Below are 72,089 nucleotides of genomic sequence, written 5' to 3'. Positions count from 1 at the left end.
TATAAAACAAAAACTATAGCATAAACTAAATTCTCTAATATGGATAGATGTAGTACTTCCTTTAACTCTTTTGCTATGACTTACTCGTATGTCAGCTCAAAAATATCAAGAGCTGACTAACGCTCGGTAGAACGTTCATGTCAATCAAACAAGGTTAGATCGCCGAAATTGCCAGTTAAAATCTGGATCAATTCCGGTAATTTAGAACCGGCAGTTGTAGAAATTATGTCAAGCGGTTCTCTTGTCGTTCGTTTTAACGAATATATTAGCTTTTATAGTGTTTATAGGTTTTTATGCTAATTTTATCGCAATACTTCAATTTATAGTTTATTATGCCAGTTATTTGTTCGATTTGTCACTTTCCACCACTTGACGAATCGAACGCATCTAATATGTACCTATATAAATAAGATTATTTCAAATAATTGTCACTTTCAGACGCTCTTTTATAGTTATATTAGTTTATGAAAGCGCTCTTCACCTCCTTCGCTTCTAAGTGTCTGTTATCACAGAGAAACCAAGATTTCTAATTGAACTTAATGAGAAAATCCACTTAAATGTAATTTCGCCTTTTGTGGGACCTCCAGGCGCTACTCCAGCAAATTTACTCCTTTACTGCTTCGTCACACACACACACACACACTCATATAGGTATGTATGTTGTATGCACACAAGCAGCGGCGCGTTGAAGATGAATTGGATAAGATGAAACACTGAAGAAGTTTACACCAAGCTTTACCTATAAATTTATGTGCATATGTATATGTGAATAGAAGTCAAGATGGCGCGCGTTGCCTTATTTAGTGGTTAAAGTGGTTTGTCTATATATGTATATCGATATATATGTACAAGTATGTACGTAAATTTGCTTGTGTATTCTGTACCGGCAACTCATATGGTAAATTGAGGAAAATTACATTTAAACGTTGCCATTGTATTTGCGCAGCTTCCTCTTTATGCACATACATAAATACGTGTATACAACTCATGCGGCACGCATACCTACAACTATGTACATATGTATGCATTTAGAATTTGATTACTTAAGCCGGTGGTGATGTAGAAATTCTATGTTTAATTGAGAATATAAGCGAATGATGGAATTAGTGCAACTTCATGCCGCGTCTTCTGTAGTCTTTTTGGCTTTCCTCTGTACTTTCGCCAACATCTTAAATGCAAACTCGAGCGTCTTTTCAGCTAACCACTTGGGGAAGTCAAAAACTCTGACGAAATATTTCAATAATAAAGGTATTTACATCCGTGTTTTTCATCGCTGTTTTCATTCTGTCAGAGTTCGCTGCAGGAGGCGAGCTTAGTCAATTTTCGGTTTTAAATTGTCTTTTATACCGATTGAGCTAACTCGTATTATTTGAAGTATTCCCATCAGTTTGTCGAAAAATGTAGTGAAAGCTTCCAATATGATTTTCGAACACCTGAACTTCTGAACTATTAAATCACAGAAAATTTTTTCAAACCTTGACCAATATTACTTTTAACCACATTAACTACATTTTCCAATGATTTTATAACCCGCGATTCCATACTTCTAAAGACAGTTGATATTTTCGCACAAACAATCTCAATATCCACTCTCCTTTCGACCTTTCGAAATTTTTGAACTCCCCCTGGTGTAGCCACATGTACAACGAAATCTGTAGCTAGATAGACGCCGAGTAACTAGCAGTATTTTTATTTTCTTTTTGCCGTTTTAGCTCTCACGGTGTGTGTCGAACGAACTGAGAAGCTGCGGCAAGTCAAGAAAGTTTATTTGTGCTGGAAATTTGTGGGTAATAGAATTAAATTGTATTCATTAAAAAGATGTTTGCTTTGCATTGTCGCTGTTGCTGTTATTTTATTGTTTGAAATTGTCTTGATTGTATGCGAGTATATGTATATAATGCTTTTGTTGCAAGTTTAGTTAATTAATCAAAACTATTAGACGTGAATAAATGGCATGAAGATGGTTTGCATATAAGCTTACATATATGTAAATAAGTTTGTGCAAATTATGCTATTATCTATGTTATAAAGATTTTTAGACCCAAAACTTGGCATTATGGTTTATGTATTATATTAATGGTTTATGTATTAAGCTCCAGTGGGAAATACAGAAAGTAATGATAATGATTAAGACATAATTCACATGTAAGGAAAAAGCTAGATAATTTGGCTATTGGAGACAACATTTGTTACAACCTTTCAGATATCATTCGAACTGGAATTAATTGGAGAGAAGGCACAACACTTCGAAGCCAAACTTAGCCTTAAAAAATTATCGACACAGCCGTAATATGACTCGTTACCCAGAACTAATATTTAGCTCTCGGAATTAAAAGGAAGTAACAGAAACCCAATTGCTCCGTTTAAGGTCGTGGAGCTGTTTTTTTTTTTTTTTAAGATTTTTTGACAAGTACATTTTTGGCGACCTCCACATTTAATCGTTGTTCTTTCTGCAATATCTCAAGGCTTTTGAAAACAAGATAACGCTGTTCTATCCAAACCATCAACCAAGATTTATTCAGTCAATCCATTAGAAATGTTGAAAACCTCTGCAATCACTCTAATGGCAAGCCGATGACCTCGCGCACAATTTCCCTTACTTTTTCGTTATTTTTTATCAAGTATTTTCAGTGCCCGTTTCTGTACTTCTGGCAATTGTTGCTTATCGAAAATCTTTCATTAATCTATCCGGATTATTGGTCACAGCTGGACTTGGTTTGGTCATATGTTTAAGCTTGGTATTTGATCAATGATAACTTTTTGGGAGTTAGGTTTTGTTAAAAGACATTCAATTATATTTTAAAGACGTAAAGCTCAATTAATCATAATCAATTATTATAAAGAAAAGAAAATCTAACTGATAAGTATAACGAAGCTCTCTTAAAGTCGAAAGTCTTCTAATATTTATATGCAAAATTATATATTTCGACATTTGACATATCAGAGAATATTATTTATACCGCTTAGATAACAGCAACAACTATAAGTCCATGGCTCTGACTAACTCATCTTCTTTTGCATGCTACAGCATTAAACGGCGACACCACAACGGCAATGAAGTGTAATCAGCCACGGCTACTGTTTAATTAAAAATATTTCAATTTTAATTGAATTTTAATTAAATCAACTTAATAAACTTAGCATGGCTGGAAGCTTTTTTTATTGCTTATGCGTCTCATCTCTTAATTGTTTACGTTTAAATTCTGGTATAATTATGCAATTATGCGAACAAAAAAATTCACAATTTAATTGAAAAATAATTAAATACACGCCAAACCACACAATCAAGTCAAAACACACACTGCCATAGAAATTGCAGCGACTTGCCTCTCAGTAATACACATCCATACATACATACAAGCAGTTATTATGCTCAAATAAGCAAGTGTACATATGTATAAGCATCGCCGTGCGCAAAGAAGCTCACATAAATTGTCCTGACAAAAATTCATTAGTTCCTGAACAGTGAAGAGGATGCGCTGCAGCAAAGAGTTGGGCGTTAGTGCGTTTTTAAACGAGTTTCTCGTATGTGTGTTAGCGTGTATGTGTGTCTGTGCCCGGCAGTCAAATCAACTAGTTATAACCCACTTTAAAATTAGTGCGGACTGCTAGCTCAAGCAGTCAGTTGACTTTATATGAGTTGTCAACTGTCAGATTTCAGTCAGAAATATTTTAGTCTTATAAAAGTTCAACGCAGTTACAATCTAGTTCCATTTATATAAGTAATTTGAAATAGTTCCAGACTCCTGCGTTTTCATAGACAAAGCACTGATTTGCTAACATAACTATACAATCTTTTTGAACCATTTTCCATAAAATTGGCATAAAATTGATGCTTTCCTAACTAGTTAGTTTATGGTCTGGAAATTCTGTTTATAAAATAATAGTAATATATGTATATAGGTATTGTTTTATAATTATTTATGCTTCTCTGCAGGGTATCTACTTCGAAATATAAATATTGTAAGAGAGTGTGTGTGAATTTGTGCTTGTTTTGTTGACACTGCTATGCAGCAAGAGTTTATAGCATATATCATTAAATTAATTAACTCATTAACAAAAATTAAAAATTAAATTGTTTGCAATTCTTGCTTTAGTTGGCCAGAGCACAAATTTGTTCACACACATATATAAATATGAAAGTAAATACTCGTACAATGATGAGCGCTGAGAAAATTACTCGCAAATGTAGAATAAGTTACAAATATTGTTGGTTTTTCGTAATTTACATAACTATTCGTAATATTGAGTATTATTTAATTCGTTTCCTCGAAAGTTCGTTGTCGACGTTTTCGGAATGGACCCGCATTTATGGTAAATCCACCAAACATCTGTTTTTTTGCCCCTTCAACAACAATAATAACTATATATAATATAACAAATAAAATATTATTTTAAAAATTTAAATAATTTTGCAATATATACAAATTTTCGAAGACTCTAATTACTATTGACTTGAATTTAAATCTCCGTACCGAAATTATATATCGAAAGCCGTAATTCAGGCTACAGAGTTTGCCATATGTTATAGGCCGTCTCAGCGATGTTACTTAGAGTTGCAATTTGAGGCAGTGGAACATGTTTTTGAAGTACTGTAAATGGTAGGTGTTTGGAAACTCATCCGCTAATAAGCATGGCATTCATGAATCTTGCTGTTCGTAAAATAGAAGGGAAAATGGTAGAAAAATTAGAAGAACTATTGAGCTATGAAGCCAACGAGGAAGTCTTTCAAGCAAATTATATTAACAAAGTGAATGTTGTTCCTGTAAAATAATCCACTAAAATCTCGAAAAGTTTAAATACTGTTTTTTGATGTATTTAGGATCATATGGACTTATTTATACTTTCGTGTACATATTTTGTCGTAAAAAAATAGATGCAAATTTTATTTTTCCTTTAAATTTATTTTATTGGGCTGAAGAAAATGAAAAGTGACTTATATAAATTTTTTATTTGGAAGTAATTCCTGTATGTAAATTTTTAAGCTGTATGCTTTGCATGGACCTTCATGATAATATAATTTCTTTACTAACTACAAAAGCTCTGCTAGATCAGGCGAGCTAAGTTAGTAGCTCATATTGTTGCATTCAGTTCTCAACTTCATTACGCTTTTCTGAACTACTAATATTCCAACTTATTAATGCAAATATTGCAAGTCTACTCAGTGATAACACAGTGATACAGTTTTCTTGTGACAACTCTTATTTCGAACAACTAACCAATTAACTGTAAAACCCCATGCACAAAGACGCAACTATTCTTCGCCCTAAACGACTTCTAAGCAAGTTAAAATTAATGCTCACAAATAGAGATATATACACAGATATTTACATGTATATATACATATATATGCAATTCACTTACTTATAACAACCCAACACTGAACATCAAAAACCAATTAAAATCAATTTGGTAACCAACAACCGCACACCGAATTTTCAACTCATAAACTCGAACACCTTGCATCGTTTCCTTTTCCAATTAAACACCACCATTTTCCATTAATAAATTTACATAGAGACAAACTCACCAAGGCGCACATACCAATGTGTGGCGCTGACTTTGTACACTCACACTCACACACAAACACAGGTATAGACATAAATATGTTTTGTTGATATGAAGTTTCGCCACACAGCATTTATTATTGTCGTTTCTTCCGAATGCTCACCATCCACGAATCCCCCAACGCCGCGCTGCCTGTCGCCATGCTTCTTCTTTGCCTTTCGCTCCGGCGCTAACTGCCCCGTCACCACGTATTTCTATAATAAAATTAAATTAGAAGACCAGAAAATTAAATCATCAAAGCACGACAACCCGAGCAACTGGCTTAAAAAACATGCATCAGCTGGGTGCATGTGTGTGTATATGTGAATAAACACGGGTAGGAGTGAGTATGCGCGACCAAACACATTAAAAATGGCAACCTTTTTCATTTTGCTCTCGTGGATGTTTGGTTTTTACGCCGCGCGCACAGCGAATATGTGGAAAATTTCGTTCGATGGCAACGTCACTTTATTTAATTTCCAGTACCCATTTCACACACATGCACTCACACACACACCGACACATATATAGCCCAGCTGCCCATCTCCACCTACCAACAAAACACTTTTGTGGCACTCGCCACTTCGATTTCCCTTACTGGCCGCCATATACTACATACATATGTGTATATAAGTATAAGTATGTATGTGTAGCACTGTCGCACATACACACAGGTTCACCACTTCATCATCAGCGCTCCTTTGACTTGTGTGAACGTTTTTCATTAAACTTGAATGATGACCAAAGCATCCTCGTGTGTCCATTTAGCGGCAGCAACATCATCAGCGGCGCTGGTTGGATGGTGGGTGGTTGGGTGACCAGATGACCGCTTGGCCAGTTGGTGGTGCAGGCTTGGTAGTGTGGCGTAACTGCCTTCTCGGGATTGGTTTGACATTGGGTAGTCACCTAAATTAAATTTCTTCATCAACTCAAACTCATTAAAAAACAATAAAGCAGCGCAAAGTTCGTGTTGTCTCTGCAGTGCTCTTGCCAGTTTTGTTGTTGTGCGCTGGACTGCAACAGCTGCTGTTGTTGGTGTTGTGCGCAAGCGCGCTCATTGGACGCGAGCAGAAACGCTCATGGCGTACGCATAAAGGTAGTTGCGAGCAGCGGAGACTGGTTTAGGCCACTCCTCCTGCCATACAAGCACACTCACATATGAGTAAGGTCGACTGACAGGGTATTTTTGGTAGTTCTGTGAAATATTGGGATATTTCATGTAAAGCGGTTAGCAAGAAATTGGGGTAATTTTTGAGTTACCTGAAGCAAAATCTAAATTTAGTATTAGGCAAGTATGCAATAACCAATAAATACTTTATTCTTTAAGTTTGATTAAAAATTATGTTGAATTTTCGTTATTGCCATATTTGTTATGAATAAATATATTGAATGGTATGTCAAATATAGAAATAAAATATTGATATTGGTTTTTGAGTGTTTTTGAGTGTATAGATCTGATGTACTTTTAAGTTAACAGCAGTTTTCTCATATGCTCGTACTCAAAACAGTTAACTGAAGTACCGTTTTAAACGGAAGTATATTTGTGATAACGTTTCTGTGGCAAACATTGATGTTGAACTAGATGTATTGCTTCACTATTGACTTTGTCACTTAAATTACTTGCCTGCTTGAGGGTACCACAGTGCCTTCAAAACAACTAATTATAGTCTACTTTGTCGAAACTTACTAGATAAGAATGAAGGTGAAGCTGTTAATTGGGGCAGAAGATCGCAGTGGTGTGGGGCACTTGTGGGCTTGAAATTTTTTTAAAGTGTGCGTGGCTCCGTCCTCTAAATGGCTTAATGTACATATTTGCCAAACCACTGAAACTATCTCAACCAAACTTGATGAGAAGAAGTCTGTTTAGCATTTCTTTCTACGCTGTGAAAACAGTAAAATCAGATAATAACCACGCCCACTCCCCAAATAACGATTATGTTGAAAATTACTATAATTGGGATAACTCACTGAATCCCACTAACAGAGCCACAATCATTAAATTTCACTGACAAAATTTCACATTAACTTTCATCAATTTTCACAATGGACGTGGCACCGCCAACTTATTGGGGAAAGCCTATATCTCAGCAACTACGTAACCAATTTCAACCAAATTCGGTGTGTGATGTTATCCTATCATTACTATTACACACTATGAAAATGTGCAGAATCGGTTGACAAGCACGCCTACTTTTCATATAACAAATTTTTAAATTTCATCTTACTTCTTTCATTTTACAGTATACAAATCAAATATCAATGAAGTTATTAGAGTAAAACTTTGCACAAATAGTGTTCTTAGGGTATTTAATATTACTCCTAAAACTAAACGAAATCTGACTTCAATTTTTCAAGGATCCAGATACCAAGTTTGTGGATACCACTGCATTTGACAGCTTTTTTACATATATCGTTCAGTCTATGAGTTCTAGTATTAAAATACGGGGAGAATATATTTGTGATAACGGCATGTCCTTGTGCCAAAAATGCGTATAATCGGGGCAATACTTCCCTTAGCCCAAATATCTAATATAAATATTTTCGAATTTATCGGGCAATATGTTAAAAGTCTTAGTGAAATTCTGAAAGAATCTCTTCTGATAATAGTGTATCTACTTGCCTTTGATTGTAAATAATAGATGCAATACTTCGTACTTTTAATTAAAATATATACGAAACGAACTTAGAATTTCTTTACATGTTTAAATACTACTTAGCTTTAAATAAAAAGTTTGCTTTATCGATATATGTACATATGTATAATATATAAGAAAAAAGTAAAAGTAAAAATGTGTTATGACTTATCCGTTGCTATAAAAAATACTAATTTTACTAATTATTTTAAAAACACATAAATTAATATTGAATTAGTTGCTGAGACATTATTTTTCAGCTATAGATTTCGACTTCAAGCCAAACAGTTTTTATTTAATTCTCAATAACTTCGAATAAAAGTGTTGCTCTTTTTGAATTTAGCAAATGGCATTTACTTTTCTTAAACAGTTTTCTTTTTTGTTTTTAAATATTCTTTAATAGAGTGTCTCAATGATAATGCATTTATTTTTTTATATTTATACATACATATATACATAAATATGTACATAAGTATATCAATATCAAATAATACAGCAAATTGCAAATAATATTGTTTGTTGTTCCTTTCGTATATGTTTACGTCGCATAATCAAGAAATACAGTAAGGATAAACATTTGATGAAATTAACCAATATCCTGACATGCAGCTCCTGCACAGCAAACGATATTTCCTTTAAATTTTCGTTGCTGTAGATGCACGATGCAGCAACTTTGTTTTTGTGTTGCGTTGCTTTTCTGCTTTTCTGCTTTCCAATTTGTCGATTTGTTTTGTATTTTTTTCCGTTTTACTTTTTGCTGGCAATGGGCAGCACAAAATTGAATTCAATTGAATTGTATTGAAGTGTAGCGGCGAAGTGTGCACAAAGGATAAGCGTATAAAGCGAAAATATTTACCGCAACTGCAATGCACACACACACAGCAAAAACTATATATTTATGCATGTATGTGTGTATATATATATGTATGGGTGTATGTATATATGTAGAGAGTAGTGAGTGTAAGCATAACATTTACAGTTACAAATACAGAAGCATTCAGCCAGCCATCATGCAATGTTTTTGTTTCCGTTTTCTTCATTCATTTGCTGTCATCTTTTCAGTTATTTTGTTGTTTTAGTTGCTTTTTTGTGTTTTCATCTTCCCAATCAAGCAATAAAAACAACAGCGGCTGCCCACAAACATCCCCTTTCGGTAATTGCACGAAAACCAGGCATTCAATTCAATTCAAACCGACCACACACATGCACATACAAATACATTCGCATTTCGCTTTACTCTGCTTCCCTACTCAGCACCTAGACTCGATTGCTCTGCTGCCTGTCTGTTGTGTGACTGTTTCTATATCCAGTCCCGCAGACCAAAAACACTTGGACAACTCCTCAATCCCCACATACCTCAAAGCCCACACTGTGCCCGCCCTACGCCCTCCGCCGCCCACGCCATCGCTTCCATCTAAACGGTGTGCAAATATCTCAATTATCTTGTCTCGGCTCTTGGCCAACTTGCTGCTCGTTTATCGTTTATTGCACAATAACAAAATTAAGTGCCTTTTAAGCCACACACAAACACATACACACACACGGTTGCCCGCACGCGCCCGTGTTTGTTGAATTGTTCGCACTTTGGGAGATAAGCGTAGTGAGTAGCGTTGAACTGTTATGAACTTGTGCAAATGCTCCGCTACGAGTGTACACACACACACACACGACGTTTGTCCTGTTGTAGTTATTGCCACCGCTTTTGTTGTTGTTGCTTTGATGGCGCTTCATCAAAATCACAGTTCATTTGCGCAAGCGGGAGCGGGATGCACAATCGCTCTGCGCTACCACTTATCAGCCCGAAGCACACACTTAGCTGTATGAGTGTGTGTATGTGTGTATATGTTTGATGCCTTCTACCTTCCGCATCCTTTTCATTCAATTGCTCACTCTCCATCGCTTACTTTGCTGATTTATGTGATTAAGTGTTTTTGTATCCTCATAAAATTTACTCTCTTCCATTACAGCAGCTGCAGCAATAGAACGCACACACACTCACACTCACACACGAATACACATGCAGTCATAGAAGGAATTATGCGACGCAGCGCCATTGCCTCATCAAGCATTTTTAAATGAAGGTTTCCCATATTATCCCCGCAAGTACTCATTGTTGTCCGTCCTGCACTAATGAGTAGAGGATTATGTTCGAGAGAGCAAATGTGACTCTCAGCTGATTGATGTTCAAAGGGTGTGAAAATAGAAAGGAATGCAAATTTCCCCTTATTCTCATTACCTTCTATCACGGACGCTTGAATGAAATTCGATCGTGGTCACGTGCTTAGACATTTCAAATTTGTTCACCAATTAGCCTAGAGATTTACTTCAAGAGCCAAACGGAAATAAATAGTTTTTAATAGATAACATAATGGTGAATGCCGGAAAACTTCTCTATCTAGGATCGGCACTATTTAGTATTTTTGCTAGATGTTTTAACATATTAAGAATGTTGCCATTTTTATACCCCAAACAGTGGACATTAAGTTTGCCATGAAGTTTGCAACACACAGAAAAAACGTTGGAAATCCTATAAAGTATTTATCATTTATACCGATCAGTCATCTTCACGTCTCTTCATGAAGTTAACGTTTTCTTCTTATTTTTGGATTGTTTGCTACAACATAAAAGACGAACTTCGGTTCCGGATATCCAGAAAAACCAATATTACCGGATAGTCGTACTCTCCGGATTTTTTGCCTGTGACATATAATCTGCATGCACCCGAGTTATCGAATATTCTCCCATTCCTTTTCCGATTTAAATTTTTAGTTTGTTCGAACACTGTGCTTAAGGCTGTAGAACTTAGCTGAGAATGTCAAAAATTATTACTATAAAGTTAGGGTCAATAGTGCGTACAGCACGTAATATAAATTCACATCCGTACGGAGATTTAAGAAACAGCAATATGGTTCTCAATAATAAAAGAGAATAATTGATTGATTAACACTACTGTTAATGGGCATAAATAATTCTCAGAGAACTGCTAGGATCTTAAACAAAAAATGGTTTTTTCGACCACAGCGGAACAAGTACTACTAGCGATCATGAAAGTTTCGATCAGAAGCTTCGATCTCATTCACAAAATATCAAGCAATTCGAAGGATAATTCGACATTAAACAGAACTGAATTGCAATACGTTTCGGAATATAACCGTTTTTTTCGAAAAAACATGGTCTGTCCACAAAGTTGGATGATCTGCCTACAAACAAAAAACTTTTTTTCGAGAAAATTGGGATAAATGAATAAGTTTGATTCAAAGCGAGTATTCCGAGGAATATACGCTTTTTCCTAGTTAGCCAGCCAAGACTCAAAAAAAAATATCCTTTTCCTTGCTTATACACCCCTATGGGAAAAAATACACATGTATTGGTGAGCATAATATTTCTTTAAGCCACGCCTCTCGCGCGTTCCACACACTGCAAAGCGAACAAAACCACTTTATCGTCGAGTTTACAGCTTTGCGTGTGTATACGTACCCTCTGCCATGCCACTCAACCCTGCAAACCAGTTTCCCAATTCGATTTATGAGCATTCGAGTTTGTTGCACGTCTCACACTTACAACAAACAAGCAGACAACGAACCAACCAACCAACCAGTCAACCTGGCAAACGCTGGGCATAGCACTCTCGAGAAAGCATGTCAGCCTAGGCAACCTGAACGGCCGCGTTGGTTTTTGCCGTTTGTTTATTGCCACCTTTGCATTGTGGCAGTGTGCTTCACGACTGCACTTGAGCTCCGGCTACCTGGTTTTACGGTTCAACAACGCGCGGCATTCGTACTTTGGGCGAGGTAACGGCGGGTCCGTGACAAGTTTGAATTTACGCTGACGGAATTTTGACGGTTTGACATTTAAGACAAGGAAAAAACAATTACTTCTGATCAAGTCGCTCACGTGAATTAGTGATGGGAAAAAGCGTCGGCATTTCGTTGATTGCTATTAACATTATACACTAAGACAGCTTTGAAGCGAGCTTTTATTGTGCTTTCGAAAATCAGTTAATTTAACCAGTGACAAGTTTATATGAAGCAATTAAACCAAAAAGAGTATTTCTGTGAGAATATGAATTATTTTAGTGAAATTTGGTAAAATGCAAAATATTTGAACTTTTCTGAAGAAATTTAGTATTTGTGTGAAAAAAGCTTGTGAACTAGCCCAAAAAGGAGATAATATTACTAATAATAAGCGAAAATGGATATAAAAACTACGCCACCACCCACACTAATGAACTCGCGGTCCACTGCATCGCCGCCTGCCAACACCAGCGCCATTTCGCCAGCGCCCGCCTCTCCGAGCGCAGCTGTGGCCACGTCCACTGCCGCCGGCGCCATGAGCAGCATTGCAGCGCTTGGCAGCATGTCCAACGTGCAGAAGCAGACTTTTCAAAACATTTTTGAAAAACTGGTATCTAGTAATGGCGACGGTAGTAAATTTCCGCCAAAACAACTCGAGAATTTTCGTCATTTACTAGAGAATGTGCGCGATTCGAAGAATTTGCAGCTGATTGTGGAGAAATTTAAGAATTTGGAGCAGTTCGAACAGAACTTTTTAACCGGCGGCAATAACAACTCGGTCATTGCAGAAGGTATTGAATATAGTTGATTTTAAATTGGAAAAAAGTGTTAAAATTAATTTAATTTTCGGAGCTTGCTGGTAGAATGCGTTTTATCATAGCTTAATTTAAAAGCTGAGTGAAAAATGAGTTAGTCAATACCACTTAGTTGGTAGATGATTATAATATATAATATTTTGTCCTTTAGTGTGTACTTTGAACTGTTTTCGAGACGGGAAAGCTGGTATTCGTTTTGTGTCAAACATGTCTAACTCTTTACCTAAATCAAGCGATGCTTAAACGGCTTACTAAATTCTTAAAAACTGAAACACAAAGCATTGTGGGTGGGTTTTAATACTGCTAGAAAGCCTTACCTGAGGCCCATACCTGAGTTCATTCCATATATATAATCATCAATATTTAAAGTTCTCTGTGATTAAGGTGATGATCTCAAACATTACGATAACTTTTAGTCAATATCTATTAATGGATATATCAGAACATGTGTAGAGGAATGTTCGATGAACCTCTCAGAAATAAAAAATATAGGAGAATTGTTGTTATTCATATAGACAATCCCATTGCCTTTTACGAGCGACTTCAAAGCAGTGGAACCCTGATTTTAAAATTGTATCTATGCCGCCAGTAAAAATCTGAGAACATCGCGTATAAAGTGAACTTCTGTCAACCTTTTTTTGTGCATGCTCGTTCGTTTCACCACTCCGCTAGAGGTGGTAAAAATTTGGTAGCAGTGCTGCCAAATTTTCCTAAAAACTTTAGTAGTTACAGATCAGAGTTGTATTTACACATATCCATAAACACCAAACAAACGCGTTTTTTACGGTAACTGAAGGGATATTTCGTAAAATCAAGTCTGCGTTCATGAGTAGCGATTGCTATGCTAGATACCAATAAACTTGAGTTTCCGACGTATCTTAAATACCCTCGTACTAATAACTTTTTTTTTATACCCTATTAAGTTGGCCACGAACTTTGTAACCGTGAGAAAGAATCGTCGGTGACCCTTTATAGGGTGTATATATATAAATGGTCAGCTTGTCGAGTCTTTTTAGCCATGTCCGGCCGAACTAGTCTCTTAGTTTTATAGATATTGATCCGAAATTCTTTCCAGATCCTTTTCGTCCCAAGAAGCCGTTCATTTGTCGAAACCGCCGATATCGAAAAACTATAGCATGTTACTACCCTACAAACTAATCTTTTATTTTGACCAGATATCTTCACGAATTATTGTTCAAGGCAATGTTGCAATCTCCGAATTTGTTCTGGTTGGTTAACGATTTTTTTTTTGTTTTTTTGTAGTTTCATACAATGTTACGCAAATGTTTTTGTTGATTTGGGTGGAAGCTCTGAGTAATTATGAAAAACTTTAATTTAAACACGAATTTTCTGAAATCACCGATGCAAAAATATTTTTGAAAAATTATATTTTTTAATAAATTTGTTGAGAATATTTACAGAAGGATACAAATGTATATTGTTAGTCGAAGCATTCTAGTATCAAAAATATTGACTCAAAATCTAATTCGTTTTTCCATTAAAACACCATTATATGTCGCACAAATACAAACATACATCAGCATTTACCGTTGTCCACTTTCCATAGGCAAAGCAAGTTTGAATGCAAATAAACAAATTACAACAATAATAATAGCCATAAAATCAGTCTGATTTAATTAAAGCAAATGTATGGTAGGCACGCACACAGAGGCTAATGTGCAAATATACAGTTAAAATAAAAAAAGTTGAGAAAATCGCCAGCACATGAAATACACGGCACACCTGCAACCTTAATTGAATGCAAATTACACGCAACAACAAAAATAGACTAAAAAAAACAAAGAAATTGCAATAAAATTTGTTCACAACTTTGTTGCTGTACATATTTACTCGCCTATATACACTTACATACATATGTTGGTACACAGAGAGAAGAGTAAAATATGAGCCTAACGTGATGGCCTGGTAAAGGACTCTTTTTGTTAGAATTTGCTGATGAGTTGAATGTGTTTATTGAATTTTTTTTAAGTTCCGTGACAAATAAAACTAAAGTATGGTAAATTCGTAAATTAATTATGTAATAAATTTTAATTTTAAAAGTGTCCTTTTCTGCAATAATATACTCAAATATGTGTGTCCTCCAACTTGTTGTTGTTGCACTCACAGCGTAACTACATTCTTTATTGTCGCAACTAAAAGCCAGTTGGCTTTATCTCAGCTTCATATATTTACCAACAATTTAGGTCAATAATTAACAATTTAAACACGCTCACGAATCTCCACGCACACATAGAACTAGGCATTCACTAACGATGACGGCCAAAAAAGATTTAGATAGCACAACCCAGTGGTAAAGAGTGTTGTTTCGAGTTTAGAAAAACACTAAGCGTTAATACAATCAAAATTGACAGAAGAAATATGCATTAGATAATAATATACTAAAATAATTTTTTACTTAATGAAGGCTTTAATAAAAATGAAAAAATTGTTTCTCTAATATAAGTAAATAACTGCGACAAACAACAAGTAGTAGAATAGAGAGTAAGTTGTAATCATTTTCCCATTCCTTATGAGGACTTCATTCCAAGAATTCCAAGAAAATTAGACACAACTAGTTCTATTATTGACACTGTGTCACTAGTTATATCAGATTCAAAGAAAACACTATACACACAAATAACTTATACCAGAGCCCATATAAGACACAACATAAAGTTGTTTTCACCACTGGGATGGGAGAGCTCGCCTGCATTGATAGCGGTGACACAACTATGTCTCTGTAGGCTGCAGGCCGCCATGTTGCTTTGCCGTGACATGACAAGCTGCGCCTGCCTGTCATGACAAATTGTCATAAAAGTGATTTTTAGTTTCTGATAAAAGTGCAACAGTCAGCCGCCAACACCGCCAACACCGGCAGCACCGCCAACTTGCCACTTCGCTTAACTCCCACTTATGTGTGGGATTGTGTGCAGTTTCGGCGACGCATTTAGTGGCATTCGTGTGGCGATTTGCAGTTCGGCGCACGAAACGATCGGTAATTACGGTGTTTACCTCGTTAAAAACAAACATGTCGCCAGTAAATGACATCCCCCCACCACCCCCACTGTCGCATAACTGTGCAAAAACGCATGCACACACACACATACATGTGTTTAGGAGCACATGAGTGTGTGTGAATGTTACATTTTGTGGAGCAACAAGGTGAATGCGCAACTGCAGCGCTGCTGGTGGTGTTGGTGATGGTGATGGAGTGCACTTTTAATGCTATTAAAAATTGCTTACAAATTTATGACAGGCTCGTGCACTTAATTGCATTCATTATTTTAATTGTGTAATTCCGATTTTTTAATTTAATGGAAATTGTATTCAAGTGACTTTCACTGGCAGCGCAAACTGTGCTTGCTTGACCACATGATGCTGATGTGTGTGTGTGTGTGTAAGTGCACCAAACGTGCTCAGTTTTACAAGTTAGGTGCGAATAAGTTGCATTGGACTTCCAAATAAAATTTTGAGACAGTTTTGAAACTATTCCTTTGTTATCTAATAATTTAAATTTCAATTTTTATCCCAAAATCGAAATTAAAAATTGGAAAGTTAATTTCCTCAACGGAAAATCGGAACTAGAAATTGAAAATTTGTTTTTTTTTATACCAATATCAGAATTAAAAATTGAGAAAACAGAATTGAGAAAAAATTTAAAACTTTCAAATTAAAAGATGAAATTAAAAAAGCATAAACGGAAAGATTTATCGATTTCTAACTAAAGAACTATAATTAAATCCAAGTAAAACAAAAACTGTTAAACTATGTTGATATTTTATTAAAAATATGCTTTCCTTTTCCAGAAATAACCAAAATGATAGTGATCATTTACGCAAGCGCGATATAATTAAAATTTGAAAAACACATTTTTGTTTTTATTAGTATTAATAAACTAGGGATTAATATTTTTTTTTTATTTTTCAATTCGGTATTTATGGTACTATTAAATATATTTCAATTTTCCATCCGATTTTGGGGATTAAAAATGTATTTTAAATTTTTCAATCCGGTGTTTAGGATTGGAAATTTGACAATTATTTTCGATTAAGATTTTCGGGATTAAAAAAATACTTTTAATGCGCTGTTTGCAACCCTGCAGCTTACAAATATATTAAATTACTTATGATATTATAATTGCCAAAAATTTATTATTGATTTTCTGGTTTTTAAGCGCTGATTACTTCATCGTCCAATATATAACTCTATATAACTGTCTTCGGGAGGTTTTACATTTGGTATAAAATTTAAAATTATGTTAGTAAATTATATAATTTACAGAATATGGCTTAGTAAAACCAGCCAAGTCTATTTCTAAATTGTCGTCGTTAACCGCAATCTGAATGAGTTAAGGCGAAACCCGATGCATTGAATTCCCAACTGTGCGATTCCATAGAATAGATGCCCAATTTTGCTTAACTGGTGATTGAACGACCACAAAAGACCAAAGCTAAATATTTTACAAAAAAAGAATCTTCAAATTTCCTCTTTTAAGAGAATTAAAAATATTTTAAACAATAATAAAACTTAAGCTCGAATATGAAAACATAAATTAAACAGTAATTTAAAATTCGATTAGTTTTCCCACACAAATTTTATATATATATCTGTTTCTTTCTATCAGAATAATTAACCAAATGCTAACTAATATCAAAGTTATTTTAACAAATTTATATTGGTCATGTTTTAGATGTTGACATCACATTGAAGGACACCTCACGGAAGTTTGGCACAAGCGGTCAGGTTCTAACGCCACGCCATACCATTGACGCCATATTGGGGCTAAAAAATCACAGTGAATGTGGGGAAGGTAAGTGCAAAGATTGTTTAGCGTTTTTTTTTTTTGTAAACTCAAACATATTCCACAACAAAGTATGAAGACAATAACAACTGGATTTTAAACACAATTTTACTATAGTGGGGTTTGCATGTTCGAAACTTCGAATATATGCTTGATTACAAACGTCATAAGACACCCACAATTATCGCTTTTGGCAATTACAGGTGTGCCTAAAGAAAATAAGAATCAAATTCAAACACAATAAAATTTGACAGGTGGCATCACGGCCAGGCACCAAGTCGAAATTGCATTATAATCCATTTAAATCGTCTACTAATCCCCAGAATAAAAATAAAAAAACGACGAAAAACACATAATAAACAATAAAAATGCCGCTCAACCAAAAAGGCATTAAAACTTTCAAGAAAACTGCATAAATTTGAAGCGCTAAAAGCCGATGGCAACTAACAAAACGCCAGCAAACGCCTACTCGCGTGGGTTTTCGCAAACAACGGTAAAACAATGGCACACGAAGGATAATGAAATCGGCTTAATCCCTTTACAAAATCGCGAATCACGAAATCAGCGCAAGGTGACGACGACGAACGTTTTCGCTCGCTGCTCTTATCAGCTGTCGTGCATCTAAATCCGCTAAATTACATTCCGAAGCGAAAAACGAAGGTGGTGCAGAATGACGCTGATGGTGTTTAACAGCCAATATAACTACTAAACTGGGAGGGAAGCGCTGAAAGCTGATGAGCGTCTGCTTTCTCAACTATTAACACACAGTTATGTTATCTAAATATGTATGCGAGTTTTCATGCATGTAAAGGAGGATTCTACGTCTGCAAAAAAAGCTTTAATTTGAAGTTATTTTCTCGTGTAGACGAAAACAAGTGTTAATGTGATTTAGCGATTAGCATTCCACGGCTTATCTACACAAGCCACTTTGGCACGAAACAAACCACATTTATTATATAATTGCTTAGTTTCAGTGCAGCAAGCTTGGTTTTAGTTATTTGCATTTAAGGATGGTTAGTTTGGCAATTATTGGTTTATTAGGATAAGACATAAAGGCCGTATATTGTAGTGTATTATCATTTGCATTTAAATCCTGCTTAGAGATCGTCTAAATTCGTTTTCTGTCGTCTACATACTTCTTCAATCTCATCAGTTCTACGATTTTCTTGTTAATTTACTCTGTGTCTATGGATCTTGATCCATATTTTGATATTTTTTTTTTGTTAATAAATCGACTCACTTCAAATAGGAAACAACTCTGTAAATGTAGTTTCCAAAAATGCTAATTTCCAAATAGCTAAATGGAACAATAAATTGGAGTTAATCCTGGCTTACATATTCACAAATATGCATCAGTATATATGTGTGTGTGGTATGTATTTATCTGTCATGGCGTACACGCAGCAAGCAAACACCGCCTGAATACAAAAAGCGTACTCGTACATACCTCGAACATTTAATTAAATCTTTGATTGCGTTTAATAGATGGGGCCGTGTCCTTTGTGCAATTAAATAACCTGATTCATGACGCAAATGACAGTAATAAAATCAAATTAATGACATGCCGCGGTGACAATTACAAATGTGTGTGTAAACAGTTATTGCTTGTGCATAACTGCTTGTTAGTTACTGCAACTTACTCATTTGCATATATGTATGTATTCCACTAGCTTCTATTACACTCAAATAGATAAGACAATAACAGGCGCTATTATTTTAGCAGACAATTGATTTTTTGTTAATAATAGAGCATATTCAATGGAATTACCGTGAACTTTTGTTCAAAAATTGTTTTCTTGAAAAAATATTGTAAAATAAAATAGAACGTTGCTGAACTTTTGATTTTTATACCCTGAATATGGTATATTAAGTTTGCCATATTAAGTTTGCCACCCTATAAAAGATATACATATATGATCAGCATGATGAGCTAAGTTGATTTAGCCATTGCCGTCTGCCTGTCTGTATATACGCGAACTAGTCTCTCTGTTTTTGAGATATCAATCTTAAATTTATCATATGACCTTTTCTCACCAAGAAGCTGCTCATTTGTCGGAATGGCCGATATCGGATCACTATGACATATAGCTGCCATACAAACGGAGCAATCGGGATCAAGCTCGTGTATGGAAAACTTTTACATTTGACGAGATATCTTAACGAAATTTGGAATTGATCATTATCTAAAGCAATAAAAGAAAGATATTTTTCTGATCGGATGAGTATAGCATATACCTGCCATACAAACTGAACGATCGGAAGCAAGTTTGAGTTTTGAGTGAAGTGAAGGCTGTTAGAGCTTCGATGCAACCGAAGTGAACGTTTTTTTTTTGTTTTGCTTTCAAAAATTGTCTAACCTGATCTAGTACAGTAGTTTTTGTTTTTTTATTTCCAAAAATCATATTTTACTGGCCGTCACACTGCTTCTGGTCCTTAATGTCTTTCGAGTATACAGACCCGTTGTCATTCAATTTTTAGAAATATTCGAAATAAAGATTATTGCAAACTATTTGACAATTTATTCACATCAGATAATCTAGATACTAAGTACAGTCAATAAAGACAATGTATATATATATTATAGTACACTAATATCCGTTGTCATACTAAAATGATGATTCGTTTCGTAATTTTGAGATTTTGAGATTCTAACAAATAAACTCAAAACCTCAAAAGGTCCTTGTCTGTAATTTGAGGTCACAAAATCTAATTACTTTAATGAAAATAACACTATACAATCAATACGAGTAATTAGTATAATATAATATATATATAAGCAATTAATTACGATAATTATATCATTGTTATTTTTTACTTTATTTATATACCATACACAAGTATATAGCGACATACATATGTATTATTATACTTTTATACCACAAAAGTTAGCTGATCAACTGCATGGCCAACCAGCAGGCTACGCAGCCTTCAGTTAATAATTGAAAAGCTTTAAATTAATTATGTTTTAATTACATCGATAATAAGCCACGTCATTACACAACTTGAAAAACTTGAAAAATCAATAATAACAAAAACCTTCCACACAATTATGACGTACGTAGCTTTTACCACTTTTACGAATGCGTGAAGGCTTCGACTCCAACTCTGAATTGGACTTGGACTTAATTCGTTCAATGAAAATACCTTTTTACCTATAATAGTTATTATTTCCATTATTATTTTTGTTTTTGTGCAACTAGGCAGATCCTAAAATCAATTAAGTGCTGCGCAGTACGAAAATAAAAATCAATTAAAAATGGCTACTGTAGGCGTGTGCGAGTGTGTGTGTGTGGTGGTCACTCGGCTGCAGCCGTTAAAAGCTGGTGCCGAGACGGGCCTATCACACAGCCAATATTCGAAGCCGTCAGATCGCTTAAGCGGCCGGTAGGCGTTTCCCCTTGTCATGGCGATTGAGTGGCTGGCAGCCAATATAGAAGCGAAATTAATCGAATTACTTGCAATTTTAATGAACCAACAAACGCCACTTGCATTAAATCGCAAAACACAAAACAGCAAATCGGACACAACGGCGTATGAGTGTTGCAAAATGTCATAACTGACAGTTGCAAAAAAGTAAAAAATTAATAAAATTGCGATAGAAAACTGCTCACTAATGCCGACACACACTCACGAGCGCACTCAGCGCGCTCACAATATGCCATAAGTGTCACGTGAAGTAAGTAGCTATGCTTGCTTAAGGCAAATCGGACGACAAACATTCGGTCCGACACTGTTGCAAACTGTGACAAATACAATTGAGTTGCTCACAATTCGTTAATAACCTCATTAAAGGTCTTAATGACCTGGCAAATCCGTCAGCCGCAAACAAATTAAAGCATAACACATGAGTGGGAAGCCGATCGGTTGAGGCGCTCTGAGCGAACACACAAATTTAGACGAGGGTATGTGAGAGTGTGTGTAGTTGTGTGCCTTAAATGGCAGCGCAAGATGCTGAGTGTGATTGTGTCGGCTGAAGCTTGCTTCAAACTGTCAAAAAGCATTTAAACTGACAGCTGATACCTAAAGTAGGTAGCAGACATGCACACATACATACATATTGCATACATTAGAACTTTGGCTGAGCGATGGTGTGCTTGCATTAGTGCAGACCCGCAGACTTTAGATGAGTAGTAGTAAAAGAGAGGGGGAATTGGAGACAATCGAAACACTATTGTGGGAGTAAAATATGATATATATGTATATTTTTACATCAAAAGCTATCATTGGGTACAATTATGTTTCTTACTCCTACCCTAGTCAAAATACAAGGTGCGTTCCAAAGTAAACATAAAAAAGTAACAAAGTAAACTGTAGTAGCGCCATCTATATGTCGACTAGTGCGTTAGAATCTGCTATCCTTTATCGACTTCCAGTAAAAATTTCATGACATTTCATCTATTGGAAGTGAAGTTATTGCGTTTCAAGTGTCAGTATGTTTTTGTTATCGGTGCGAAAATGAGCTTCGAACAAAGAGCCAACATTAAATTTTGTTTTAAAATTGGTAAAACTTTTACCGAAACGTTTCAATTGATGAAACAAGTTTATGGCGATGATTGCCTATCCCGTAGCAGAGTGCACGAGTGGTTTCAACGTTTTCAAAGTGGTCGTGAGGACATAAATGAGAAATGAGCCGAAACCCAAAAAATCGCGCCTGGAGAAGTCAAAAGTGAAGACAATGCTGATTTGTTTTTATGATTCTAAGAGTATTGTCCACAAAGAATTTGTTCCACCCGGCCAAAACGTTAATGCGGTATTCTACCTTGGAGTTTTGAAACGTTTGGTGCGCCGTATTCGACGTGTTCGGCTCGAATATCGCGAAGATGGAAGTTGGCATTTGTTGCACGATAATGCGCCGTCTCATCGATCGACGCTTGTGGCCGATTATTTGACCAAAAATCACATTTTAACAATCGATCACTACCGGCACCATATGGCACCGTGCGACTTCTACCTTTTCGGAAAAATGCATTTGCCGATGAAAGGAAAGCGTTATGCAGACGTGGAGGCCATTCAAAAGGCTTCCACCGGCATACTGGCGGCCATACCGGGCAACGAGCTAAAACACTCGTTCGACATGCTTTTGGACCGTGGAAAAAGCTGTATTAAAGCAGAAGGAGACTATTTTGAATAAAATTAATTGATTTTGCCGATGAAACCATTTGTTCTGTCTTTTTTTGAAAAGTCCTGTTTGCTTTGGAATACACCTTGTAGATCTTTTACTCCATTTTGTGCCACTTAACAACATTTTTGCTCACTTCGGAATACCGGCGCTTTCTCTGTGAATACCTGATTAGAAGCAATTTTTCATATATCAAATATTTTTCACAAGATATCTTACTAAGGGTAATTTTATAAATATTTCTCTCAAAATCTGATATGTTTAAAAAAAAATTTGTCTCTAATCGTTCCTCTTTTTTTAGAAATTTTTAATATATCAAATTACCTAAAACAACTAAAATACCCTTCACAAACAGCTCGCCATCTTGATAATTTATATATAAATATATTTTATAGGGTATTCGACATCTCCTTCTGGGTTTTACAAACTTCGTGTCAGACTTAATATACCCTATTTAGCGTATCAACATGAGGCTAAATTTGTATGTATGTCCCTTCATTAACACAAAATAACTAAAGTAAAGCCATCGATTGATTTATCTGCTGTGTGCTGAGAACAGCAAACGAAGAAAATAAAATATATATACATACATAATATAGCATATAAATACAAAAATATAAATACAAACATGCATACATATATTTGGCTCGTTAAGTGGCCGCGCGCCTGGACATCATTAAGATTGAGATAAATGCATGTTTTCGGAGCGATTGATGCGGCATTAAATTGAGCGGCAATAAGAACATTAATGAATTGGTAAATATAAGCGTGACATGGACATTGGAATCTGACGCCTACCGGACAACAACAAAGCCTAAGTACAACTAATTCGAATGCTGGAAATGCTTCAAAAGAAATAAAAGCACTAAAGAATTGGACTAAAGAGTGTAGAAAATCCTTGTCATGATTGACATTTTGTAGCTGATTGTGCGGCTCGTTGCATTGCGGCAACATACAAGTACATGAGCGCAACATTGCCTTTTAATAACAACAATGGGCCGATCATAAGTTAACAGGCAGCTGAAATTGCAGGGATCTCATAAAAAACACAAAGCAGAGTTCAGAGCTCTTGAACGGCAACCGAAAATTTCAAGTGCATTGATCTCGAGCGCGTCGGGATATTTGTACTTCGTTGCTAATAATCTAAATTTATACGCCCCCCAGGTGGGCTGTTGTACAAATTAACTACTGCTACTGCTGCGCTTTCATAGCTGGTAATTAACAAATTTGTGAAGCAAAATAACACCAGCGAAAAGAAACGGCTGCTGAAATTAGTTAATCAACGAATTGTTTGGAAAATTATACAATTTCTTTGATTTTTTTTTTTGTATTGATTTTTTTTTTTTTTCTAAAAATCATACACAATAGGTGTAGCGAAAATGTTGGTAGCTCATCTGAAAGTTTAACCCAGTTACGCGGGGTTAAGCACTCGACTCGTCACACAATCAAACATCTCAATCCAACTCGAATACACTTCACGGCACCACAAATAGCTTGTCTAATGCCGCTCTTCTCTCTTCGTCAACCCATCAACCACTAGTTGAAGGTAATAACAGTTAGCACCGAGCGCGCTGCGTTCAATGTTTGCCCGTTTTGCGGCACCATCATGTGGCTGTAACTAATTGGTGGAAGCCCACACTGATCGCAAAACAATCAGCACCACACGATTGACTTGCTCACTTAACGCGTTGCGTCGTTGCCTTTGCGCAAGCCGAAGAAAGCCAGCTATAAAAGTCAGTGAAATACTTTGTTAGATTTTATTGTGAACGCGCTACGAAATTAATGAAGTAATCGACAGCTCAATTTGTTGTGTTGGAACAACTGAATTTTTTTCATTAATGCAGTCTTTCGTTTTGGCAATTAAAAGCGTCAATTATGAGAAATTAAGCTATATATGTGTAAATAATTAGAAATGAGAAATGGAAGAAAAGTGAAAATATGATAACAAAAACAGTACTAACGATATTTAATAAACACACTTAAAATTTGTTTCCTTTTTCCGAGTTTTTGTCCAAACAAATTTTTTGGAAATCCTTTAACCATAGCAAGGAGGCTGGAAACTTGCATGAATTTCCATTTGGCAATCTAGCAATATGTTTTTTTTTTATTGCAAGCCTTTCTCGTCACCCTCATTACCGTCAATCATTCTCTCATAGTTTGTATCGGGATATTTTCACGCCCACCTAATTATGGTGCACCATATAACCCTCTAACCACATCTAACGTTACATTGTCGTAACAAAGCAATATAATCGATCCACAGCGATCATCTCGCTTGTAGCACAACTAATGCACTGCAATTTTAATAATTCCCTCCATTTATTTGGGAACACAAACAAATGCCACAAAACAATCGTTAAAATGTCTTACAAATTGACGTTAATCGCGTCAAAACGATGATTCGGCATTTGTCTGCCCGCCGCTGGAAAGACAACTGCTTTGCAACTTCAATTAGACGATTACTTGCAACATGTGGCGACTGCTCTTGGCAATTAGAGCCATTGCAACAGAAACTATCGCCTACACACATCTTATTTCTCGTTGTAGATGGGACCGAAATCGCGTCTTGTTTTACATTATTTTCTTCTCAAATTTCTTATAGTTTTTTGTTTCTGCTTTTATTACGGTCTTGTCAAAGGAAGCGTTTCTGAGTAAATACTGAAGTCGGCGCACTTAAATGAAATGCTATTAGGGAGTATTACGAAATGTCATGGTTGTCATGTCGCGGGCGGAAGGCACGAGTTCAGTCACTTAGACGAGTCGGTCAGCAGAAGAATGACTCTGATATTTGATATAAATTTTTTTTTTTGTCTGAAGTCAGTTGTTTGTTTGGTAAATATAACAGATATACGTTGTCTCTTTTAAAATGTTTCAATGCTTTAAAAGAGAATCATAGTATGCATTAACTATATTTAAATTCTGAAAAATATGTGTATGGTAAAAACCTCGTTTCAAGTACCAACTTACTAAAACTTACCTGGCCTTTCAGCCAAATAACAATTTCATGTTTTTCATATAATATTTTTAGCTCATCTTTTTTCTCTCATGGAATTTGATGAGATCTGATGTGGAACAAAAAATTGTCACGCACTTTAATATCCTTTGGCTCCTTTCAAAGCAATATGTTGAATCATGACAACGCATAATTGAATTGTCAATACGCGCGTTAGAAGCATCGGCTGAGCTGGCTGTCAGCGAATTTTGTTTTTTTTTTCGGTTTCGGCTCATTGTTGGAGCGCTATTCGCTAGATCGTTGGACAGTTTTCAGTTTTTTTTTTTAGTTTAATAGTTTGACTTTTGAGAACAGGATAATATTTTGGGTGCCAGACCAAGACAATTCATTCACTTTTTCGACTTTATGATACTTAACAATGGTGGTTTGTCAAATAAGATTACCCAAAACAAGTTGGTGAAATGTTTAGTGTTTTTGTTACTGATATTCTATTAAAAAGAAAAATATTATTACTAAACCAATGTCTTTGCAAACAAATGTCTCTCAAATCCGCTTCAATTTCAGGCCCCGTTCTATCTATACACGAATGGCCAAATACCAACTAGTCTGGTACCTCATTTCATTTTATTTTATGATGATTTTCGGCAGATTGAAAATAACTCTTTCAATAATTTTAACGATGGGAAAACCAATTTTTATAAAAAATTTCGTAAACTCAATTAAACGGCCATCAACGACTTTCGCGATATTGGCGAATGCTTAAGGCGATTAATTACATTTCATGCCAGCAATTACTTTAAATAACAAGTTAAAATGAAAGGTTTTCAACTTAAATGAGCAACTCATGTGTGTGTGTATCTGTGTGTGTGTAAGCGCTTCACTGATTATAGAGAAAAGAAAGTCATATTAGAGAGAGTGTGGAAATCAATCAAAGAATTAATTTACATTTCAACTCAAATTACCAACCACTAATACGCGTGTGCGGGTTTGTGATCGGAAACAGCAATCTATAATCGCCCCAACTCCGCGCCGAGGCAAAACCGAACCGAAAATTGCATTAGACACATCAAAATGCAATTACTCAACACAACGTAATTATACATTTTTCAAAATACTAATTGGGCTCACTGAACGCTAGCCAAATGGGCACAGCACACTCAGCGCCTCTCACACTCGGCGCACTCTTTGCTCAATCCGCTTGTTACACATATCGTTTACCTCGTCGTATGTATATTAATACAATAAGTAGTTCCACGGAAAAATATAACCATTTTCAAATCGCTGAAGTTCCAACATTTCGCCGACTTGCAAACCCTCAATATGGGCGATACCGTTAGCAAATAAAGTGGTGGTAGTAATACTAACTTCCCTCCACATATCATGAGCACCACGGCACCCACACACACGTGAGCCACACTCTGCACTACCCTCTCTCGCCACGTTGACTAACTAGGGGACTCTTTCGAATTGGCCTCGCCACAGCAGCTAATGACTTCGTCGCATGTCACAGGATATTTTCCCTTGGCAAATACTTAAGGAACGATTGTTGGTGCGAGCAAAGTTTCAACCCATTCTATAACACATGTCTGAAACACATATGTATGTATGTAGGTATGTACGTGAGTTCTTTGGTATTTCTAGTTAGCGGACGAGCTGCTTGTGGGTGAGCATTTAAAATAATGCCGTGTGGCAGAAGCAAACGGCATTTAAGAATTTTTATTGCGGCACATTGTAAATATGACGCGACTAATTGAATGCCGTTTATTGCTCCGGCATAAATATGTGTGAGATAACTTACATATGTATATATATTTCTATATGCTTGCAACTACACCTCCTTTCAAGCGTCTCCCGAACGCCTGGTTAATCGTCTGGGTGGAAGTACTGATATATGACCTTTTCAACGAATGGTTTACTCGGTTGCTTAGTCGCTGATTTTGTTACAAGTTTACTTAATTAAATACCATGTATATATGGGTATATATATGTATGTATAATCTCTTGTATATGTAATTGTTGCGCAACATATAATTAGTGGCATGGTGAAAAGTTACACACGTCAGAGGGTAGGTGGTCGGCGGAGAGTGTCGCAAGTGGTCAGGCAATATGGATCTTGAAATGGGATATCTGTGGGAAATGTCCAATTAAATTGTAATTACCAGTTTTACGCTAACTGCTCAGACAAATTGAAATTCGAAGTTATACAAGTGATTAACTTGAATTGTATATTCACTAATGCCCTTTGAATAATGACCGATTTGATTAGAAACTTAAAATAGTAATGTACCATATGTGTATGCTATTCACGCTGTTAGTAACATACAAGTATATATATACCTAACGGCAATCAAACTCATATAGGCTTGAGTCCTTTAACTCTTACCTGAATTACTTTGTTGTCTTTATTAAGAGTAAGTTTTTAGAGGAGGCCTTTATCGATTGAAATATATCCTATGGGAATTTTAGCTTGAATTTTAATAAGGTTATTCATCAAGGTTAATTTTCAGGTTGTCTTGAGGAGTTACATGGGTTTTGTCGAGCGAAAAACGGGGTTTTTGAAGCCGTGAAACCCATGTAACCCCTTAAAAGATTAATACTTCAATGGATGAGCCCTTTTGGACTTTCTTTAAATGAAACACCTACTTTGAAATAAAAAACAAAACACTATTTTAATAGATTATACTTTTAAAAATAGTATACTAAAATTCTTAATTGGTATTTTGAATAGTTTCTGAGTTATAGCCTTCTAATACGTAGCCGCTCAGTTAAATCACCTCCAGCATAGCTTATCTTTAAACGCGTTTCCCTCAAACCAACATTTTTCAAATTTGTTCCAGTGATTACTCGGAGATAAACGATCTGATTACTATAAATTTTTTCTGCATGTTTGTTAATTTTTTGATCTGATCTGATCTGATCAAAAATCGAATTTTGGATAGAATTCAATTTTTTATTTTTAGAACGCCGCCGTTTTGACAATTTTTGTATTTCGACCGTGGATCAATACCTCGTAGAGTGAAACTTTTCATTGACGGAGAAGACCGTAAACACTGTAGCAGTAAATTGCCTTTATTTAAAGCGCCGTCGGAATAATACTATGTATTCTCTAAATATACCATACAATTAACCATTAACTCCCAAAAAAAGGCGATTCTTATATATGGTATATAGCTTTAATTCCTAAAAATCGCCTGCTTTTGGGCAGTTATGTCTTCAAATTTTGTTCAAGGAATTTCGGTTACAGTCTGGAGATAAAAAGTTCTGCAGGCTCTAAATAATATAACCTAACCTTAATCTAACTTATATAAATGAATATTACAACCAAAAGAACATTAGCAATTAAAGGGTTGAAATATGCTACATGGACCACAAACGCTACCATTGTACAGCTATTGTGCCTGACTAGCCACGCTGACCAACTAGTTTCTTTCATATAAACTAAGGCTCCTTTAGAGCATCAAAGTAGTCAACACAAGAAGCCACTATTCTGGTAAAAGTACCAGTTTGGCAGACACAGAAAATCTGAAGCTTTTAAGTAATTTATCAAAAAAGTTAACTCAACTCACTCGCTCATGCACTTATAACTTCTCATCCACAGCTAATGATGACGCCACCGATTTACGTTGCAACATGTCGCTGGCGCATCTGCGCAATATGGATAACCACATGGCCTCCATGCTGCAACAGTCCACACACAATAAGCATGGCGCATTCCCCAACATGCAGTCGCCCCCCGCGCACCATCATCAACATGCTGCCGCTTTGCATTTAGGCACACCGCCACCGCCACAACTTCACACCGGCCCACATCATCCGCACCACCAATCGCTCAACTATCACAATGCAATGATGAGCTTTCCGCATCAAAACATTAACAGCGCCGCTGGTGGCGCCAACAGTCATTTAAACTATCCACCACTCGAGTCCGGCAGCACTGATTCGGGCAGCACACGCACCAGTCCGTCCATGAGCAGCGGTGATTATCTCAATTCGATGCATCAAATGGTCGAAGCGAGTCACTTGCAAGCAGCGCTGCATCACCATCATCACCCGTCGCACCCGCATCATAATTCACCGAATGCCGGACCACCGCCTCCGCCGCCGCCGCCAACACATTACAGTCACCAACAACATTTGGCCGCTTTGGCAGCACACGCCCAGGCACAAGCACAGGCACACGCGCAACAGGAGCAAAAATTCGCGAAATCATCATCGTCGCCTCCGACATTGGCTAATCAGTCGAGCGCCGCCACTTCGTATTTCAGTCTCGCCAATGGCTCCAGCACACTTTGCGGCGGCAGCGGTGGCGCTGTGACAATCGGCGGCAATCATCACAACTTGCTCGATTACGACGAACGTTCCATGTCTTCGCTCTCGGCTAGTGGTGAGATCGATGCAGGCGATGAGGACGACATGAAGGACGGACAGGGCGACATGTCCGGCACAATTGATGTTACATCGCCGCAGTCGCCCGCAGCTCTATCACCTTCACCGTCTTCGAATTATAACAATGCTATTGCGTCGGCTGCTTCACTGCAATTTGGTGGATTAAAACGCAAATCCTCCGTTTCCTACTGTGATGACTTGGATGCTGGCGAGGCGAATGAGTCGAAATTAGCCAACGGAAATGCTTTAGAAAATTATGCAATGAAGAGTTTTGAGGGCATACGTGCGCGCACTTTTGAAGAGGTACAGCAGCAGTCATTAAATGGCAATTGTAATGCGATGGAACAGCAGCAACAACAACAGCAACAGCAAGCTCAGCAACAACAGCAACAACTGCAACAACAACAGTTTCAGCAGCGTCACATGGACGATTATCGTTTGATCGGCGGCAGCGGGTCCGGCGTTGATGGTCCGGACCGTCTAAATGACGCCGATAGTGTAGTGAACGGCAGCTGTGCGTCCAGCGAAGACTTGAATCAGACGAACACAAGCGAGCAAGGCGAAAAAATAACATCCGGTAGCGACGATGAAGGTATTAGCTATGATATAGTTATTAGTTATTCATAAGCGTTTTTGGTTTCACTAAATTAAATTATTATAAAATTTCGAAAAATTATTTACCTGTTCCAACTGCGCGTAATTTAGAAAAACTATGTTCAGAACATATGCAAAAATTATTCTACAATATATAATTTTCCAAATTTTCAAAAATAGCATTCTAATTTAAAATTTAAAGTCGCCGAAGAACTTTTTAGTTAGCAAAAGCTTTACAGCAAATATGTAAGAGTTTTTCTAATACTTTTTCAGCTCAAGACGATAATTGTTCCAAGAAGAAACACCGTCGCAATCGCACAACATTCACAACATATCAACTTCACGAACTGGAACGAGCTTTTGAGAAGTCACACTATCCGGACGTGTACTCGCGCGAGGAATTGGCCATGAAAGTCAATTTGCCCGAAGTCAGAGTGCAGGTAAGCTAAAATTTATTGGGAAAGAATTAGGATTGAGTCTCACTTCGTAGGAAATTAGTTAATTTCCGTAAGTAATTCATTTTAACCAAATACAAATAACAAGGCTATATGAAGAACGCACATACATATATATTTACAAGTATATACCATATACGAGTATGAGCAATACTTATCCAATTAAGTTTTTTGACAGTGATTTATGGAACTTAAAAGCTTTGTAAAAGTTTGTGGTTAAAAAGACAAGTCCCGTTAAATGCAAATATAGTACTGGTTGAGCAATAACTACTACCATATTTACCCCAAAATGCAAATATCCACAATACAAACATGCAGCCGAATAAAATAACAAGGAAGAGCGAATAACTGTAAAAAAATATACAATTCTTATTTAAAATTTATGTCTCAATCGCTTAAGACAGCCAACCGATTGCTCAAAGAGCCGGTCGCGGGGAGCACCACAAATTAGGAGTTAAGTTATAACCACAACTCAGTGTGCAAGTAACTCCGTAACCCCGTAATTCATACGAAGCGCCAACTTTTAAGCAAGACAAATATGGGCAATGAAAGTAGCGAATTCTTGTCGGCGGAACGATGAACTTATTTGCGTTTGCCGGTGATTGTGGTAACGGCTACGGTGTCGCCTTCGTTGGTGGTAAATTGTGGCAGAGTCTCATAAATTCCATAGTGTAGGGTGCAACATAAAAAACACGCACGAAAGGCATTTGCCATATATTTATGTCTCTCATTTTTTGGGGGAAACAAATAATATCAAATGTATTACTGTGTGTGTGAGTGTGTGAGTGTTTCTTATGCGAAAAAGTATGACAAACGAAGCTTGCGTGGAAGCCCACCGTAGCCTAATAAATACAACCATGCAAAGAGTTCATAAGCCGAAGACGAGTCTTCACTTTGAATGGCAGCCTTGGGAAAGTTTGTTATTGGAAATGTTTTGATTTTGATTAAATTATGGTCTTTCTTAACCAGCAGTTTTGACACGATGAAGTTTGAATATAAGTTATTTTAAGAAAAAATGTACTTAAAGTGTTTAAACGGCAGTGAAATCAGTAAATATGTATGGCACTATGTTTTCTTAAGATAAAGTAAGCTAGATGGAAAGTAATAACTTTAGGTTGGCAACAAATTTGTATAGACTATGCGCACAGAACACGATTTATGAAAGAATGTCCTACAAAATAAGTCAATGGAACTCTCTTCAAAATATTTTTATCTTTTCAATAAGTTTTTTCTTCCAAAGTAACATGTATGATAAAGTTCTAATGGGGAAATTTTCGAAAAATAAATCGCCTTGGTGGAAATGGAAAAGCAGAGAAAGAGAAAAAATGCAAACAACAGTAATTTTGAGAAACATAACTATTTCGTCGCATAATTTTTTATTAAAATATTTCAATGAAAAATTTCATCGTATAAATTTTCCGAAAAAAGGTTCTTCTCAATTCCGTTTGCATATATTGCAATACTATAAAACAGCCGCCGTAGGCCATTTTTAGACACACATATATACAACAATTATTTATTTTCGTTTAAGTTTTTTTTCTTCGAAAAGGCCTCAGGACCGCCACCCCGCGCAGAGACTATCAAATTTCGTGATTTGACAAATCATTTTTATTGACTAAACATTACACCAACAACAACCACAGGACGTAAATAAAAATTGTCACCACACCAACACAACTCGCTGGCAATAAAAATGTCGTCTCACTTTGCTCGCAAAAAGTTGAGCGCCACACACACGCTCAGTTCATGCCACACAAAGTGGCAAACAGACGCAGACATGGCACGGTATGTATATACATACACCAAGTGAGTTGGTGAATTTTCAGCCACTTTGCATCCTACACTTCTTACGTGCGCCAGCAACGCGAAATTACTGTGGCTATAAGACAGAATCGTAGAATAGAATTGCAATGATATAACTGCGTTTGCGGTGCGGTGCAAGTGAGAGGGGCACATGTGGTCGTTAAAGGGGGCTTCGTTGCGCTGCAAATTGTGACTGCGAGCATTTTTCGTCGTGAATTGAAATTTCATTTGAAATTTCATCACGTGCACAATTGGTTTATCAGCAGTTATAGATGGCGCTTTATGGCGTTCGTCCCCTATGTGTCACTTTGTCAAATTGACACGAATTCAAATTGTGTCAAATACCAAGATGAGCCGCCAATCAACCCTTCTTCAGTACCCCAAGTGAGGTGGTTGCAGCCAGAGCCGCTCCCAGCAACTCCCAGCGACTCGCAGCGCCTCACAGCGTTGTGTGGGCAAACTTATAAAATACTCAAATCATTTTGCGGTTAAATGGAGGGCAACAACATGCGAGCATTTGCGGAGCCTAGCAGCGACCGGCAGTGTATGTACAAGTAGAAGTATCGGGCGTGTGATGGGGCGAGGCAACGGAAGCGGTCTCGTGTCGTTTAGGTATTTTGCTTGCATTTGCCTGGTTAAATTGCTTTGGTTTAGTGGTTTGCGGCCTCACAGCGCTGGTTTAGATGGAAATTTGTTTTGATTAAGTTTCGTTTCGCCTCTGCTCTCTCCAGCCAAGCTGCTGCCCTCGTTATGCATCGCTCACCGCCTTTTTTCGAAATCAAACGGAAAACTTTTATGTGCTTACAATAATATTCGTTTTCGTTTTCGTTTTCAAAATCACATTCACATTTTCATACATTTGCTTTATGGTTTATTGGAATTGTTCTTGTTGCTCTTTCACTGGTTGTTGCTGCTGTTGTTGTTGTTGTTGGCTTATATTTGTATTTATTTATTTATTTGGTTGCAATTGAGTGCGACTGATTGTCGTTCTGTTAGTTGGTTTATTCGCTTCGTAATAGAATTGTTAAATGTTAGTTTAAAAAGTTTGATTGGGTTTTTTGTTGCGGTAAATTGCATTTCAATGAGTTGTTAGTATCCTTTTGCCTTTTCACATTGACAATAGTTTGTAATCTAAATTTAAATGGCCACATTTTATATGTCATTGTAAGAATTCCGAGAATGTTTATTTCATTTAGCATGCTTATGTATGCGAGATATATATTATATATATATATATATATATATTTATTTGTTAATGAAGTTGTTGTAATATAACGTTAAGACATTAAGCCTTGAGAGCAGTTTGACCGAGGATCTGCGGAATGTTTTTTCCTACAAGTTAAGGGTTTAGAACAGTTTCAGGTTAGTTTTAATAATATAATATTATATGTGATACAAAAAAAATTTTATATTAAAGCTATCTTCGAATCACTATGCGTTGGATATTTATTTATTTTTTATGCAGTATTTTTTTTTCTTTGATATTAATTCAAGTTACACTTTTTGAGCATGGTGACCGATAAAATACAAATTTTTTTCTTTTATTGAATAAATGAGAAGTAAATATTGTTTAAAATATTTTTATTATCTTACAATATTTGTAGGTTATTCAGTAATTTTTATCATTGAAACTATAAGTTTATGGTAACTGAAATAATAAACATGAGTTTGAGACTTGATATTCTCTAAATATCTGAAAATACCGCGACACTTGTGGTCCCATATTTGGTTGTGGATTCTTGTGGATCATCAGCGAAGTTGATGTTGAAATCGCCAGCCAAGATAAGTGGAAATTTATTACCATTGATAATCCGATTGAAATACCTAATTTCAATTGTATTGTTCAAATCAAACGAGATAATGTTTTAAAAAGTTGGGTAGCTATTCACCAATATAATAATAATGTTACTAATATTATGACCCCAAATATTGAAAAATATATTTTTTATTAATTAGATTCTTATTAAAATCCATAATTTTATTTGGCATTAAAAAAATTGTATCTCGCATATTATTATTTTTGCATCACCCTGCCATTTCTTTGTTCCGCTTGAGATATGCAAAAACACGCCTAAAAGTATGCAAATATTTTACGCATTCTTTGTGATCGTGTTAGATTAAATTCCGTTACGGAATTTCTTGATTCAGTCCTCGCGCTCAAGTCCCACGAGAGAAGCTATGCAATTGCTTAAACAACACATTTTTGTAACCTCTAAGTTTCGGGCCTTACGTTTTCTATAACAAACAATAACTTATTTTAAAGCTTAAGTTTTGAAAATCATTGAAAGAAAAATTTTTAATTTTCCTTTTTGAGAGAAATTTGATATTGAGCCGCTCATAATGATACAACTTGTCTAAAATGTGTAACAATAAAAAAAAACTAAAGCATTGAAGATGCTTTAAGAAGTCTCCACGACCCATGGTATTATCCATTGTTTCGTACCCCTGTACGTAATATCAGTCAGGCACTCAGTTTAAGTAGAATATATTGGTACTGTATTTTTAATTTATTGATCACTTATTCAGATCACACTGGTAGAATAATCATTTAAAATGTTGGGGCTATGCGTCATTTTAATAAATACACACATAGCAAATATAGCGTCGAAACTCTTGCAACGTGTGATATATACTTGTAATATGTATGTATATATCATTTTTCAATAAATGTCTTTATGTTTATAACCGCCTGGTAAGGCTTTTTAATGGAATGTGACGGAAGCATCATCATGATTCATGGATTTCTTCAATACTAAGTAAAAGTGTGTATCGAATTCCTCTTTGCCCTCTGTTCTCGAAATGATTTCTTCGGCAAATACATTTGGTCCAGACAGGTCCATTTAAACTGCGCGCGAAAACTGAATCGATAAAATATTTATCGTAGATTGGTAGAACCTTTTTTATGTTAGTCTAAAGTTTGATCTTCAGGTCGTCAAGTCGTCCACCTACCTTTGTTAATAAATATTACAACGAAAAAGTTAAAGAAACAGTGCTTGGAAATCTTCGTATTGGCATCAGAGAGATAGCAGGGGATCTCAATATATCTTATAAATTTACTCAACACATTTTGGTCACATTTGATCGAATGGTATTCTTCAATAAATACACAAAATTTTTGAAACGAACTAAGTAAAATGGGTATTCCAACCAAAATGATAAAACGCTAAATATTTTACCAATGAGTGCCCAATTCATTCAAGTACGCTTAGAAACACAATCCATATAATTGCGCTATTACAAGTCAACATAGTAAATGTATAAATTTACTCGTCTCAAACCCGAAATAGATAATTCTAGCTCCTACGCTTAAACTCATATTTTTATATAATATATACATTAGGGTGGGTAAAAAAAGGAATGTCTCTTTTCGCTTGGTTGGTAGACACATCTAAGAAACGCTCCCCAAGTATTTTTTTTTCTGCTCTACAAAAATAGTTCTTACAATTTTTCGATTAAGTTAAGCGTTTACGAGATATTCATCGTCAAACAGCAATGCCTATCAGAAAAAAAGAGATAATTTTTGCAGAGCAGTAATTTTCTATAAGACTATGCGCTTTGCAATTTAAAATGATTTTTTTTTATTTAGTTATAAAATTCAAAAGATGAAACAACTAATTTGTCTTAAAATAGTCAAGCTTTAACCGTCAACCGTTAATGTCGGTTAAGTTTACGAAAAAACCGTAAAAGCCCATTTTGTAGAGCATTCAATTTGCTACAAAATTCATAAAACGAAATATGTTTTCAAGTAGCTGGAAGCAAAATACGAATCTTTTAATCCGAACATAAGAAAAAAATAGATAACGGCAAAGCGGAGAGCGTTCCCGTTACAATTAAGAGTTCTACCAACCAGTTTTTCGAAGTACCAAGCGAATAACAAGAATCGATTTCTTTTTTTACCCACCCTAATATACATACTTACATATATACTTATATGTTTGTCAAAATATTCACATACATATGTGTCAGCAGTTATGGAAAATTATTCAATGAGTATAGAATTACAAAAATTTGCTTATCGCAATCTTTACGATTACTTTTGTTGATTTCTAAATGCGGTGGATATAAAATTTCGACAAACACAGGTAACGGAAAAAATTGAACAAATCAAAATAATTTATTGGTATGTAAATGAGAGCACAAAATGGTGATCGGTGAATGTATATTAGGAAAAATAAAAGTCAAATCGAGTAATAAATGTTGGCATGAGATTGACATATACGAGTGCATACTGAAACTCACACGCGCACACTTACACTCCGTTAAAAACGCATACACCTACATATATGTAAATAAGGTATGTACGTACGAGCTAATTTATTGTAAAATGAATATGTGGAATTGGCTGCGCTGGCATGACATGTGCAACACGCCACACATTAACATGTATACCTTGCAACACATATGTACATATATACTCACATGTTTGTATGTATTTTAGTTGGTAGCCCAAATATTGCGCCGCCACCAACAACAACTCCAGAAGGCAATCAATATAACAACGCAAAAGACAACTGCAAAACAACAAAATGAAATGGAATCAGTAAACAAATAAAAAAACTCAATAAACCGAACGAAATAAAAAACAAATAAATATACGAATAAATAAAAATAACAATAACGGTACGGAAAATTGTATAAAATACCGTAAAGCAATAGCGAATGCAATAAAAATCCATTTTATTTGTTAGTGAAATGCCATTTTTGTTTGTTTTTGTCATTTTAACGAGATAGATACCTGAGTGAGCGCGCAACAAAAAACAACCAGGAGACTTACATACATATACATATATATTTGAGACTTGCATCCTTGAACACAATTGATTGTCAGTCAGCATGAGAGTGTGTGTGTGCGTGGCTGTGGGTTGTGAGGCATTGGAGCTGCCGTATGTGTTTTCTATCAACTAAACACATACATACATCCACATATTTATAATATTTTTTATGAAGTAAGCGCATTTGTCGCTGCTCATTGGCAAAGTGGGAGGAACACAATTTTTATTTGACAGTTTTATGCGCAAATTAAATCATTTTGCTTAGCACTGTAATTGATAGTCCCGGTGTGGTTATTGGTTGCATTGCTTTGCTTTATATAGTTATTCGCAAGAGAATGAATAAAATGTGCCTCTGTAAAAAAAGTTAAGAAAATTTGTTTAACATTAATTTATCATTACACACGCACAACTAAATCCGTTGTCCCATGTGACATAAAAAGCTTTGTCTTATTTTTAGTTCGCCTTTGTGAACACTAAGTTATTAAACATTTCGTAAATTGCAATTTGCGGTAACAACCTGTGACAGTCAGCCTGCTAGGAATAACATACATAATATACATACATATGTAAAATATATGTACGAACATATATTTATATGATTTTTTCTTCTATCTTCAGTAACGAAAAATTACATTCTAAAAATAAAGTTTCTTTTAATGTTTTCAACTTCTTTATTTAAATTTTTCTCGCCTCACGTTCACCTTTCCGAAAATCCCCTTTTCACTGTCATTGTTAAGTATATATTAGAGGACTATTCTACAAAATTACGAGCTCTCAGCCTTTTCATTTAAGTCAGGATAGCGAAAAATAAAATATCTGAATAATCGGCTGTATGTGAGATATGTGATATAGTTGCAGCTATGTATTAAATTTCTTTTCGGATATCTCAAAAACGTACGAAGAAATGTTTATAATCAATAGAAGATTAATTTCGCTTGAAAATCGCTGGCCCAAAACCGGTTTTAGACTAATATTCTTTTAGGCAAAATTATTCAGAATTATTCAGTGGGCTTCTTGTAGATAAACCTGCTCTAATACATATACATATGTATGTACATTCACTTATGCGCAACTGACTTCCGCTTTCACAAACCGCTAGCTTCGAACGCGTTGCTTTCTATTCAACACTTTCTAAGCCGATTCGATGCAGTCAATCAATCTTTTGTTGCGGCCTTTTGGTTTTGTATTAATTAACTGTAATTATCTAGTTTTTCCAATGCGTTAAGCATTAATTAACCCTTTTCTTCACACAATTGAAGGCATAAAACAGAGCACACACATATGTACATACATTTCTCGGCAAACTCGGATTAACTGCAACACAACATGCTGTCTAACTCCCACATTAACTCTCTGTGGTTAATTCAGCGTATGATTGCATCCTTAAAGAGCTTCTGTCCAACTCCACGAAACCGAAGTTTAGCTACAACAGTCGAAACAGTTAGCTAGAAGAAGAAGTCCACCTCTTTTCTATTTGCTTGTGCTTCTATTATTTATTACGTTTCCTTTCCTTTTTTACTATTCATCTCAATCAGCGCAAATTCTCTTTCGCTTTCCTCGTGAAAACCAGCGAAGCAATCGGTTCGGAATTCGTTTTTTCCATGGCAACGTTTTTACTCACTCTCATTTTCGCAATTCGGCTGCAGATGAACGTCGTAAAAAAGTTTCATTTATTACATGCTTGTCATCTGTGGTTAAACTATTTATTTTCTGTATCACCCTTCCTGCATCCTTGAGTTCTCAGCTCGACATCGCATGTATTTATGGTCACACCATAAAATTATTGGATTATTCTTAGTCGAGACAAGTAAAAAAAATTGTATTCTACGTTCCGGTTAATTATGACCGAAAGACATTTCGAAAACGTCAATCAGCCAAATCCGTTGTTTGATATGAAAATTAATGCTTTAGAATCGCTGCAGAAGCAATAGCTAAACATTAAGATTAATATAAATACGAGCGAATGAGAGAACTTGAAACTATCTCCCTGCAAAAGCTGTGAAACATTTCTTTATCAAATATTTCAATATCCGCTTTGTAAACATACCGATGCGATTTCTATATATATTTCAGTTAGAATTTGCTTTTAAATATATATGCATGCCTATAGCCGTTATGTATTATAATACACCTCAATAAATCATTTTCGTGTATTCCAGTTTGGCCAAATTGACCACAAGCCAAAAATTCTCTTGGGTATACTCAACTAACAGGTCTTCCGCTAAAGCATTCACAAGCACAGCAGTAATAATTCTTACTTGATTGTGTTCGTATGATTCCCGTGGGGTTACGTGAAGTTTTCATAACAATATGTTCTATTAACTGAATTATTTAATGGAGAGACGCGAAGCCCACAGCAAACGTTGTGATGAAATTGGTTTTAAATAGCCACTTGATGATTCAATAAACAAAAGGAAAGCGATAATTTTGAATTCTAGTGGGAAACTCTTAACCTCTGATTAGAAAATAAAATCAGTTAAGTGAATGAAGTGGTCGTTCGAGTATTTACATAATTAGCGAGCGTGGTGGAGATTAGTTATTCAAAATCCATTCGTATAATGACTCCGGGGTATTGATAAGACTGATATTGATAAATAAGTAAATGTAAAAATTATTAAATTATTTTGTTGAATTTATTGCGCTTCTAGCTTGTAAACGGCATATGACATTGACCTCGAACTAACCTGAGAGTATACGAAACAAAGTGGCTTTTTCATGATAGTTTTCGGCTTAACTTCTCAAAATTTGGTAGTTCAATGTAAAATATTTGAGATCTATTCATATAGTTTTCCCTTCCAATTATATGGTAAATCGTCTGGAGCAACCGTAAGCCCGCATTTTTTTAATTTGATTTTATTTTCTTCTATTTTGCTATTTATTTTTTAACTAATAAGTTCAAACGCATGGCGAAGACTGGATCGACTAAGATATTGCCATACGAAAAATTTGCGATCTGAAATAGCGGTTAATAAAAAAATAATTTTAACAACTTTTAACTACTTTACAGCTGTGACTTACAACATATTCTGATGTTAGTTTTTTATAACCTGAACAGGGTATATTAATTTCGGCACAAAGTAGTAAAAGTATTAGATATATATAATATATATAAATCAGCGTGACGACTTTAGTCGATTTAGCCATGTCCGTCTGTATGTACATATAAACAAGTCCCTCAGTCTTTGAAATATCGATCTGAAATTTTGCAGACCTCCTTTTTTCAGTCCTTGTATCGATAACTTTTGTATTTGGCAAGACATCATCACGAAATTTCGCATGGATTGTTCGACACAATGGTACAATTTCCAAAGAATACTTTAGATCGGATCACTATATCATATAGCTGTCATACAAACAGACCGATCAAAATCAAGTTCTTGTATGGACTCTTTTGTATTTGTAAATGATGATACTTGTAGTTTCGGCGATACAACATATGTATGTTCATAACATAGGGAGCGTTAAAAAACTTTTAAAATTCTCAAACGGTTTCTTAACTATTATCTCATAAAATTGTTAAGACTAAGTACTTTGTGCGTCTAGGAAATATATAAAAATCAGATTTGATTAAGTTACAAAAAATCCTTTGAGATGCCCTAAAACTTCTTAAGTTAAATTCCATGGGTGATATAAAATCTAAGACAGTCCAATTGGACCAGAAATCATATATATTAAAACGGCATCAAAATATTTAACTACCAGAGCGTGTTTTGAAGTGAGAGTCTCTATATAATTTATTTATTCAAATTATTTCTAAAGTTTAACATATTGCTCTCTTGCGCGGATATTATTAACAAACTGAAAATCACATCGATAACTCCTAATCAAACACAACTCTAAATCTAATTAAAATTGTGCAATCAATCACGTGTCTACACCATGTAAATTCTGCAGCTAAGCACATGTGTACCTAACTAACGGTTTTAAATTTCACATGAGCCTGTTCCGCCTTCTTCAGCATCTGCTTTGATGCCAGACAAGCTGTTCCTTAAAGTAGATATACGTATGTACATACATTTATAATAATATGCTTACAGCAAAAGCAGACAATAATAAATATAAATAATACACACTCAAATTAAAATCTCAATAATCGAACTGTCAATTTAAATCAATCCAAGCTTATGTTGTCACAAATCGAAGAGGAAAACACAAAGCTTGGAAATAGCAGTGACGGGCCACACACACATACTTGCATATTTTCAATTAAAGGTAAAATAATTGTAGATTTACATATCTATATGTAAGCCAGTGTATATGTGTGTGTATGTGTGTGCAGCAGATTTTCTGAGAATATTTACTCGAATCCGCTTGTTATTAAACATTTGTTGTGACACAGAGCGAACAGATGAAAACTTGTTGTTTTTGTTGTTGTTGCACGCTCATAGTGCGCACTAATTATGACAAGCAAAGCCGATTACGGCGCCGATCGGAATGTTTTGAGTGCACCTAAATGGCTAAGCGGGTTATAAAAACAACAACAACACAAACAATAAAGAAGCGAGTGGAAGCCGACAGTAATGAACGGGCAGCAAAAATGTAAATTGTATGGAAACTTTGGCGCATTAGCTTAATTATTATATGGCATTACATATGTACATATGTATTTATGTACAGTAATCCGCGCAGAGGACATCATAAAACGTAAATCGTGTTTGTGCCCCACACCGCTAGGCTCACATTTCCGCTTTCAATTAATTTCTTCCAAAACTTTTCCGCATTTCTTTGCCACCATGCATTTTACGAACCAATATTTTTATCGATTTGAATAAATTAGAAAAAGCTACAAATATCCACACACACACACACACACAAAAAGCATTCCTGATGGAGCGCCTGTTTGTTATTAGTGGCGAAATTGTCGTGTGCCTCAAGAATTATGATGTGCTAATTAATCACTTCCCAATTTTCGGTGACTTAATTTAGCCGAGCATTACTCAAAGGCTAACTTTGGTACTCGCTTAGACTAGAACCAGCTATAGAATGGCCATAAATAAAAAACCAAAAAAAATAAATAAATAAAACCGCCAACAAATGTTATGTGTGACTTGATAATCTGTATGTATGTTTGTATATGCCATACATATGTATATTTGGTGCGTGCCCCACGAATTTTCCGCTTTGCACGCAAAATAATTAAAACATCAACTAAAACGTCAAAACAGGATGAAGTTTTAATTTATGCTGCAGCTCGCTTCATTCACCTTGCCCACATGCGCACCAAACTACTCGCCTGTGTTACGGCAATGAGAATGCGGACGCGAGTGTGGCATGGGGAAATATACACACAATGTTGCACTAACTCATTTTGTCATAACAAATTATGCATAATCAGCTGGCAAGTGAGCTGCTAAGCTCATTAGTGTGCTGTAGGGTTGTTGCTCACCCGCGAGTTCACGCACCAACCAAGTCTGGATTCATAATTCACCTGTGAGCGCTTTAACTACTCCATCAATTAGTTGTTAGTTGGCGTTTTATTTTTCTTTTATTTGTTGTTGCCTTTGCATGCGTGTGAGACAAAGCAGCAAGTGGCCTTGATGCCATGCCATTACCCACACCATCTCCGCTATTTACGTGGTTTTAATGAGCTCCGAGCTAATTTAACTGTAAGAGCATAGTATGGGGGCGATGCATGCCCCATTATTCGATTGAATGAGTTGAACCCTACAGCTAAAATAAAAGGGGTTAATTCGTTAACACCATAAGTGTATATGAAAGTGGGAACTTGTGAGCGAAATAGTGCAAAACAGTTCAGGATTAGGGACCTAAGGTAGTTAGACCCTAGACAGTGTATATTAAGTATATATATATATATATAGAAGGAAACGTCGGCGACCCTTTAAAGTATATGTACTAATAATAAGCGTGACGACCTGAAACGATTTAGCCATGTCCATCTGTCGGTATGTACGCGAATTAATCGCTCAGTTTTTCAGATATCGATCTGAAATTTTGCATACGTCCTTTCTGCACAAGAAGCTGCTCATTTGCCAGAACCGCAGATAGCGGAACATTATAGAAGGTAGCTGCCATAGAGACTGAACAATCAAAACCAAGCTCTTGTATAACAACTTTTTAATTTTATACGATATTTTCATGAAAATATTATGTTTTCAAAATCGAGTTAAATAATATGGAAAAATATTTATATTGTATTTAAATAATAAGGGAAGAAATTTAGGATAAATAAGTGAGAATGCCTTACTCAGAGTCATTCAATATCCAATCAATATTTTTTTTTTAATTCCGACCATCTGATTTTCAAATGTTTCAATAATTTACAGTATGTTTTTTTACAAATTTTATATGCTACTTTTTAGCTATGTATCAAGCACTAAAATAGACCAGTACAATATTTATCCGGAATTTTGCTTAAAGTTTCCTGAAGACAAGACGACAAAGAAGACACTGACTAAAATTAGGACAACCTTTTTAAAATAAAAACTATAAACGTGTATTGAAAAACACCGTACCGATCTGTTTATTGCTCTAGATTTAGATGATCGTACTTGTGCCGAAAAATCCGAAACGGTTTTTTTAGTCGTCGATTTTTTCCATATTATAATTCACTGAAAATCGTGACATATAATAGGTGAGAGAGCAGCACAATTGTTCAAGTCATTCTATGTTTTTTTTTTTTAAATTTTTAGGCCGGGGCAGCCGGGCTGCTTAACTCGGAATCCGGACTGTCCCGACCAAACCGAATCGAATGGTCAGCTAACTCTAAATCATTTTCTTATTATAAACTGTTTTCAATACATTATAACTTTCTTTTTAGTACAAAAAATTATATAAATTCGTCAGTTGGCAGTCATTTTTATTATATTCGAAGTTATTACAAAAAAAAAAATCGAAAAGGAGTACCGTTAACACGTCAGGTGTTCACTTACCGCCCTGCAAAACAAGTGTCAAAGAAGAAGAACAAGAAAAACAAGTGTTTCCTATTCCATTTCTTTCAATGTTTAAACAAACATAAACTTGTAAATGCCTATTTACTCGCATCTACTTTCAACCCTGACTCACTTACTTCAAAAAGTGTCCTTCCGCCAGCCACTCACACATTCGGTCGGCTTCGTTCGCCCTCAGAAGTTGCTTTTATAAAATTATGAATATTATTCAATTTGAGCGCTTAAATGCGTCATAATGAGTTGCACATCTGTTGTTGTCGCGCATAAATATGTTGCACACATGCAGCCGCACACTGTTGCATGTGCTTGTGCTCTTATTTGTTGTTATTGTCCACATTGTAACTGTATGAATCGTTGTTGACATTGTTGTTGTAGCAACCGTTTTACAAAAACATAAACGGTATTTATGTTGAATGTTAAATATTTTGAAGTGTGGCAGAAGTCAAAAATCGCTCGCCCGTTGTTTTGGCAACAAAAGTGAATTCATTGGAATTGCATTATGAAGAGCACTTGTAGATTTAGCTAGTGTTGCTGTTGTTGTTTTTTTCGCTCATATTTCGTGTCAGATGTCAAGTGGGTGGTGCTTCACTTTGATTTTCTGATTCTTTTTTTTTTTTGTTTATTTTTTGTGTTCTCCCCGTTTGTTTTTGTTAATGTAGCGCATAACGAGAAAATTGTTAAAAGATTCAAAATTGAATTAACCAACAAATTGGATTTGTTTTATGATTTTGAAAGCGATTACTAGTGACTTGGAACAAGGGTGCTTTATTGGTGGTTATTTGTACCAAATATGAGATGACTTCATATTTTGGAGTAACTTTGCATTAGTAGACCGTTTTCGAATTGAGGAGGTTCCCGGGTGCAAGGGGTTTTGAGGCAAGGTTTTTAAAACGATTTAATCAGGAAACGAAAAGTTATTTAAATCCTTCGAGGTAAGTATTATGAAATAACGTAAATATCTGTCAATATATTTCAAAGAGCATCGCTTGTTTGATCTTTTATCCCACTAATGTTAAAGATGTCTCGAGTAGAATTTTATTAGCAGCTTATAATGAATTTTATCACAGCAATCATAAGCTTTTTTAAGAAAATCGTCTACTATTGGTACGCGTTTTCTCGTAAATCAACATGCTTTCGATTAAATCCCTTATAAGGTATATTTCTAGTTATGTCTATTATTATATACATTAGAAAAACTAAATTGTTTCGTTGGAATTTTACTGTAACGTTTTAAAGTGAGATATCTAATATCTAACGCATGTAAATATTAGAAAATCTGCGAAGCAAATTTTTAAATTTACTCATATGGAAAATTTTTTCGATGACCTATGTTCCTAGCCTGGCGAAGCTGGAGTAAACCAGAAGAAAAATCCCTAACAAGTATTGTTCTCCAAGAAATTAATACATCTTCCATGCAATTATTCCCAACTCTGCCTTTAAATGCCAAATTATTCTAGTCTATAGGGAGATAAAACAGAGTGCGCCACAATTATCCCACATTATAGCGCTCAGCAATAAACCAAAGTTGCAATTGCCTACACTTTGTGCGCACCGACAACCGTAATCGAAGGTCAAATTCGTGTCGCAATTAATTAAAACGCAATACGCGCAATAAGCCGACGCGGCAGCCACAAAAGAAAAGCTTTACAATTGAACGCCCGCCAAACGGAGCGTTCCACGGCTGAGCAGTATGATAGCAAGTTACAAAGGCGGTGGCGGCATCTTCAGTACTTTGTAGCGGCAACAAGTCCTTTTCAGAAGTTTTTTCCGCCTATCTTGTCGGCATGCCACAATGGCATCCAATTACAGCCGCGTCCTGCGCCCTGTACCTTTACGTTCCACATTCACTCGCATGTCCATCAACCGAGCTGCGTGCTCCACTTCTTTGCGGTTGTTTCTCATCCTTTTTGTGCGCTGATAACTTGCCGCGCTTTGTGTCCTGTGCGCGTTTATGCGTTGAACAAACAGCTGCTTGTTGTTGGTGGCGACCGTGGCGGTGGCTGGCGTTGTTGGTGGTGGTTTCCAGTTGCATACTTAGCGTAAAATTACCTACTTCGCAGAAAGTAGTCACACGCTGTTTTTTGTCGAGGATGTTGCTTGTGTGAATATGTGTGTGTGTGTGAGTGAGTGGGTATGTGTGTGCGCTGCCTTGAGCTTTGCTGCATGCGTCCGTTATGAAGTGTGCGCCTCTAACTGAACCAGCGCCTTGAAATGCATGTCGCGCTTGTGCATACGTGTGTATATATGTGTGTGTGTGTGACAAACATCGTTGATCATTTGACAGTTGTGGGCCCTGAGCATTTGTTTTTCTACTTTGCAAGGTAATGAAATGAAGTTGAGCGGAATTGAGACGCGACACGTGATGTGGATTTGTATGCTCACGCTTGGAATGTCAACTTGAGTTATTCGAAACAATTCTTCTAAGCTACTTTACGAGCGATAGACAGCACCATTGGCTTTTTTTGATTTCCACTTACGACTTATATAGCTGAGAAGGCTAGTTTCCAAATATGAATTCTATATGCAATTTATTCTATTTTGGTTCTACTGGGCAGCCTAACCTCGTGAATATGTCTGTTTTTCGGTTTGTTAAAACATATGTACTTACATACATACACACGCGCTTTATTGCCAGTGTAGTCATTTGCTATACAGAAATCCACCTTGAACTGTCAACACATTTCACCGTAGAAATCAAAAAATAATATCATAAATCACTTCATCCCCCATGCAAAGGATCACGCCAAACATAACCTCACTTGACATATGCAACAATAAAAGAAACAACAAAGCCATTAGAAACGCTAAGAGCAAACATGCGAGATACACACACAGACGCACAAATGTCCATACACCGTTACATAACTGCATAAACGTAACGGAAGGGTCCGCAGTTGCGTGCGGTAGCGTGAAGTCGAAACTCTCGAGTGGGAAACTTTTCCGTCAAGCTAAACAAAGAAGGCCAGCAAACAAAATATAAAATACACGGGAGTTGCAATGCCAACCCCTAGAAACACAGTCAATTTGTGTGGTTTTATGCCTTTCTGTCCGCACTGTCTGTGTGTTTGTTACACACGTATGAATATGAAGCGCACAATTCGCAATAAAATTATGTTTTTTCGGTAGATTACACATGAAATTACATTTGACAGATGAAATTAATGCACTCACTAATAAATATCATTGAATTATGGGCAAAAACACAGCTGAAAAAACAACAACAAAAAAACAAATACTATACGTATGTACATATCTAATAAATGCGGAAATAATCGACATAAATTCGACATATATGCAAAACTAATTCTGCCTAATGATCGAGTTTGCGTTTTATGATTTTTTGTAATCTATATTGAGAGTAGTGTAATCGTAGATTTCCGCGTAACATTGGCAATGATTCATAATTAGGCACATTGTCTCAAAAGTTTTAATATAATATCTAATTTGTTACTAAGTTATTGAATTTCGTAAATTTTTACGAAAGCGACATCATTTACGTACTTCATAGGAATATGGTATATATGTAACGTTATGAAAATAAACGCAGCCAGATTTTCATTCAGATTGAGAAACATATTATTTGCTTGAGACATTTGTTTTACACAAAACTGCTTACCATTTGATCAAATTTAAATATTTTCGGTAGTCTACTTTATTACGAACACAAGTATTTGAGTGGCACAAAGCATTCAGTGTAGGTCGTGAAGTCATCGAAAACTTGAATTAATGCAAGTTGTCCATGTACCATCCAATTGGCATCAGTAGAGGAGCTCACCATCTCTTATAGATTAACTCAGCACATTTTGGTTAATGTTTTAGGTATGAAGCGTGTCAATGCTATACTCGTACCAAAAGACCTGAATCTTTTGGAAACACGTATGTATTTGAGTAAAGATCGCAAACAAGATGCTTGACAACATAGCTAAGGACCCTACATTTAACAAAAGCATCATTACTGGTTACGAGACGGATGTTTATGAATATGAGCTTTGACGTCCAACAATCTAACGAAGGCGAGGCAGAGATACTGAAGGCCATCCCAGCCGAGGTTTAAAACAAGTGTATGACAATTTGTATTAAACGTATGCACTCTTGGATTAGATCAAGTAAAAGCCTGTTTTAATGGCGATAATAATGCTTTATATTAAAATATTTGAAATTTTTTTTGCTTTGTTGTCAGTCTGGTTCAAATTTGATCAAACAGTATAAATAAATATGTAATGTAAATAAATAAAAGCAAGTTTTTCAACTGCTACAACAGAGTCAATTCAACTTTTGAAGAATAGCGTATTTTGGAAAGATTATTGGTTAGTTTATTCTATCTCGAAAATAGAGCAAATGTTAACTGTGTCATAAAATTAATCTATTCAAAAAAATAAAATATTTAGGGTATTCACAAGGAGTCATATTGTGTCATATTATCTTATGTTTTTAAGACTATCATATCAACACTGTCGTTGTTTCCCATACAAAATTGAAATACGACAAATATTATATTATACAAGACGGCGAGGATTGTTTTTTGAGCGTGCTATTTTATCAGCTGTATCTGTTTACTTTTTTTATTGTTGACGTTTAAATGTCTAAAATTAATAAATTAAATAAATTTCATCAATTTCTTTAATAATATGAAAGAAGCTTTAATTTTATTTTTGTCACTTTCGCGTGGCATTTTTCTATTCTTAATTTTTCACTACCAGCTGGTGAAGTGTAGAAATTTTACACAATATGACATACAACGATTAAGGGGTGATCACAAGTGTCGTATATTTTAAGACTATTGAAATACGACATAAGACATAAGACAAAGCTTGTAAATTCCCTAATTATAAGTAGTAAAAGTTCGTTGGGAGTCATAAAATTATTCATTCAGGTAAACTAGCTGGGAAGCGTAAGAGGTAACAGTTCATAGCGACGAGTCATATGGGCCTTATTGGCCATATTATAATATATTTAGGTATTGAGGTTATGTGCCACACAGCAACACCACAAACTAGCCAAAACTCTCCTTTTCAAAGATTTAGCTATTTCGTTGTTGATTCCAACATTAGGTAAGAGTCACAACTCTCTCTCTAAAAATCAAAAATCCGTTAAAAATAGTTTAGAATACAGTTTTTCACATTTTTACTGCAAGGTGCCACTCAGCATTCCACACAGTTCGTTCACTCAAAGCAAACAAGTCAACCCACAATAAAAGCGCGACTTACACACACACAGGCACACTGTCCGGTTCAGGCATTGTACTTATTATATTTAATAAGCATAAGCACATGAGCAAATATGAGTATTTATTTACCCAGCTCTTGTTTGTCAGCTATTTGACATAAGTGGCCTTATTTATTATAAATTACGGTTTTGTGGTGTAAATAGTAGTTGGACCGAGGGTGTAGAACAATTAACACATTTTGCACCTTTTCACATTATTTCACTCTATACATTCCCAATTTCGCTTTTTTACTGTCGGCGCTTTACCACTCTTTACGAGGGGGTGTACGAATGAAAAAGGTAAAAAACTGAAATAAAATAAATAGGTGTATGTCGACCGACTTCTGTGGGTTAATTCTTTTGTGTTGTTGAAATGTTGTCTGGGTAATTAATTCTTTTTAGTTAACTTACTCTTTAGGGTAGTCCATATCGGATAAGCGAAATAACAATTGTCATTCTCCCGATAAATTTTAGGCTTAGTAAAAAGAGATATACATTACTCCTCTAATAGATAGATTTGGTACTCTTTGGTCGGGTTACGCTAAATCGCGTTAGAAAGATAACATTTTGCTTTAAAAAAACTGTCGGCTGTGGTCAAATTGCGGCGCAAACGGTGGCTAAGCCAAAATTGACGATCAGAAGGGGTTTGCTCTGTGTTTGGTGGGATTGACAGGGAATCGTTTACTCAGAAATGCTTGCTCATGATCAAACTCTTAATTCGGACTTTTACTTTCAATGATTGGACCGTCTAAAGTCCGAACCTTGGACCAAGTGATTACTACCTGTTTCTATCTATGACGAATGATTTGGCTGGTGAGGAATTCGCCTCAAGCGAAGCTTCTGAAAACCGACTGTCCCAGTAAGAGTGGCATTATAAAATTACCTTCAAAATTCCAACAAGTTATCGAATGGTTCATATGTGACCTAAATCGGATCATTCTAACTATGCTAAAAAACCTTCAATTTAATGCAAAAATAATGGATTTCTTATCTTATTATATTTGAATACTGTTAAATTTAAGGGGTTACATGGGCTGCACGTCTTCAAAAAAAAATGTATTGTCTTATTTAATTATATAACATCTCTAGAATATTGTCCTAAATTCTTAAGTTGATCCCAGTAATAGTTTTGGAGGTACAGCTTTGAAAAGTTGCGCGTTCGAGGTTAGGTATTTAGTCACCTTAAAGTTTTAGGCTTTTTTCTCGAAACTGTGTTTTCAAAGTCGGTTGTTAAGATTTCTCATGAACTATTTAAGATCGATTAAAATTTTACAAAGGTGTTCAATGGTCTTATTTCAAACACTTATTTTTTTCTATTTACTTTTGATGATCCTGTCTGAAGTTTTGCTGTCAACGCGGAAGCACTTTTTTTCCTAGAGACTGCCGGAAATGACGTTGTACTGCCCGAGTTTTAAATATTTTCCTTTGAAAATTTCACTAATTACTTACCAAATATGTATCTTTGAAATAATAAAAATTTTGAATAAAATATTTTATTCTTTTTATGAAAAAATAAATTATTGAAAATAGGGCGTCTTTTGCTCGACGAAACCCAGGTAACCCGTTTTAAGGACTTTCTATATTCAATATACTCATATATATTCAAAAATATATGTATATGGTGTAACACTCTTATGATTTGAAATCTAAAATATTCCGCAAGCTAACCACCCTAATACTTCTATACATTTATTTGTTTAGCTTTAAGTATTTAGAAGCTTTATGGCAGTCAGTTCCGAATGCTTTTGAACATCTGTTCCGAAAAAGCAAAATTAATAAAAAAACAACAATGAGCTGTCACTATTTGACGATTGGTGTAAAGTTTAATTGTGTTATATAATAATTAAATAGATATTCATGCTTTTGACCTTAGAAGTTGCTGTTATAATTATGTGAGTGTTAGAACAAGTACGATAATATTGGACAAGTGGAAAGTTTTAGCTACAATAGTATACTGAATATTTAATTCAAAAATCAATTTTATTAATCCGCTCTACTCATTTGCACACGCACACCGTTATTGGGGACCCTTGCAAAGTTCGCACAACTCAAAAGTAAATGAATCTACAATAAATCGATTCATTACTAGCCAGTTTATTATCCATTAGTGTGTATTTATATACACATGTATGTGTGTGTGTGTGCGTTATTTATGATTTAAATATTTACATTTCATCTTATTTGTTGCTGGCTGCATAAAGTTCTTTGTTTTCTTTGTATATGCGTTATGTTGTTGTGCTTGCCGATTTAACTGCTTATTTAGCAAGTACAAATAGAACGCCCAATGTCATAAACAACACCAACATCAGCTATGAACTGCTATGCCAGCATAATGAAGCGATACGTCTAACGGTTTTGCCACCTTCTAGTCGTAGAGGACATTGTGCACCGCCATCGCCGCCACCAGCGCCTGTGGCAGGCGTATGCCTTTGAAGGAGCTAATTAAATACATGACGACACGTGCTGCACAGCGCAAATAGTCAACACATTCATCTTCTCCTCCCACGCCCTGCTTAGCACAGTCGCTGTGATTCTTATTATTTTTCTTCTGTTTGTCAAAGTAGCAGATTTCAGGTTACAACAAAATGTCAACGATGTAAAGTTAAATGTCAAGCGGCAGCAGTGAATTGTGACAAAAACAATAAAAACAATAATTTGCAACATAACACGTCATGGGTGGAATGAAGGACAAAAGTGATTGGTGAATTAGTTGAGATCTCGACAGTATCGCAGCGGCTACTCCGGCATTAAGTTTGTGGCAAGCTTCTTGATTGACATAGCTTCATTGTTTTGTATGTCACTTGTAGGTGGCAATTTGTTGAACTATTTCTTGTTTTTTGTTCCATTCGCATTGTTGTTTCTGACAAGATGCGCGTGTAGCGTGTTGCGTTACACCAGAATTACATGATGAAGGTGAGGGCTTTGTACCCAAAACGTAGATTAATACTGATATTTCCGTTTCACATCTTTATCTATACGCTAATATTAGATTTCTGTATTATTAGTAGTAACTTCTATAGTAAAGTGTGTAGTGAAGGATAATGCGAATTTTGTTAAATTGACTCAACTCTTTCGAATATAGCAATATAAAATAATGAGCTTCATAACTAGAAGTAGACACGTAGAATTTTCAGAGATTCTTTAATTGATCTAGTTTTAGAAGATAACTGCCGCTGAGACCAAAATTTTATCAACCTAATTCGAGCCTAATTTAATAAAAGATGCCTAATTTTAAACGCTTCCATAACCATTTTAAAATACATTTTTATTGATATATTTTTTAGAATCTAAAAGAGAGAGAGTCTAATTTAGTGGTTCAAGTCTTTGTTTCTGAGTAGTGGTTCAATGAGTTCGCCATTTATTTTTTGGAGAGAAATCCTTATTTGTTGTCTCCAAACCTTCTTCAGTTTAAATAAAAATATTTTACTCGTAAAATACGAAAGTTTCCAATCTAGATTGGTTCCTCTTCCCATCGATAGCGGTATAAACTTATTTGTGCTGTTTTGCAAAATACAGTATGGCACATACAGACGGGAGTATCAGCTCAACGCTATTAATTCAAAGAAGAACAAATCAGAAGATTTTTGGCTTTACTATCTGAACCTATCCTTCAACATTTTTTTTTTAATTTTTTATCAGAGGTTTCTTAGAAAGATCTCAAATTTTTTGTATTAGTTAAGAAGATCCGCTGAATTATTGATATGGCTTCCTGTTTTAAATATAAAAGCAACAAAATATTTCTATATAATATATATAAGTTCTAGCGCAGTAATCCACCGTCAAACCGAGTCATAACTTTAATTAGCTCCTTTATTTTCGACAAGTTTTTTCTGGTTGTCGCTAACTAACGCCAGAACATATTTTTTTTTTACCTGTCTCTCACAAAGCTCCATTTGTTCGCTTGGTACTGTGTGGAAATGAATATCCTTGTCGGTATTTAAACTAATTAAAACATTTCATTCGCATTTTTGGTCTGCATTAAATCGCTAAACAAAGCTGACACAATGAAATACAAGGCAAATGAAGAAAAAAATGAAAGCCAAACTGACAGGATGTGTTTTGTTGGCGAAAAAGATGAAGCCGACAGCAGGCGGAACTAAAAATTAAGCCGTCGAAAAGCAAAGCAAAACCAGTGAAGTTAAATCAATGCCGCAAAACAATAGATTCGTAAACTCAGTCGTCCATAACAACAAACAGTATATGTTGTTGTACTCGTATACTGAGTAGACGCTGCTCACCAACAGAACATGTCATAATTCTCTGCGAATGAAGGAGTTTTGTTTATGATTATGACAGGAACCTTTCATATGTCGCCTGCGCGCCCCTCCGTTCTCCACACACTCTGTCGCACAGTCGTTTATGCCTCAGCATTTTGCTTACCTGGTCGTCGGCTAGGCTGTCACATGAGTTTTGTTCCTGCATATGCGCGTCCTGTAATTATAACTGCGGGGCACTGCACTTTTGAGCAGCAGCGCCATGTGCAATGGGCAGCACACACACAGACACACATAAATACACATTTATTAATATGCATATTTGTATATTTGTAATTTATAGTACGAAAAACGAGCGCAAACGATTTTAATTGAATTAAGCCTTTCGTCTGCCCTGTCAGCGCTCTCTCCCTACATTCACTCTGCTTTACGCTCGCAGCGAAATTCACACAGTTAGGCGCCGCTATCAATGTCCTGAAACGCCGCAGGATGTCGGCGCGCTCACGAAAATTACATGCATGCAGATATAAGGGCAATTGTGTGTGTGTGTGTACTCCTAAATTCATTATTAACATAACTCAGTAATTAGTTCTGTTTTCAGAACACATTTTAAAATTTCGGTTATATATGTTTGTGTGACTCTACTCCGGCGTGTTGCAACAATTTTCTCCTTGATTAGATCGTTGATAAGTCGCCCACCTGTGGTGCGTTGCGACGCTTATCGATCGCACAGCCTGCACTTTTATTTTAAATTAATTTGTTGGAAACATTTTGTTTTTTTTTCGCTTCACGTTATGTTGTTGTCCAACCGTTATTGGTGGAGTAAATGAATTACAAACACAAAATCAACTTGATTGAATTGCACTTTGAAGCGTAAACTCTACATTGATAACCCGTTATTACGTTCACTTCGGCAATTATCACAGTGGTGGCACAGACGCGAACATGATTTCTTTCCGGAAATAACAGTAAAATATCGCATACATTACTTTAATTGCTGGTATTGCCCTGGAATGCATTATACAAACTTTGGTAAACGAAGAAATTTTCACTGATATATACATATATACTTCGAACAATTTGTGCCTGTAAACATATTGATCGAACTATGGTAGCTGAATTTTAATTTTGAAAATTAAAACGTATCTAAGTATGGAAAAAACACTGGAATCCCGATCAAAAAATAAAATTTTGGTAGAACTGTAGCAAAAAGGTTTTATAGCAAGACAGCATATATTTGTCTATTCACTACAAACAGTAACTTCTCGTTTATCTCCTTTTTGACGTCTCGTGTGGATAAGATTGCCTCTCTTTATAAAAAACCTTTGTGTGGATTCAATGATCGAAAGACTTCGATAATTCAATTCATTATTAATGCCACTCTCACATCTACAGCGATGCTTCTAGTAAAGCTAGCGAAAGTCTCTAGCATTTCGTGAAATTTCCTGTGATATTGGAGTTTTTTACATATCTTAATTAAGATGATGAATCTGATTTGAAGATTTCTCGGCGCATTGAAGACTATAGACCTCTGTCAAGTTGAGAGTATAAGTTTTCCACGAACTCATGAAGTTGTACGTCGACCAGATAATGATTAAAACATTCTAGAGGTGCGTGTATTCTAGAACTTATTTTATATTTCATAGAACTCCACTTCTACGCAATTTTGATTAGACCTTAGATGATGTTTGTCTCGCAAAAATTACACTTTTCATACAATCGAAATACTGAAATTTTATTGCACTACAGGAAAACATATATAAGCACAAAATAAGCTGAAAATAAGAAAAAAACGCTAACTTCGGTTGCACCGAAGATATAATAGCCTTCACAAATACAAAGATTCCTTACAAGCACTTGATTCGGATCGTTCAATTTGTATGGCAGATATATGCTATAGTGATCTGATCTGAACAATTTCTATGGAGATTGCATTATTGCTTTAGGTAATAATCCTTGCCAAATTTCCTGAAGACACCTCGTCAAATAAAAGGGTTTTCTTTCAAGCAAATTTGCAGACTGATGGAGCTGATTGAACTGAGCGGTTGAAGCAGTTAGATAGCTGTAACTCAAAGACCATTCAGGATAACGATTTATAATTTTAGTATGTTAGTTTTAAGGGTCTAGCCTATCGAAATATGGAAAAAAATAAAAAAATTTTTTTTCGAAATTTCAAAGTAGTTGTACCGCTCGTGCCTTTTAAAATCAAACTACAGAATCAGTTAAGTGATAGTTAATAGAATAGAATGTGCTTAGCCTTACTATCCATGACAAATATATTTTAACAAATATTGCTATGATAATATGTCTGTTCTGGCTATAACTAATGGGTTATTTATTATCTAAGCCTTAATAAAATCGCCATATTTGTTTTAAAATCTAATTTTGCCTTTACGAAATTAAAACAACAATTTATTAAAACAAAACCAATAATTTAAGAAATTATTTTCTGACTAAATCTTCTATTTATAGCATACATACTTAATCCTCCCTACTTTAATTACTAAGGAGCTAAAATCACATTTCGAAAAAACGTTTTTCTTCATTCAAACTTTTAATTTTCCTTGAAACAATGTTGAAGTGGCAACGTCCCAGCATAAATATCAGCAAATTTCCATTGACAATTATTAACTTTTAAAACTTTACTGTCCCAAACACACCAACCTCACACACACATGCACATAATATTAGAATATACCGTTCGCACAGTGGGCGACTTGGCTGTGAGTACTCGCAGCGACGATAAAGCTGGCGAAAACGAACTTCAAACTGATTTACCTAATTTGCGCACCACTTGAGATTTGCCACTACAACAATAACAGCAACAACAACCAAACAAGACTAATAAAAAAGAAGAAGAAAGTTAAATTGGGATAGATAAACCGCCACGAAATGTTTTCTTTATTGCTTGCTTTCGTCTTCTTCATTTTATTTTCAAACTGGCTGCATGTTCAAAACTAAATTGGCGGCGAGTGAGCTGGCCAACAAAGCCACGTTTTACCAGGAAACATTCCAAAAAGAAAGCGGAGCCATTTTATTCGCAACCGTTTGCAGCTATGTACATGTAAACATTTGCATTCATACATATATATATATATATAATATGTGTGTGTGTGTGTTGGCAGCGCTGGTTTGGCTGGCATTACTGTTGCTGCTGCCGCCGTCAGTGTTGCCTTGCTGCGCACACATTTGTGTTTGTAAAGTCGAAACGCTTTTATTAAGCTGGAACTCTTGTGTGTTAAAAGTCAATTTTCCAATTTGCAAACTGTCAGAAACATTCGAAAAGCAATTTGTGTTCTTACGGTCGCTCGCTCGCTCGCCTGTTCGGCTGCTTGCCACCGCCACACAGACCCTTCTCCCCCAAGCCAAGCACACAGTTCACTTTTTATGAAACATCATACGCTGCAGCCATGCACACACATACTGAGGGGAGACTAAACTACCTCCCCCCCGCTTCTTGCTTACCTAGCTGCGCTGATAACTCACCTTTGAATTCGCTTGATGTTTGCCCTTCCGAAATGGTTCATCCCCTCAGTGACGAGAGATCTCCAACATTCTTGCTGGCCAGCAATCTCGAAAGGTGTACAATTCAATTACAACAACAATAACACACGTAATATAAAAGCATACAACATCAGCACTGGCGCAACAACAGCAACAGCAAAATCAAAAAAAAAACATAAACGCAGCACAATCGGCAAATCCAACGAGAGTGCGTAACTCGGTGCCCGCTTGCTTACTGGGTGTTGGGCGGTCGGCTACGATAATAAGCTGGGTGGGGTGTGCTGGCTTTGTGATGCCCCTGGCGAAGAAGTTTTCCAATAAAATTGCAAACTTTGAAGCGTGTAGAGTGGTGGGAGGCGGGTACGGTACTGTGGAGACAACACGATTTAACAGACAAACAACAACAACAATAACAAATAACTATTCAAACAAAAACGACCCAAATTGTTGTAGATTAAAGTTGAAAAGTGGTTGACGTCGCCATCCGAGATGCGTATAAATAAACTCACTAACTCCGAAGAGCTAGTACATGCGGGTGGAGGCCTACCACCTCCAATAATTAGGTAGAGAGCAGCTGCAGCTCATCAAGTGAGAATTAACTGCTTTGAGCAACCCCAAATTCCACTGACTTCAACAAAATGAGAATGGACGCATATCAGTTAACGGCGCGTGAGAGCGAGAGCGATGGTTTCGTGAGCGAAGTTTGCATAGCGTCACAGCACAGCATCCCTGCCTTGCTGCACCACCGTTACGTGCGCTTAAATGGATGTCGGGCTGCAATTGTGGGTGGTTGATTGGCGCTCGGCAGACTGGGGGGTTAAGGTTATTAAAAGATGGGCGGTATTTCGAATACACGCACACACAGCCTCTCACTTATTGGTATTTTTCATGCATGGCGTATGTATGTGTGTGCGTATATAGTTGTATCTGCTTGTGTTTATTTTCATTATGGCGCGCCATGAATGGAAATTACAAAATTGATTTTGATGATTTAATTAAAATGAAGAAGCACAAACGCAAATTATAACAGCGAAGCTGACGTGCTGCGGTGAGCAAAACACACATCCATACATACTTTATGTTTATAGAAACACTTACATATACTCGAACTAACTGTGGAAAATTCCTAATAGAGGACCCAGAACGGATAATGTGTGCAATTAAATATAAAAATGGTGAAATTGAACTTAAATAGGTGATTAATTTTTCCTTTCTGATATTCTCTGACTTAAGATATATCCAATAAGTTACCGGATCACGAAAAAGTAAGGCAAGCGGCAGGAATAATAGCGGGTTTCTGTTCATTATTTAGAGATATCGATCTGAAACTTTGCGCATTTATCGGAACCGCCGATATCGAACCACTACACGATATAGCTTTGTATGGCAACTGATCAATCAAAATCAAGTCCTTGTATGATGAGATATCTCCACGAAATTGGGCACAGATTATTGTCCAAGGCAATGCTAAAAACTGGGAACATATTGTTTATATCGGAGCACTATAGCATATAGCAGTTGTTCAAATTGACCGATCAAAGTCAAGATAGAGATCTTTTTATACCATTTTTGCTACAAGTAATGAACTTGTGAGGGGTATTATAGCATCAGTGTAGCCGAAGTTAACATTTTTTCTTGTTTTATTATTATTTTGATTCTTCTTTTTGATTCCGAAAGAAATATATGAAAAGATTGATACTTTTTCTCGGGCAATATAAAAATATTTTTTTTTTATACTATAGTACCCGACTGGTATAAGATTTCAAAGTGATTATCCAATTATTATAGTTCAAGTTTGAATCATCCACCAATGCACAGCGCTTCATTATTTATTTCCTGCGCTACAAAAACCTATGACATGGAAAGGGACTTCTTTAGATACCTGGTATTCATTACAAGATATATATACTTTACAATGTTAAGAAGATAAAGCAGTCCGTTACCTACAAATACTTTATTTTCATACCAAGTAAAATTTAATATGCAATGATTACAGCTTTATACTCCAATAATATTCTCTTATTAACGAGCGCTCAATATAAGTAAATAAAGCCTTCCGATAATCTCACAGCCAGCATTAAACCACATTTTCCACTTTTTTCACAAACACCTGCTTAACTTCTTCCACACCTGCCTTCCGTTGCAGATTCCATGCCCCTACACCAACAGCATCTGAAATTCAATTTCCATCATTATAATTCCTATTAATTCGCGTAAATTGTATATAATTACTTTGTGCGCCAGTCGACGACCGTCAATCGCTAGGTGTCCTGCTGCCGACTGCACAGTCGGTTTGGGGGGCCTTTGTGGGAGTGGAGTGCTTGGTGGGGTAAACTGTCATTCACAGGGAATTAAAGTTAACCACTGTCTCTTTTCAATGCTCTCCTTGTCTCTTTCACTTTCTCTGTGTTACTAATTCTCTTGACATTGTAGCAGCAATTTGAACAAACCGCCAATCTGCTCTCTCATTATGCCGAAGCGTACCAATTAGTAAAATATGTATTTATGTATGTTGTGTGTGTGTCTGTCACTTTCAGAGAGAAGCCGCTACAACAATACCCCACTCATTGTAACGATAATTCTAATTAGTGCCGAAGCACTAATTGAATTTTATCTTCTGCTCTTTGCTTGTTACTCACTCCCTTAGCGCCCCTCTACGCCCCTCCTTTATGCTCGTTTTGAGGTTACCACACTTTGTGTGCCTCTATTTTCATTATTAATGTCTACATTTTTTCTTCGCTAATGAGCACTGCCGCCATTTTGTTTTCACTTGTGATGTTGTTGTTGTAATTAACGTCGTTGAAGTGTAATTAAGTGCGGGTGTCGCTTGGGTGTGTGTGAGTGGCAGGTCTGATTCTTTAATGAGCATTAAAAATAGCAACAAAGGCGCGAGACCCACCAAAGGGTTCATCGTTTAATTTTGACTATTGATGGAGTATTGATAATAATACCTTACATTGAAGAAATATCTTATTTTCTGAGTTATTAATAGTTAACAGTTGCAGAAAAAATCATGACTTTTGAAATTTCTTTATTTCAGGTGTGGTTTCAGAATCGTCGCGCTAAATGGCGTCGCCAAGAGAAATCGGAGAGCTTGCGATTGGGTCTCACGCACTTCACTCAACTTCCGCATCGTTTGGGCTGTGGCGCAGGCGGTCTGCCAGTCGATCCATGGTTATCACCGCCACTTCTCTCGGCACTGCCAGGTAACTATCAAGTCATTTGTCTCATTAACTGTAATTCAATTAGCATTTCACTATTTTTTTATTCACATTCAAGTTTTTCTCTATTCACATCCAACTTCGTCCTTCGGCAGGTTTCCTTTCACACCCGCAGACCGTCTATCCCAGCTATTTGACGCCCCCACTTAGTCTGGCTCCATCCAATCTGACTATGAGCAGTCTGGCTGCCATGGGTCATGGACCGCATGTCCCCGTTATGCATCCCGCTCACCCTCCACCACCCACCGGTCATCCAGGCGCACCACCCCCTCCGACACCACCATCAGCACTAAGCGCCGCTACGCATCCCGGTCATCATGTACAATTGTCACATTTATCACCACATCTGTCGCGCATGTCACCACAGAGTTTGGCCACAATGCCACCACAGCTGAGTTCATCAACTGCAACGTCAGTTACGTCATCATCCTCCGCGTCGTTGTCATCGGCGGCAACAGCAGCAGCCATCGCGACTACAAACGCATCAGCGTCGATCCCCTCGAATGCAATCGGCATGCGAACAGCGCTTTCGCCACTGGCAACTAGCATGTCCGGTGGACTGCCACCACCTCTGTCATCAATGCCGGCCACGTCATCAGCCTCATCATCATCACAACGCGCGACTCAACCGACAGCTTTAGAACAGTCACCGCAAAATCTCACCACAAGTACCGACGCGCACGAAGCAATGCACGGCGGCGACAATAGCGTTGGCAGCGGTGGTCACGGCAAATCCCAAGCAGCCGGCATGGAACTACTTGACGTGGGGCGCGACAGCCCCCCGCCTGGCCATGCACCCAGCAATAACACAACAACCAATCCCATCAGTCGGCAGTCGCCGATTTCGGCAAATCAACCGCAGACAGCGGATATACGCTCCAATTCCATAGCGACGCTGCGCATCAAAGCAAAAGAACACTTGGAAAGCATCAACAAAGGGCTGGCTATGGTCTAAGCGTCCCCATCCGCACCCCACCACCGACACACATGGATAACTGCGGTGGAGTCATAGAAGCCCAGGCACATACTCGCTTTCTATTTTGAATTGTATTTATAATTGATTTGTTGGATTGCAGCGATTAGTGATTTTAATTAGTAAATAATTGTCGTATTTTAATAGGGATCGAATGTAAGCAAATCCAACACAAACACAAATAAACACATACACGCACACTGGCAAATTGAAAACGTGTATGAGTAGCCTCTAGATAAATTGTATGATAGAATTCTATCTATTAGGATGCCTCTCTGCTATTGTATAATCATCAAATACATTTATATAATATATATATAATATAAAAATTAGGACTTAGAACATACAAATTTAATGCTCGAATCAAAATACTCAATTAATATATCGCTATCCGTTTAATTTTAGCTCCTACAGCATAATTTAAATTTGTTTTAGAAAAGAAATGAAAAGCAACTCGCAACTTTTGTAAATACTAAAAGACCTTAGAGAATTAAGTATGGGTTTTAGCAGTGTCTACAAAATGTAGGCACGAATGTATGTACGTAGTTACCACGAAAGCACATTCCACTTACTTATGTATAGCTAAACTTAGTGGGTAAATAAATTATTGAATAACATCAAAGCACTTTTAAAATCGTTTTTCTTCATCGTTTTTGAACTCATAATGCCGTTAATATTCATCGGAGTCATATAGCCATGCTGGAAGTAGATCTCCAATATTTTTGGGATTCCATCTTTCAAAGCTAACGAAGATGTTGCATAGAAAATTTGGTTGATCCATTAAGACAAACGTAATAATAATATTCCGTGGCACCTATGAAAATACTACGAAAATCGTATACAAGTGTACACTTTATCTTCTTTTCATTCATTTTATACTGATTTACAAGAGTTATTCTTTTCATATTTTTATACCCCGAACAGCTTAAGTTTGCCACATATTTTGTAACACACAAAAGGCAAGGCGGTCTATATAAATAATCAGCGTTACTTGCTGAGTCGATTTAGTCTTTTCCGTCTTTCTGCTTATACGTGATCTATTTCCTCAATTTTTAAAATATCAGTCAGAAATTTTTCACTCGTCTTTGTCTCGCCAAGAAGCTGTTCTTTTGTCGGAATGGTTAATATCAGAGTACTATAGCATATAGCTGCCCTACAAACTGATCGAACCGAATCAAGTCCTTGTATGAAAAACTTTTTTTTTATTTTCAAGATATCTTCTCGAATATAGTTTATTATCCAAAGCAGCATTATAATCTCCTAATATATTGTTTGAATCGAACTACTATAGCTGGCATACAAACTAACTGATCAGGATCAATATAATTTTTTATATATTACTATGAAAAGTCAGAAATGATAACATGCCTCTGACGCCAAAAGATTTTGTATGAAAAATTTAAACTTTAATGTGGTTTAAGGTGTTGCTGTTTTCACGCTTAAACTCCATATTTTACTAAGACCATGTGTTTTATATATGAGTTCTCACATGTTTCACCCATAGAAATAACCAATTTTCATAAATTTTTATTAAATAACTCAAAATTTTAATAAAATTTATTAAATGGACTATTCAATTTTTCAGCTTCACATTCTTTTTAAAAACGGGTCAATCCCCACAACAGTATTAGAAAATGTTAACACAAGTAAATATTCATCTAGGTCAATTCAAACCCCTCGCAAAACTGAGCGCTCTCATGCAAGCATTTTTCCATATTGGGGGGTAAAACCAAAACCAATCAACTCAATTAAAATCGCAATAAACGAAATAAAAAAAATTTAAATAGAAAATCTAGCCAACGAAATTGTGTTAGTAAATAAAAACGGAAGTAAAATGAAATTGAAAATGGAAGTGGAAATGCATGCAGGAGACAGTGTGGTTATCTCACCATCCGCCAACAACAAAATGAACCAGCGAGCAGAAAAACTCACACTTAATTGGAGTGCATGTTGCTCAGTTATAAGTACCGTCAATATGTGCATCCGCATTGCAAATATGCATCCATATAAACATACATATCTATCTAAAATACAATAAATCAATTTTATCTCGTTCGTTTGATTATTTCATCCGCCTCGCTGGCACGTCATTAAATTCGGTTATGAGCGGCGAATTAACAAATTGGAAATGAGTGAGTGGAGGTTAATTAATTGATTACCAAAGCAATTCGCGTCGTACTGTAAAATATGGTGTGGATAGTCAGAAGAGAGAGAAATATATATAAATCATAATATTAATCACTATTCGTAAAAATATTAGAAACAGCGTATGCTAATTCTATATAAGAAAGCTGTAGAAAGTGTCAGCAAACTTTTTTAAATTATAGGCTCCAATATCTAGTAGACTATATTTGTACTTTTTAACAAGGAAATTTAGATAAACAATTGTTTATATAATCAATTTAATAAAAGTTGTTATGAAAATGTATTAGGCGGTGATTCTGATTAACTTTGTTGGACTTCCACGAACTTATGTACATTGTGAATTCAAAGCATGTCATCTCAATACAGTCTTTGATGACAATTTCTCCTTTTTCATGATGAAATCACATAAACGTTAAAATACATCTATATAAATAAATTTAAAGCTGCGATCCTCAACAATTCAAACTCCATACTATGGCCTATCAGTGTTTTGATCGATGATATGGCCTATCAGTGAAAATCGAATTTTAACAGGTCAAAAACGATCAAAATGTTAGATATTTTTAAAGGCGGATTTTGTTATTTTTGCTTCGAATGTGGGTCATTTTACAAACAATCTCTACTAGAGAGAATTTTTATAGGTTTCATCCGCGGTAAAAAGCAGAATCACAGCAACTGTGGAGGACGTTTTTTTGGAGCCTCGAAAACTATTAAAATTTTTTTCTCCAATAATTTTACTGTGTATTCTTAAAATATGTAAAAAATATACCTTTACACTTTTAAAGCAAATAACACAGTAGTTTGTTTTTTAATTCCCAAAAACACCTATTTTTAGGCTATCACACTAATTTGACTGTGTTTGCACAGTTTGAAATTTTTTTATCAAGAAAATTTTCCACATCTTCAAGGAAAAAAACTAGAATTATGATAAAAAAATTTATTTAAAAAATCAGTAAATCGCTATTTATTGCAACACTGCACCATTATGGAATCATCTTTGTATATACATAAATATCCGCTATATATACTATAAGAATCAGCAGACCATAATTATTACTATAATTCATGAAAGAGGAATATAAAAATAGCAGGTCCTTTACAACAATGTTTAACGCAATACTGTTATAAACTATACCTTACAATAATATACAGTACATTATTTAATCAAAAATATTTATGGAACGCTCTTGTAACACCCGTTATAAACAAGCAAACTGGGCCAGCGCTTCCAATTAAAATAACTAAATTTCAAATAAACAAACTACAACGAATAACCCAATTAAGGTTTTATCACAGAAATAAATCGCCTAATGCATAGTTGCCACTACAAATACAACAATAATTGATATGGTAAATTAAATGACTTGCAAGTGAAGGTGAAACAAAAAACTGTTGACACGCTAAAATTAAATGCAATTATAACCGCAAATGAATGATAAACATAAACGTAATACAGGATAATTAGATTGAGCGAACATGACGATAAAGGACACCGCAATTATGAAGCTATTAAATGCTAATCAATTTATTGTGCATGAACAGCGACGCAAGCGACGGAAAGTGAAAGTAAAGGAGTGCAATAAATTGTAATTAAAATAGCTCTGAAAATAAAATACACTCAACAAACGTGCATTTAAAAACACAAGTATTTTATAAATCGAGAACAAGCTTACATTACCGTTGACGACAACCGCTGCAGACAAATTATTCGGACCTTATGGTTCCGCAGGTTAACATTTATCAACCTAAGTGGTCAAAAATTGCAGCAAGACAACTCAACAAACCACATAAGTAGATACCGAAACCATTATTTTTTTATTAAGAGGATATACGAGCAAATCATATTATGAGATAGGCCTGCTTCCATAATCGAAATTTTGTTCAAACCCAAATGCCAAAATATTCTCGAACTAATAAAAACAAGATATTAACTATTTCATTCACTTTTCTGTTAAAAAAAAACACACACACACATTATATCTTTATTGTACTTAGATGCAGAAATATAATGCTGGATTTTTGAGTTGTATTACTCTTCTAGTAAACAGAGTAAAGGAACACTACACTAAACAAAGGTGTTTTTGATCAAAACACAAGTTTTGTACAGGTTTTATATTTTATTTCAATTCTCTATAATAACTGACGGTGCGCCCGACCTATGCTTGCCCTCGGAAACACCGGCCAGTGTTTCAATAATGACACTATTAGTTGTCTTATGAAATATTATTCCTAATAGGATAACAGGAAACGTCACGTTTATTGTGAGTGCGCAGGCCATTTCTTTTAGAGCGATGATATGTAACTTTTTCAAGCACAATAAAAGTGTTAGCCAACCAACTGCGAAAATTACCAACCACATGCATTCCCCTTCGCTAATCTTGATTTATAAATGAATATGTGCATAGTGCCATTTTTTATGGCATAAAAGTTGTTGTCGTACTCCTGAAATTTCAAATCCCTACATATTGATTTAATTACTATTATAAAAAATTTTAGTGAAATCAAAAGAACCCGAAAAAACGAATTTACCTTGCTGGTAATTACCAAGCATTACACGTTTCACTTTTCACCTTCTCTCTTCATATACATATGTACATATCTAAATGTATATATAATATAAATGTTCATATATGATCATGCCTTTTTTGACCCCTCCATCAGCAGACTCTTGCCATTGTACTCCATTTATTGCTGTTTCGTTACTATTTCGTTAAATATCAATACTCTGCCTAACTTTACATTCTGTTTGCGCTGTCTCAGCCATCCCTTGATATTCATATACTCCTGTACCTATGTATATATAGACATCTATTGTGTGCGCACATTGCTTTACTCTGCATTTGGTGTTCACATCGTTAATGCTGCTGACTGCTGGGCGATGCTTATCTACCCTATCAACGGTAAATGCCTACAAATTGCTATTGTTGTGGCTGTGGCGTGTCGGACGCACCAATTGCATTGAAAGCCTGAGTTGTTTTTAATACCTCTATGAGTGTGTTTTGAAAATTGCTTTTGAATTTCACAGCATACTTTAAAAAGAAAACATTAAGAGGGCCTAAAAAGGAATTAAGTTTGTAAAACTGCAACACTCTTAATGAATTATTTCGTTGAGAGCGGCGGTTTTCGATTCCGGTTTATATCAATGCTAGTTGTAATGCACCACCTAGCGGTTAATAGTTACAGTTCTGTTTGCCTACAGTGGGATAGAAAGCACAGCATGATGCACACAAAAATAACAGCTGTGATTCTTGACTGTGATAATGATTTCTAAGAAATTGACGAAAAGTCCAAAGCAAATTTCAAGTGAAAGCTAATCGAAATTTTCCATATGTTATACATATCTATATATACTTATATATATATATATATAGTATATTTTATAAACAAAAATTTAATTATATTTGTGGTACACTTTATATCTTTTATAGATACAATAAAACAGCAGACTTTCTACATTGTTATTTAATTTTGTTTTTGAAAAATTTAAGGGAGGAATGTTTCAACTACAACATCATCGATTCCCAAAGTTATATTTACGTCGAGAAGCTAGAAATGAACAGATAAATCTTGGGTGAAATGAATACAAGGTGCAAACCAAAGATTTAGTCTGTATAAGGAATCGAACCTTAGTTCAAGCCTAACAATTCCTTTTTTTTTAAGTTAAAATTTGTAACAACTTTTCAAAGCTGTACCTTTAAAACTATTACTGGGATCAACTTGAGAATTTGGGACAATATTCTAGAGATTTTATAAAATTAAATAAGACAATAACAACATTTTTGGTTTTTTGAAGCCGTGATATCCATGTAACCCCTTAAGACAGACGAGGTTATAACAAAGCGTCTGACAATTAATTTTTTTATAGAAAATATACTGGGTTATAGACAACTTGTATAGTATGAGTTGTTCGTCCACCTCGACTAACAAATGCTACACGACGTAACAACTGACCTCTCATTTCCAATAACGAGATGTAGATTTATGAATATGAAATAGCAATGGCAAATTCGGTTGGTCGACTGGTCGGACTTAAATCCAGATAGTGCTAATGCCATCGTACACCGTTATTTAGTGCCTCATTTATTCATTCCGAAGAGTCCATCGGTAAATGTGCAATACTAACTGTCCATTTTGAGGGGTCAACGTGTAGGCTTAAGTGGCCACATTACAATTCGATTTTTGAAAAATTTTATTAATTATATCTATCTACGCACATACATACATTCATATATATATAAACATATGTATATTGCACTCCTTGGAATGCGCATGAATCAAAGTGTTGATATATCTATATGAATATCACAGTATGCACATAGAATATACACATGTGTCGCCACATCACTTGTTCGTCATCACCTGCCGCCGCTCGTTGCCGTCAAATTAATTTACTTGTGCATTTACAGAATTTTTGAATTCCTCAAATCTGAATGAATCTCTTCTACTCGTGAAGACTCAAAGGAATTTTCCCCAATGAATAAAACTTTTACAAATTCATTTGCATGTTATACACACACACACACACACACACGTTTGACTGACTGACTGTTGAATAAAAATACATCGTAAATTTAAAGTGCACAGCGTCATTATTGAAAATGAAAACAATCCGCCGTTCCGCCCGCCACATTTCGGATGCCTTTGCAACAGACACAAATAAAAAGCAAGAATCACACACACACATACACAACCCCAACTAAACTTTACATGGTTTTCACGTATGCTTTTTTCGCTTTTATTTTGCTTTTGGTTTGTCTGCAGTGTAAATAAATTCAAATTGTTGACTCACCACAGCGAGTAACGGCACCTTATCTAGTGGCAGCATAAAAATAAATTAACGCCATATAAGGAGCTAATCCTCGTGCAATGATTATACAAGGGCCACGTAGAGAGTTAACGGTGGCAGCGCGCACAGTTGCTCCCTCACCAAACTCAGGCCCCACTAAGTTGACGGCTATTTTTAACCGCAAACTCATCTACACCTAAGTAGCAACATATGGCAACATGTGAGGGCGAACTAAGACAAAGCAGCGCGGATGGTGAGCCAAGAGCGGCAAATGGCGAAGAGAAGCGACTGCATGACAAATGCAAAAATGCATTGAACTTGAAAAGTGAAGATGGCACGAGTGTAAACAAATGAAAAAAGCAAAAACTGTAAAAATAACCGCTAACTGAACACAGATACCGCAACGTCAGCGAGTGAAACCGAAAGTGAACACTGCAAAAGACACAAAAAAAACCCGAAGACTTGTCAATGAAACGCAAAAGGCAAACTCAACTTGACGTTTACGAAAAAGGAAATGCGGAAAATTCACGCAGAAGTGAAAATTGAGTTTAAATTTTGCTGCGAGTTCGCACTGCCACACACTGTATAAGATGCGGACGCTAAGGTATCACGAATGACAGCTACTCCAAGTGCGCAGGTGGAGAGAAAGAAGCAGCAGGAAGTTGGCTGCTCAGCGGACTGTCATGTAGTGATCCAAAATTTTGGCAACTATACGCACAAATAAGCCGACTAAAAATATCCACGCAAAAAACCACTGAGCGATCGGCGAGCGATCAACGGATGTGAGTGTGGTGGAGGTGGTTGCGGCGTTGTTGTGGCGCTGCGGCGAAGGCCGAAAACTATTGATCGGACGCAACTATTGAGAAAGTGTTTTTGAGCGCTATTTTTTACACATTGCTTATAGTGAATACTTACATACAATCATATAAGTATGTACGTGCATCGTCCCCAAAAATGCAAACAAACGTAACAACACTTTTCATAAGATTTCAGAAGAAGTATAGCAATAAAAGCAAATTACATCGCTAAGTCCGAAACTTCTCTATAATATTTTTAAAAAAATGTTTGACGGATGTACATATGTACATACATAATGGTTTACAAATACAATCATAACTCATATATGCACGTATATGTTACATTTGTTATGCTCGAATGCCTAACAATCAAGCACAAATATTTTGTAAATACGATAAGCCGCCTGATAAATAAGTCAAGAAGCCAAACACTGTTTCCTTCCTTTGAAAAATAAAACTTTTTTTAAACTTGTAAATATTTTCGACGCGCACCATACAAGTCCGCTATATCATTTCATAAGCAAAAGCTATACAATTCACTCACTCAACATACATACATACATATACATAAATATGTATTTTTATATATGTATATACTATAAGCATACATAAAAATATATCAGAATTAGAAATACACATACATATGTATCTGTATTTATTCGTGTATTTGTGTATTCACAGCGAAAAAAATGCTATAATGTGGGTTTATATGTGTATATGTGTGTATAAATTCTTATGTTGGAAATACTCACACATACATACTCACATAGACAAATATTGTTTGTTGGAGAATATTTTTAAATAATTTCTGAATTTCTGTACAAACTGTGCGGCCAACAGCAATGCAACTCGGCTTTCATTAGCGAACGCGGTAATAGTGAAAATTTGGCATGAAAGAATATTGGAATTTGTATAGCAAATACATACATGCATACCGTTACACAGCACACTATAGATCTTGTGAATGTCAAAATGTATTTTCGAATAGTTAGCTAGTTTTCATTTCAATACTTGTATTTAAAAAAAAATTTTTTTGTACGCCTTCATTTTCCCCTTGGGTTGTATTTAGTGGAGAATGTGAATTTGACTTAAATATTTTTTTTACTTTTAGTTGACAATGGCATGGTGGTTTTTTGACGCAGCATTTTCAAATATAGATTTCCTAGTTTATATATATAATTACATAAACACATATACTTATACATATTAATAATTAATCAAGTTAATTATTTATTGCTGACAAATTATTAAAAAGTGGCTGGCGCGATCACCCTTAGCTTACATGCCTATACAGATATTTTTTCTGCTGTATAATTTACAGATATATATACATATCTATGTTTGTATGTACGCATGTTTGATAATTATTTCTATTATAGTACGCTATTTTTAGGCAATTTTTCTCTACTTTAATCTCGGTACTCACACAAATTTAATATATATATTTTTTTTTTCTGAAGAGCAAACTGCACAGGAGTCTCGCATTTGTCATACCACACATTTTGAATATGATCATTTTGCCATCATATGTTTCCGTCAATCTGCGAACATTCCTACACGATTGTGTTTGTTCAATTTTTAGAAATCGATGAAAAGTTATAAAATTAGGTCTCGTTTAGAATATCTCTCGTGCTGAGTGCAGAGCACGACACCTTTTTTGCTTTCCCATTATTTAACTGATTCTGAAGGAACTCGTTATGGCGGTGACGTAACGATTAATAATTTATTAAATTATATTTACAGATTAATTTGCATTGCTTTTATTAAGTTCCTAAATAAGATTTATTGTAAATTTTTTAGTTTGAAACATAATACCCTATTATAAAGCGCATAGAACAAGGTTATATTTATTGACGTGACTTATTTATTCTCTCCGCTGGGACCGCTTTCACACTAATTTCACCAGCTAGTACCGTGTGTACTATTTTCATAACTAGACGTCCTACACCCAATCAAATATAATCTCACGGCAATCGTAACCAAATCTATCACCAAATCATAGTAAACTATTTATTTTATAAGAGGGAGATCCCTAAGTCTTTCACAGATTCTTTCTTTCGAAAACTTTTCGAATCACTTTATAGGATGTAGTCGATTTACTATTACTATTGGCTAGAAGAAATTATACTTTTCAAATTGAGTACTTACTTAGTAGGGTGGAGCGAAAACAAAATTTTTTTTTGCTTAGCCTGAGGGTAAAATTTGTAAATTATAAAAAAAGAAAATTTTTGGACAAAAAAAACAAATTTTTTTGACATCTACTCAGTTTTAAAGTAAAATTTCGAGTTAAAATTTTAAAAATAGTGTTCTAGAAGCTGTGGAGAGTCCTTTTTCTAGCCAATTAAAAGTTATCAATTTAAAAAAAAATTTTGTGGTCATTATTGGAGTTTAAAAAAAGTCTTAAACGACAACACGCTTTGCTTAAGCGCTAAAATAAATTTTGAGTCAAAAATTGTCAAATGCGGTAATTTTTATATAAATGTGAAGAGTTTAACCAAAAAAAAATGTTTTTTGTCAAAAAAAAATTTTAACTCGAAATTGACTTTAAAAGTGATATGTTAAAAAAAAACTTTTTTCCAAAATTTTATTTTTTTATAATCTACAAATTTTACCCTCCGGCTAGGTAGAGTGGCTGTCTAACGACGCACCTAGGCCTATGGGAGG

General features: G+C 35.7%; 1 protein-coding gene across 1 annotated transcript; it reads left to right on the top strand.

The window, feature by feature from the left end:
- The first annotated feature begins 12,132 nt into the window (after positions 1-12,132).
- Positions 12,133-62,322, top strand: Rx (Retinal Homeobox). The gene is made up of 6 exons (XM_036367371.2): positions 12,133-12,765; positions 17,480-17,599; positions 29,261-30,640; positions 30,916-31,082; positions 60,544-60,709; positions 60,820-62,322. Exons 1-6 carry the CDS (start codon positions 12,372-12,374, stop codon positions 61,677-61,679), a joined length of 3,087 nt encoding a protein of 1,028 aa, XP_036223264.2. The 5' UTR covers positions 12,133-12,371; the 3' UTR covers positions 61,680-62,322.
- The last annotated feature ends 9,767 nt before the right edge of the window (positions 62,323-72,089 follow it).

The sequence above is a fragment of the Bactrocera oleae genome, chromosome 4 (genome assembly GCF_042242935.1).
Source record: "Bactrocera oleae isolate idBacOlea1 chromosome 4, idBacOlea1, whole genome shotgun sequence".
In the NCBI taxonomy this organism is placed as follows: domain Eukaryota; kingdom Metazoa; phylum Arthropoda; class Insecta; order Diptera; family Tephritidae; genus Bactrocera; species Bactrocera oleae.
This window is presented reverse-complemented; position numbering and strand designations above follow the sequence as displayed.

Excerpts from the sequence above, each read along its gene's own strand:
- Rx (XM_036367371.2), top strand. The coding sequence starts at position 12,372 with ATGGATATAAAAACTACGCCACCACCCACACTAATGAACTCGCGGTCC. Across the intron at positions 12,766-17,479 it reads CAACTCGGTCATTGCAGAAG|ATGTTGACATCACATTGAAG; the intron begins GTATTGAATATA and ends GTCATGTTTTAG. Across the intron at positions 17,600-29,260 it reads TCACAGTGAATGTGGGGAAG|CTAATGATGACGCCACCGAT; the intron begins GTAAGTGCAAAG and ends TCTCATCCACAG.